At 44.4% G+C, this 71,965-nt stretch overlaps 1 protein-coding gene across 1 annotated transcript; it reads right to left on the reverse strand.

The window, feature by feature from the left end:
* Positions 1–9,331: 9,331 nt before the first annotated feature.
* LOC137545909 (ADP-ribosyl cyclase/cyclic ADP-ribose hydrolase 1-like) lies at positions 9,332–58,525 on the reverse strand. Its single transcript, XM_068267686.1, has 8 exons — positions 58,250–58,525; positions 48,246–48,375; positions 34,383–34,518; positions 26,035–26,117; positions 21,449–21,525; positions 20,290–20,382; positions 17,643–17,729; positions 9,332–11,565 (listed from the first exon to the last, which is right to left on the reverse strand). Exons 1-8 carry the CDS (start codon positions 58,444–58,446, stop codon positions 11,496–11,498), a joined length of 873 nt encoding a protein of 290 aa, XP_068123787.1. The 5' UTR covers positions 58,447–58,525; the 3' UTR covers positions 9,332–11,495.
* Between the last annotated feature and the right edge of the window lie 13,440 nt (positions 58,526–71,965).

Below are 71,965 nucleotides of genomic sequence, written 5' to 3' on the forward strand. Positions count from 1 at the left end.
CTCTCCACTCCCACCACTAACCTCCCCCCTCTTCACTCATAACACTAACCTCCCGCCTCTCCACTCCCAACACTAACCTCCCCCCTCTCCACTCCCAACACTAACCTCCCCCCTCTCCACTTCCAACACTAACCTCCCCATCTCCACTCTTAACACTAATCTCCCCCCTCTCCATTCCTAACACTAATCCCCTCATCTCCACTCTTAACACTAACCTCCCCCCTCTCCACTCCCAACGCTAACATCCCCCCTCTCCACTTCCAACACTAACCTCCCCCCTCTTCACTCCCAACACTAACCTCCCCCCTCTCCACTCCCAACGCTAACATCCCCCCTCTCCACTTCCAACACTAACCTCCCCCCTCTTCACTCCCAACACTAACCTCCCCCCTCTCCACTCCTAACACTAACCTCCCCATCTCCACTCTTAACACTAACCCCCCCCCTCTCCACTCCAATTCCAAATCCAAAAAAGCTTTATTGGCAGGACCAAATACATTTAGCATTGCCAAAGCAAAACAAAGCATTAACATGGGGAGGGAGTTGTGGGAATAAGGGAAGGGTATAGGGGGTTAGGGAATATAGTCCATAGATAGGTGTGTGCCTCCACATGTAGGGGACAGTATGGGGGGCTGAGATATATGGTCCATAGGGGGGTATTGGGGGTATACAGTCCATGTGGTATCATGTTCCTCTCAGTTGGTGACAGGCTGTGACATATCAGGCAACTATTTGCACAGTTGTTTCCTCCTCCCCCAGTAGGTTGTAGAGTTTCCTCTCCTCATCTGTGGAGGTAAAATCCTGAATCTGGTCAGAGAGTCTCTGGAAGTGGACAGTCCTCACAGGTGCCTATTTGCTGCAGTGTAGCAGGAAGTGGGCCTCATCCTCCAAGACCCCCTGGTCACATTGCACAGTCTCTCCTCCCGGGGCTTCCATGTCTGTTTGGGCCGCCCTGTCTCTATCTCCAGGCTGTGGGCACTCAGACGGTACAAACTCAAGACCTGTCTGTCTTTGTGGTGATGTAGCCTCTCCAGATATGGAGCCATTGTGTACTCCCTCTGTAGTGATTGGTAGACAGTGAGTTTCTGGGAGTTCTTTATGTCACTTCTCCATTCCTCTATGTATCGTTCCTTGCAGCTTTCTATAGTTCCTTTTATTTGGGCTTTTGTCAGCCTGTGTTGGTGGTCTTGGCTGGGCTGGCTGCTGATGCTTTGCTTGAGAGTGCGTGGTATGGCCTCACCCGCCTGGCTCAGTGAGGCTTTATGGTGGTAAGTGCTGGGGCTGCTGCTCTGTATATGCACCCAGTATGAGAGTGCCCTCTGCTGAATAGTCAACCATAGTGGGAATCTGCCTAGCTCTGCCCGGCAGGCTGAGTTCAAAGTGATGCAATGGACTTGCAGAAGATACTTGCAGAACTCTAGATGGAAGATTTCTGTTGGGCTGCAGTCCCATTTTGATTGGTCAGGGTAGGTTAACCGAGCCCCCTACCTCACTGCTATAGAGCAGGATTGGGGTGATGATGCTGTCGAATATCTTTACCCACACTCTCACTGGTGGTTTTAGGTGGTAAAGCTGTCTTCTGATGGCAAAAAATGTTCTGCAGGCTTTTTCTTTCAGGGCCTTTATTGCTGGTTTAAAACTGCACCTCACGGTCATGCAGGAGGCCTGGTGCTCCGAACACTAACCTCCCCCCTCTCCACTCCCAACACTAACCTCTCCCCTCTTCACTCCCAACACTAACCTCTCCTCTCTTCACTCCCAACATTAACCTCCCGCCTCTCCACTCCCAATGCTAGCCTTTCCCTCTCCACTCTTAATGCTAACCTCCCCCTCTCCACTCCTAACACTAACCTCCCCCTCTCCACTCCTAAAGCTAACCTCCCCCCTCTCCACTCCCAACACTAACTTCCCCCCTCTCCTCTCCACTCCTAACATTAACCTCCCCCTCTCCACTTCCAACACTAACCTCCCCCCTCTCCACTCCCAACACTAACTTCCCCCCTCTCCACTCCTAACACTAACCTCCCCCCCTCCACTCCCAATACTAACCCTCCCCTCTCCGCTCCTAATGCTAGTCTCCCCCTCTCCACTCCTAACACTAACCTCCCTTACCACTCCTAAAGCTAACCTTCCCCCTCTCCACTCCTAACACTAACCTCCCCCTCTCAACTCCCAACACTAACCTCCCCTTCTCCACTTCTAACACTAACCTCCCGCCTCTCCACTTCTAAAGCTAACCTCCCCCCTCTCCACTCTCAACACTAACCTCCCCATCTCCACTCCTAAGGCTAAACTCCACCCTCTACATTCCTAACACTAACCTCCCTTACCACTCCTAAAGCTAACCTCCCCCCTCTCCACTCCTAACACTAACCTCCCCCTCTCCACTCCCAACACTAACCTCCCCTTCTCCACTTCTAACACTAACCTCCCCCTCTCCACTTCTAACACTAACCTCCCCCCTCTCCACTCCCAACTCTAACCCTCCCCCTCTCCACTCCTAACACTAACAAACAAACAAACAAACAAACAAACAATGTGCTTTGGCCTGATGAGACAAAATTGGCATGGCACATGTATGAAAACACCTTGAGCCCTGGGGCATGTGTATTGTGAGTTGAGAATCAGGTATTAGTATATCCACACATTGGTGCAAGCTGAGTCACAGACACATCCTCTCTCACATAATAATAGTAAGAAGAACACTGATGGAAAAGGAAGTATGAACATAAACACCACTGTGTTTCTATAGCTACACAGTACACAGGCAGATCCATAGGTATGTTTGCAGCCAAATTGTAAATACAGGCGCTGTCATTCTGTTTTCCATAACAACGGTAGCGTGGCATGCAATGATCACACCACTGGCTCTGCCTGGAGGAGGCATTTCAGCACCTCCTTACTGGACAGCGGAGCGTAATAAAAGCATCCAGCACAGGGCTACGCAGAAGATGAGGCTGGACTAATAAGTCGCCATTGTGTAACCTTGGCAGTCAAGACAATTCACAATGATTTTTACTTCATGCAATATTTCTTTCTGTATTTTAAGGAATCAATCAGTATTTCATTTGGCATTTGCTGGATTATTAAAGTGCATGGAAAATGGAAGCCAGATGTGATACAGATAGCAGTTTTTTTTATTACACCAGTAAAGTGTAATATCAGCTCAAAACCATTATCATCAAATTAACCATTTTTAATTATTACACAATAATACTTATATACTGGTCAGACCTAAATTTCTGATTATTAGTCCTGTAAAATGCAGGTTCTGTGACGATTTCCACTACTAAACCCCTTAGCATCCCCCAGTTCCATCTCCCATTAGTGTGTCTTCCTTTCAGCGCTGCTGATGCCTGAAGCTTCAGTGCAGATAGAGCAACCTAGCAGGTACCTCCATGTGCTGCTGTATGGAGCTCAGCTCAAACAGTATTGTTAAAGTACTAGTGATCTGCTCGTACAGTTTTATTAAGTATTCAAAGTGCCACTATTAGAAGTGCCAAAAGTGCAGGGTAAGTGCAGGGGATGCTTTAGTCTAGAGGTGCGATTCTATATGCCAGAGCTGTGCTCAGGGTTTTACGCACCTGGTTATTGTCTGTGTGTCTCTGCATTTACCCTGCACTTTTTGCACTTTTAATAGTTTTTTTTAAGAGGAACTTTAACCAAGGATTGAACTTCATCCCAATCAGTAGCTGATACCCCCTTTCCCACAAAAAATATTTACCTTTTCTCAAATAGATCATTATGGAGGCCTGTATGGCTGATATTGTGGTGAAACCCCTCCCAGTGTGATGTCATGGTCCTGACAGTTTGCTGTCTGTGAACCTTGTGGCATTTTGAGCAATAACGGCTTTTTCCAACTGCCAAGTAAGCAATTTCTCCCTCTGTGAATAGAACCCTCAGTAACGAACATTCCGTACAGCTCAGCTGGCAAAACTGAAGATGTCACCACCAGCGATACATTTCAGAAAGTACATCAGTGAGAAGAAAGATTTCAAAATGGGCAAAAACTGATTAAATAATTTATAAGTGAATATTGTAAAAAATAAGCAATTTTATTCATTATGCCATTTTCACTACAGTTCCTGATTAAGAAGACCTCATATTTTGTTTGACTCACACTTGTGCAACTCCTTACCACTTTATACACATGCAGTATTGTGATGCACTGTTCTGCTGTTACTGGCTGCGTTAATGGCTGCACTTGGGGGGTACATGGTACTATGGCTGCATTTGTGGACTTAACCCTCCTGGCGGTCAATTAAAACTGCCAGGGGGCAGCGCAGCACTATTTTTTTTTTTTTTTTTTTTTAAATCATGACAGCTGCTGTCCGGCGATCAAGCCCGTCCGGAAATCCCGTTCTGAACGAGATTTCCATTAGGGCTTCCCCCGTCGTCATGGCGATGGGCGGGATGACATCACCTATGTCAAAGAGAGTCCCGATCCACCCCCTCAGCGCTGCCTGGCACTGATTGGCCAGGCAGCGCATGGGGTCTGGAAGGGGGGGCGGTGCACCACGGCGGCTAGCGGAAAATCGGCATGGAGTGGTGGCGATCGGTCAGTACACGCAGCTAGCAAAGTGCTAGCTGAGTGTACCAAAAAAAAATTATGCAAATTGGCCCAGCAGGGCCTGAGAAATCCTTCTGCACTGCGTAATTACCGCCAGAAAGCTTAAGACCTTAATGGCACACTTTCCTGAGTCGGCTTATACTTGAGTCATCAAACAATGTCAGCTCAAGAAGGTCAAATACATGGGTCGACTTATTCCTGAAGTCAACTTATGTCCGAGTATTCTGTATACGGAAGTTTAATTAGCTTTCCCCTTTTCTCTACCCTCTGTTTCTCCCCTCTCTCCTTCTTAACAGTTGAATTGAACTTTATGAGGTATTTACCTCACAAGTCGGTAATTTACCTAACAAGTCAGTAATTTCAGTTTTCATAACAGTTTCTGTGACTTGACATTTGACAAAATGTTCAGTAAAACCAGTTGTTTTCTGTTTTACCACATGTTGGGGTGCTTTTTGAACTGAGCCCAATATGTTTTACAGAATACCCAGCATAAGTCATGGCAAACCAGAAACACTAGGATTCTGTAAAGGGCTGAAAGGATTTTAAAAGCCCCTTACTAAATGCTATGCTAATTATAATTTAATAGGTTATATGCATTCTATATAGCAGCAGCTCTTGATATATGCCTACTTATCACAATGTGATGTGATGCATTATGAGAGTGCCTCCTTCTTCACCAGAAGCTGAATAATTGCAAGCCTGAAACTGTACATTGGCAATATAAAGAGACAGAATAACCTGTGACACATAGCACTGATAAAAGGAAAGACATAGCACTCCTAAAAGGAAAGAAATTACATGATGTTGTGTAAATTGTAAGCTTGCTAGGCAAGGCCTACTCTCTCCTATTTATGCTGTAATGGTTTAACTTATTGAGCTGTTAATGTATGTATGCACCATTTTATTTTTTACAGAACTTTAGAAGATGATGGTGTTATTATTATTATTATTATTTAGTATTTATATAGCGCCGACAATATTACGCAGCGCTGTACAGTGTATATATATATATATATCTTGTCACTACCTGTCCCTCAAAGGAGCTAACAATCTAATCCCTACCATTGCCATATGTCTATATTATGTAGTGTAAGTACTGTAGTCTAGGGCCAATTTTAGGGGGAGCCAATTAACTTATCTGTATGTTTTTGGAATGTGGGAGGAAACCGGAGTGCCCGGAGGAAACCCACGCAGACACGGAGAGAACATACAAACTCTTTGCAGATAGTGCCCTGGCTGGGATTCGAACCAGGGACTCAGCGCTGCAAGGCGAGAGAGCTAACCACTACGCCACCATGCTGCCCTACAGACAGTATACTGGTTATCCCGATGTCTGAACGTACAAATATGTACAAATGAATTGCTGTAAGAAATGCAGAGCCGGATCAATCGATTTCTATGGAAACAAATGTTTGTATTTTGGGCAATAAAATGGAAATCATTTCTGGACTGCAACATATATTTTTCTGTGGAGCTTTGGAAATTATATGAACCTTATAAGTGAATTAAGATATTGGGATTTATGGTAGAGATCTGTAGTTGGCTATTCTTATTAATATATTTATTATTTAGTATTTATATAGTGCTGGCATCTTCCGCAGCGCTGTACAGAGGGTATTGTCTTGTCACTACCTGTCCCTCAGAGGAGCTCACAATCTAATCCCTACCATAGACATATGTATGTATCGTTTAGTATATGTATCATAGTCTAGGGCCAATTTAGGGAGAAGCCAATTAATTGTATGTTTTTGGGATGTGGAAGAAAACCTGAGTGCCCAGTGATGCAGATACATACAAACTCCATGCACTATGCCCTGGCTGGTATTCGAACTAGAGACCCAGCGCTGCAAAGTAAGAGTGCTATCCACTATGCCACCTTGCTACCATTCAAGCCTATGAAGCTACAAGCTGATTGAGTTGGTTGTAAGGATGCCTGAGAGGCCGAGACCAGTTTTATAAAATGCAAAACTTTCCTGGTGTTTACAGAGGCCCAGGCAGTGGCAGAGAGTATTAACACCTTGTGTTACGGCAGCACTTTACACTGATCTCCATCTTACTGATACTTTCTCCTTCACAGCTGAACAGGAAGACCAAGGGCGGCGTGCAGAGCATCGACGAGAAGCAACAAATCCACCTTCATTTCTCCATGCATTCAAATTTCATGTAAATATTATGCAGCTTGAACTTGGACCAATAAGAACTGACAGGAAGTTATTCTGATTGATTGATTTTTATAACCCCAACCTTACTCCTGCCTGGTTGTTAGAAGCTACACTGTATAAAGCGTAGTTGAAGATGTTTTGCCGTTACATCTATGTCTGCATGGCATAGCCCTTTGATTACCTGATATCAGCAACAAGAACTTTATTTCTTATTGAAATGTATTTTTAGCAGTACAGAACTTCATTATCTGTGTCCTTTTGGTGGTGAATTTATCAAATTGCATTCTAATGCATGAGTCGACTAAAACAAAAATATTTTTTTCTGCCATCTTGTGGATTTACTGTATATTGCAAGATGTTTTCGGCTAGCTAATATACAGTCTGTTTGTGCCCTCTAGTGGTTCATGGGAAGTTGACTACAGCACATTTATAAACATACATTTGTTTACCTTCTCTGGTCCTTTCAAAACAAAAGACTCTTCTGTTTAAATGTGCCCATGCATCAGACAATGTATGGGCAGATCGACCGAGAGACAGATCTCTCTCTGATTGAATCTGATCAGAAGAGATCTGTTCAGGGGCGTAACTAGACATCACTGGGCCCCCCTGCGAAACTTTGGATTGGGCTCCCCACCTCCCTCGCTTAGTCGCGTTCTGCACAGGAAAACTGAGGACCAATGTGTTTTCCCCATGCAGATAAAAACACCTAGACTTAAAGGAAACATCAGGCAATCTATGCTACCCCCAGATCTACTTACCCTCGTTGCAGCTCTGTTCCCAGTACATACATACACACACAGCCGTATTATTTTACTACATGAGAGCACATGCTATATGGAGGAACAATAATGACATGCTGAACATAAGATATAGTATTTACTGCAACTTTGGCAAAACATTAAGAATGTCACTGATTGATACGGTCATTACAGGCTCTTGGATTCAGTATGAGACAACAAGTTCTCAATGAGGCAGCGACAGTCAGACATCAATCTTACCCACTCCATTCAGGGCTGGTCCGCCCATGAGGCGGGGTGAAACAAATGCCTCAGGCGGAACCCGCCTATCCGTGGGTGTGGGGGGCCGCCGAGCTGGAGGGGGTAGCGGGCAGGAAGGGGGTATTGGGCAAAGTGGCGGGGAGGGGGGACGGACCCCCACTCCCTCGCCTGCGTCCCCCGATTTGCGCTCCCCCTCCAGGTTTAAAAAGGTAAGTAGCAGCTGCTCCTAGTAAGAGGTAACGGGCGGGGATGACTCACCTCTTCAGTGTTCCAGCGTGTGCTCCACTGTCGTCACTTCCTGCAATGCCGGCCACTTACAATACAGTGGGCGGCGTTGCAGGAAGTGACGACAGTGGAACGCTGGAGGGGGAGCGCAGATCGGGGGACCCAGGTGAGGGAGAGGGGGGTCCGATCCCCCTCCCCGCCGCAGCGCCGCTTTGCCCAATACCCCCTTCCTGCCCGCTACCCCCTCCAGCTCGGTGGCCCCCCCACCCACGGCTTGAGGAGGGGGGAGGGGCGGAGATTTTTTTCTAAGTTTGCTTCAGGCAGCAAAAAGTCTAGGGCCTGCCCTGACTCCATTGTGTTGTAAAAGTAATCAGACACCATAAGCCTGTGTGTGATAAGAATCTCAGAATATCTTGCTATGCTATGCCCCTGGATCTATTGCCTGCCCATACACCAGCAGACTGATTCCTGAAAGATTTCAGCATGAAATCTCTCAGGAATCTGCCTTATGATGCCACATCCACTGCCTTGGCCCGCCCGCTGTTCATCCTAGCGTACCTTTACCCCCGTGTACCTGCATTAATACTTTACCCCTCCGCTGCTGAGTCCGGATGCTGGAAACTGCATAGGGCGCCAGCAACCACGTGGGGTGCGAACCAGCGAGAGAGGTAAAGTAATACTGCAGGGGCAAAGGGGAAGTACATGTACACTAGGGATGTCAGCGGCTGGGGGTTTCTGTCACGTTTGTCATTAGAATAACTCACCATGGGGTGTATTCCCTAAACTGCGGCAAGCAGAATTCCATGGGAAAAGTCTTACCCACGATGAGTAGAGCATTTTGAAATATATTACAGGCAATGCATTACACTCTACTAATTGTGTGCAAGACTTAACGTATGCTATTCTGATCTCATTACCCCCCAAGGCAATAATGTACTCACAAACTGGTGTTTAGGCCATGTTATAGACACAGGTTATTGTCCTGAGTCACAGCAGCCACAGGAGATTATATGGCCCACACTTTTGATTTGGAGACCTCGATGATGAGAACAGCTTCTCTTGCACCTCACAGTCCAGAAACCCTGATGTGAAAAGGATGCGGCTGGCATTGAGGGTCACCTATGCAGATTATAGACTATCACCCCAATCAATCCCAAACAAGAATCAACATATCACTAGTGGCAATAGACTGCTGTGTTACAACAAAGAGCATTCTCATCTCATGGGGGATTTGCAGTTCTCACAGAAGTACCCTTTAATCTTACCACTGTCCATTGCAAACCTAGCATATTAGCATTACATTTATTCTGAAAAAAATGTAAATCATTGAGACAGGCATGGAAATAACATCTTTAATAGGAATGAACCATACAAATGTGTTTTTTCAAAACAGTAACTCTTGCAAGGACTAGACCTTTACCATTCCTCTCCCATGCTCCCCATACTTCCTCTCAGCCCCCTGGCCATGTCATCATCTGGCCACTGCACCAGTACTGAGGCCCAATAAATGTTAGGTGGGGTGTGGGTGGAACAAATAAGTTGAGTAACAGTTAGAACCTATTCCTACTACTGTATGATGCTTCATTGGGGCTCAGCATAACCCCATTTGTGACAGTAGCCAAGGCTCCTCACATAGAAATGTTTGCAGGTGGGGGAAGAATGGAAGTTAGACGTCAAGTCCATAGCTGGACGGGGATTCACAGGGTCTCAGCAGAATTCCTTTATAGACAGGCAGAACAGCTTATTGCAGTAGTAGTGCAGCCTAGTGTGCAGCCTTACTACCAGATACACACAGTGGCAGTAGTGTAGCTTTCAGAGCTCTGGACCTCAGTGTGAATTTTACATTCGGGCCCCATCAAGACCTTTATACATAACAATTGATATGGAGCACCAAAACCTGCCAAGGAGAACCACAGTGTTAGAGAAGAGTAAGCTGGGGAGGAGAACAGTCTGTTAATGGTTACAATGGTAGCAGGAAAAAAGGGCGCCGGCTGAAGGTGGACGAAAAGGGTGCTGCCATAGACTCTAATGCAGTGCGCTACCTGTGCATGGAAACTTTCCCATACTTTACTGCGTCAGGCCCATTATTAGATAAAAAATATAGTACAAGTTCTACTAAAAAAAACCTGTAGATTTCTGTGTTTCTGTAGAACAGGTTTTAAAAAAACAGTACTGTTATGAGTTATTAGGCCAGCAAATGAGCCATTCAAACAGACAGAGAAAAGTAGCCTGATGCGGCCCATTTCTTGGGGCGACGTAGGTGAAGAACCAACCAAGGTGCAGTGCCGGAGGGAGGAGCAGAACGGACGCAGAGCACGTGAGGACATCTATCCTCAGGCACAGCATCTGTGGCGCTCCATACTATGCACAGTGGTAGCAGTGTTTCTCTCACCTCCTCCAGTCACCTGCCTCCAGTGAACTGCGTCCTCCTTCCTCCACTACTCACCTCTTGCTCTAATGCCTGCGTCTCCTCCTGCATAGCCCGTAATGTGAATAGATAAAGATGTCGGGCACTAGAGCGAGACGTGAGTGGCGAGGGGAAGGATGCACATTGCTGGAGGCGTCTGGCCAGTGGAGGCAAGAGAAGCACTGCTAGCACTGTGTATATATGCTCTGCTTAGTGGGCTGGGAGAGCACAGGATGGGTGGCCGCTAAACATCACCAGGGAATCTACATTGGGGAGGAGGAGCTACATCCAGATACCTATACTGCGTGGGTCATCTAGCTACCTATACTGGGGGGGAGGGGCCTGAATCTAGCTACCTATACTGCAGGGGTCATCTGGCTGCCTATTGTGGGAGGACATCTGGCTACCTATACTGCAGGGGTCATCTGGCTGCATATTGTGGGAGGACATCTGGCTACCTATACCGCAGGGGTCATCTGGCTGCCTATTGTGGTGATGGTGGGGGGGGGGGGGGGGGGATCTGGCTACCTATACTGCAGAGGTCATCTGGCTACCTATATAGGGGGGAAGGGGGTGGCCATTGGCTACCTATACTGAAATGTGGTTTGCAGGGGCAATAACTACAAATCATGGCGCCCCCCAAATATTACACTCTTTCCATTTACTCCCCCTGGTGACCCTCACAGCCTTGGGGCCCATACAGCAAGCATGGATATCATAATCTTCAAGTGTAGCGACAAAAACACCTGATCTGCAGAAAAAATACCCTTTATGTAGGGAGGGAAGTAATAGTTGGGGCCCCCTTTCAGCTATGGGCCCCCAGAAGTCTCAAGGGCTCCTCCCCTCTAGCGATGCCCCTGGTGGTGGTTTGACATGACAAGTGTGCAGTATATGGAAAGAAAATGTAATTTCACTTATTCAGATTTACCTGATAACATGTGAAGCAAAGAGAAGTCTTTAAAAAAAAACACTTAAAATCTCAACAAAACATTAAATTCACTGGTTAGAACTGTATTTCCTGCCATTAACAGCCCATATCAAGCTGCATATTCACTCTGTCTATACTGTAACCGGTAACTGACACAAGCGTTCTGCAAGTATGACAAGAGAAATGGTTTGTGTGATGACGTCTCTCACTGGTATCTGCACTGATTGCAGGCAGCATGTTCATAATTCCCCACACATTGCAGAGCTTGCACGGGCCTGTAGGTAAAGTACAAAACACAGAATATGTTAAAAAACACAGAAAAGATACGTACCTATAACAGGGATAAATAAAACAATGATTGTCCTGTGTGTTTAAGCTATAGTTTACCGTATATACTCGCATATAAGCCGACCCGCATATAAGCGCCCCCCACTTTTACCTAAAAACACAGGAAAAAATGATTGACCCCCATATAAGCCGGGGTTAGGAAATGTTGGCCGCCTTATTCCCCTAGTGTGTCCCAGTATAGCTAGTAAAGTGCCCAGTATGGGTAGGTAGTGCCCCAGTATAGCTAGTATAGTGCCCAGTATGGGTATGTAGTGCCCCAGTATAGCTCGTATAGTGCCCAGTATAGCTAGTATAGTGCCGAGTATAGGTAGGTAGTGCCCAGTATAGGTAGGTAGTGCCCCAGTATAGCTAGTATAGTGCCCAGTATAGCTAGTATACTGCCGCGGACCACATGACTCGCATACAAGCCGACCCCCCTAACTTTTGAACCACTGTTTGGGGGTCAAAAATTTGGCTTGTATGCGAGTATATACGGTTATCGATTTTAAGGTTTCAAAGGAAAATGGTATAGATTTAAAATTTCAAAGGAAAATGGTATAGATTTAAATGCGGTAAATGTGTTTACCGCATTTACATGTATACTAACTTCCTTTGAAACTTTAATATCGATTTTCTCAAAAACTATAAGGTCTTTTTGAAAATTTTTTCCTCTTGTTCCCATTTTTCTTAACCACTTCCCGACCGCCGTATAGACAAATGGCGGCCTGGAAGTGGACCCCGCAAGGACCGCCGTATAGACAAATGGCGGCGGTCCTTGTAGGGGCATGGGCGGAGCGATCGCGTCATCCGTGACGCGATCCTCCGCCTGGCGCCGCTCACCCGCCGCAACATCCCGCCGGCCATACGGAAGCGCCGGCGGGATGTTAACCCGACGATCGCCGCATACAAAGTGTATAATACACTTTGTAATGTTTACAAAGTGTATTATACAGGCTGCCTCCTGCCCTGGTGGTCCCAGTGTCCGAGGGACCACCAGGGCAGGCTGCAGCCACCCTAGTCTGCACCAAGCACACTGATTCCCCCCCCCCCCCCGCCCCAGATCGCTCACAGCACCCATCAGACCCCCCCCCCCTGCCCACCCCCCAGACCCCTGTTTGCACCCAATCACCCCCCTAATCACCCATCAATCACTCCCTGTCACTATCTGTCAACGCTATTTTTTTTATCCCCCCCCTGCCCCCTGCTCCCTCCTGATCACCCCCCACCCCTCAGATTCTCCCCAGACCCCCCCACCCAGACCCCCCCACCCCATGTACTGTATGCATCTATCCCCCCTGATCACCTGTCAATCACCTGTCAATCACCCATCAATCACCCCCTGTCACTGCCACCCATCAATCAGCCCCTATCACCACCTGTCACTGTTACCCATCAGATCAGACCCTAATCTGCCCCTTGCGGGCACCCAATCACCCGCCTACATGCTCAGATTGCCCTCAGACCCCCCCCTTATCAATTCGCCAGTGCAATATTTACATCTGTTCTCCCCTGTAATAACCCACTGATTACCTGTCAATCACCTATCAATCACCCATCAATCACCCCCTGTCACTGCCACCCATCAATCACCCCCTGTCACTGCCACCCATCAATCACCCCCTGTCACTGCCACCCATCAATCAGCCCCTAACCTGCCCCTTGCGGGCAATCTGATCACCCACCCACACCAATAGATCGCCCGCAGATCCGACGTCGGATCACCTCCCAAGTGCAGTGTTTACATCTGTTCTCTACCCTAAACACCCACTAATTACCCATCAATCACCCCCTGTCACTGCTACCTATCAGATTAGACCCCTATCTGCCCCTAGGGCACTCAATCACCCGCCCACACCCTCAGAATGCTCTCAGACCCCAGCCCTGATCACCTCGCCAGTGCATTGCTTGCATCTATTCCCCCCTCTAATCACACCTTGAGACACCCATCAATCACCTCCTGTCACCCCCTAACACACCTACCCATCAGATCAGGCCCTAATTTGCCCCGTGTGGGCTCCTGATCACTCGGCCAAACCCTCAGATCCCCCTCAGACCCCCTTCCGATCACCTCCCCAGTGCATTGATTGCATCTATTTTCCCCTCTAACCACCCCCTGAGACACCCATCAATCACCTCCTGTCACCCCCCTAGCACTCCTATCCATCAGATCAGGCCCAATACAACCTGTCATCTAAAAGGCCACCCTGCTTATGACCGGTTCCACAAAATTCGCCCCCTCATAGACCACCTGTCATCAAAATTTGCAGATGCTTATACCCCTGAACAGTCATTTTGAGACATTTGGTTTCCAGACTACTCACGGTTTTGGGCCCGTAAAATGCCAGGGCGGTATAGGAACCCCACAAGTGACCCCATTTTAGAAAAAAAGACACCCCAAGGTATTCTGTTAGGTGTATGGCGAGTTCATAGAAGATTTTATTTTTTGTCAAAAGTTAGCGGAAATTGATTTTTACTGGGTTTTTTTCACAAAGTGTCATTTTTCACTAACTGTGACAAAAAATAAAATCTTCTATGAACTCGCCATACACCTAACGGAATACCTTGGGGTGTCTTCTTTCTAAAATGGGGTCACTTGTGGGGTTCCTATACTGCCCTGGCATTTTAGGGGCCCTAAACCGCGAGGAGTAGTCTAGAAAACAAATGCCTCAAAATGACCTGTGAATAGGACGTTGGGCCCCTTAGCGCACCTAGGCTGCAAAAAAGTGTCACACATGTGGTACCGCCGTACTCAGGAAAAGTAGTATAATGTGTTTTGGGGTGTATTTTTACACATACCCATGCTGGGTGGGAGAAATTTCTATGTAAATGGACAATTGTGTGTAAAAAACATCAAACAATTGTCATTTACAGAGATATTTCTCCCACTTAGCATGGGTATGTGTAAAAATACACCCCAAAACGCATTATACTACTTCTCCTGAGTACGGCGGTACCACATGTGTGGCACTTTTTTACACCCTAAGTACGCTAAGGGGCCCAAAGTCCAATGAGTACCTTTAGGATTTCACAGGTCATTTTGCAACATTTGGTTTCAAGACTACTCCTCACGGTTTAGGGCCCCTAAAATGCCAGGGCAGTATAGGAACCCCACAAATGACCCCATTCTAGAAAGAAGACACCTAAAGGTATTCCGTTAGGATTATGGTGAATTCATAGAAGATTTTATTTTTTGTCACAAGTTAGCAGAAAATGACACTTTGTGAAAAAAAACAATTAAAATCAATTTCCGCTAACTTGTGACAAAAAAAATAAAAAGTTCTATGAACTCACCATACTCCTAACGGAATACCTTGGGGTGTCTTCTTTCTAAAATTGGGTAATTTGTGGGGTTCCTATACTGCCCTGGCATTTTAGGGGCCCTAAACCGTGAGGAGTAGTCTTGAAACGAAATTTCTCAAAATGACCTGTGAAATCCTAAAGGTACTCATTGGACTTTGGGCCCCTTAGCGCAGTTAGGGTGCAAAAAAGTGCCACACATGTGGTATCGCCGTACTTAGGAGAAGTAGTATAATGTGTTTTGGGGTGTATTTTTACACATACCCATGCTGAGTGGGAGAAATATCTCTATAAATGGACAATTGTGTGTAAAAAAAAAATTAACAAATTGTCATTTACAGAGATATTTCTCCCACCCAGCATGGGTATGTGTAAAAATACACCCCAAAACACATTATACTACTTCTCCTGAGTACGGCAATACCACATGTGTGGCACTTTTTTGCAGCCTAACTGCGCTAAGGGGTCCAAAGTCCAATGAGCACCTTTAGGCTTTACAGGGGTGCTTACAATTTAGCACCCCCCAAAATGTCAGGACAGTAAACACACCCCACAAATGACCCCATTTTGGAAAGTAGACCCTTCAAGGTATTCAGAGAGGGGAATGGTGAGTCCGTGGCAGATTTCATTTTTTTTTTGTCGCAAGTTAGAAGAAATGGAAACTTTTTTTTTTTTTGTCACAAAGTGTCATTTTCCGCTTACTTGTGACAAAAAATAATATCTTCTATGAACTCACTATGCCTCTCAGTGAATACTTTGGGATGTCTTCTTTCCAAAATGGGGTCATTTGGGGGGTATTTATACTATCCTGGAATTCTAGCCCCTCATGAAACATGACAGGTGGTCAGAAAAGTCATAGATGCTTGAAAATGGGAAAATTCACTTTTTGCACCATAGTTTGTAAACGCTATAACTTTTACCCAAACCAATAAATATACACTGAATGGCTTTTTTTTTTATCAAAAACATGTTTGTCCACATTTTTCGCGCTGCATGTATACAGAAATTTTACTTTATTTGAAAAATGTCAGCACAGAAAGTTAAAAAAATCATTTTTTTGCCAAAATTCATGTCTTTTTTGATGAATATAATAAAAAGTAAAAATCGCAGGAGCAATCAAATAGCACCAAAAGAAAGCTTTATTAGTGACAAGAAAAGGAGCCAAAATTCATTTAGGTGGTAGGTTGTATGAGCGAGCAATAAACCGTGAAAGCTGCAGTGGTCTGAATGGAAAAAAAGTGGCCGGTCCTTAAAGGAGTACTATCGATTGAAACGACTTTTTTTTTTTAATACTCTATATTAGTGTACACATTACCACTAGTGCTAGGGGCACTTTATTTATTCACCCAGGTCTCTCTCTCACTATCCCTGCTTAAAAATTAATTTCTCACACAGCTCATAGTAGTTTGGGTCACCCTGAGCTGCTTGGTTACTCTGTCACACAGCTCACAAATATATTTCACTGTGTCACTCACAGCATGCAGCAGACATGAGGAGAAATAGGCTGATCTGAGGTGGTAACAGGTAACTAAATGAGCTGGAATATTGCTGGAATATAACTAGCTATACCAGGAGTCTGTGTTTACACTCAGACTGGCTGCCTGCTTGAGGCGATTCACTCCAGGCTGCATCCACTTTACAAGCTGCTGAGAGGGGCAGACCACTGTCTACAATTAGCATTATTAGTATCTTTATCAGTAAAGAGAAGCAAAGATAATAAACACACATTGCTAGAATCTTTAACCCCTTACCACCAAATCAACAAGATTCTTTCAGCAAGGTGATAATTAAACTATAAACTGAGGAGTTGACAGCATCTCCCCTGTGAAGAGACATGGTCTAGCCCTCTGGGAGCTCAGTATTAGATACATTTTGTATCCAACACTGACGCCAAAACTGACAGAGGATTTTACAGCTGAGAGGAACAGCTGTGTGAGGAATCAAATTGCTCCTAGTACTTGCCCTAATGTGTGCTACAACATACAGCATTTAAAAATAAATGCATACATCGATAGTATTCCTTTAAGGGGTAGAAAGCCCTAGGTCCTCAAGTGGTTAACATATCTGGCAAATTTGGGCTTTGCTATTAACTGCTTTTGGCGGGTTGTTAATCACAAATACTTTTTTAATTTGAAACTTTAAAATCGATTTTTCTCAAAAACTAAATGTTCTTTTTGAATGTTTTTTTTTTTACGTTGTAGCCACTTCTCTCCTTTATAAGAAATGCAATTTTGTTGATTGTAGCATGTATGGGGGCTTTACTATTAACGTTAAAATCAAATCCGTAATCACGGATTCTACATGCATTCACGGCTGAAGTCGAATTCGGAATTCCATTTCAAACCCAGTTCACGATCACACCGTATCCAGATATCGATACTGCCATGGCCGGATTTACTCGAATTAGTGATTGGGGGTATCCAAGCAGCACTGACCGGCTCTCTACTACATGACCGAAGCAAGTCATGTGATCTGAAGCTCGGCGTAGGGCAGCAGAGAGTGCTGCTGCTGGGATGCACAGAGCTCTGCGGTGTTGGAAAAAAGTAAATATAACACTCCCTGCACTACACTGCATGCGGATGGGAGGAGGAGGGATCCTCAAACCCCCAGGGGCCCCTGTAATCGCAGGGGTTATTGTTACGCCCATGTTAGCTGCAAGCACTGAGCTGTAGATAACACCTTATATTCCCACAGGTGTTTCTCTGTTTGAGGTATTAAGAGTACTTACTTAAAGTTGTCAATGCAGGAAAATTTCAGCTTGTGGAGTTGAATGAAAAGTTTCAGTTCCAGTAAAGAGTCAGTGTTGCAGGAATTTCTGAAACAGAGTTTATTATTTAGCAAAATTATAATTAACATATACAGTACATAAATCCTGCATCCAGTCCTGAGATGAGTTATCCAATGCACATTCTAATCAAAAATAAAGTGTGTATAATGATAGTCCACACAAACATGGCTGATTGACTGGACTAAGCATGTCTTTGCAATGTTTGTGCAGTAACACAGCATAAATTAACATAAATCCCTTCGTAAAATCAAACCCAAACATTCCCCTTAACATTAAGCCATTCCTAAAAACCTAAACTCCCTTCTTAAAGTGGACCTGAACTCTTGCACAGGACACAAGGAAAACAGAGAGAAATGCACCGTATGTGTTTTTATAGAGAAGAGAATGTATAATCCCGCCCCCCCCATCTGTAAGTAATCACAAGTGAAATTTGATCTCTCAGCTGTCAGCACAAAAATTCAGCAGTCCTGCAGACCCAGCTAATATGTAAACACAGAATACGGACACCAAGAGCCAAATATAGTGTAGTGAGAACTGGTAATAGAATGAAGATGGTAGAGTAATATAGCGATACTCACAAAGCAGGGATGCTCAAAAGTAACCACTGTATAAGCACATACCTCCCAACTTTCCCAACTTTTTGAGATGAGAAAGCGGGACACTTAAGCCACACCCCTGACACCCCCCCAACCACACCCCTAGTCAAATATATATATATATATATATATATATATATATATATATATATATATATATATATATATATATGCAATGGTCCTTTCTTAAAAAATAATTGTGGGTGGGGAGAAGGGTGAGGGAGCCCATGGGTGAGGAGGTGAAGAAATGATCGAGGCCCCATCCGGCGGATGCGGTGTGTGGGATGCATTGTGTGAGATAATATTGTCCCTCCCTCCGAATGTGCCCCCCAGTGTCCCCCTGTATGCAGAGTTTAAGAGCGCAACAGAGCGGGCAGTCTTACCATTCATCCTCGCATACGGGCATCTCTGGCTCTTCTGCGACGTCACAGGAAGTAGATGGAAGCCAGAGCCCGGTACGCGAGGAGAAATGGTACGAGTGCCCGCTACGCTGCGCTCTTAAACTCTGCATACAGGGGGACACTGGGGGGCACATTCGGAGGGAGGGACAATATTATCTCACACACCGCATCCCACACCGCACCTGCCGGCTGGGGCCTCGAACATTTTTTCACCTCCTCTGCCTGCCGGGACACAAGGGGGGGGGGGTATCCCGGGACAGCGGGACCCCTCCCCAACCCATGACCGTCCCAACAAATCCGGGATGGTTGGGGCCCCTGTAAGCAGGTGGGGAGATAAGACCTGACCCCACTTAGGATTAAGAAGTCGCTCTGCGTAGATGAAGAAAAAAGGGGAACACCGATCTACCAGGGGTGGACTTGATATAGTGTAGTATGGATACAGGGGCGCCAACAGGATAAAAATATCTAAAAAGTTTAAAACTTGAGGAGGCATTGGTGGACTTACCTCCTCCAAGCAGACACAAGAATTGCCAATATATTCAATCAATAGGACAAGTTCATTTACCTATAGCACTATCCCCTGGAGTATGTAAATACATTTGTTCTATTGATTAATATATTGGCAAATGGCAATTCGTGTATCTGCTTGGAGGAGGTGAGTCCACAATACCTCTTCAAGTTTGAAACTTTTTAGATATTTTTGTCCTGTTGGTGCCTTTGTATCCATACTACGCAATATGTAAACACAAAATGTTAACTCTTTGTGTGCTTCCTTGAAGGCAGGAAGTAGACACACTGCAGATTTATCGCAGGAGTACTGCAAGCTGTAACAAAGATATGTTTTTCTTTAAAGGTTATTATGATGATGTTGCTTATCTTTTAGAGCAGAGAGGGACTACTGAGTTCGGCTTAGAACACACTTAGCAGAAACGCTAGCGTTGCGGAAAACGCAGCGGTTTTGACTGCAATGGAATTCAATGGGCCGCATAAAAAACGCATATAAAAACCCCTATGTATGTGTTTTCAAAAATGCGTTTTTAAAAACGCTGGTTTTGTTGCATGGTTTTCAAAAAGGATCATAATGAAAGTCAATGGTAACACAATGTAATGCGTTTTGTATGTGTTTTTCATGCCTGTTTATATGCATTTTAAATTTCTGATGTATTTCCGCTTCCTGTTGTCTTCCTAGTAATTTGCATAAAACGCAATATAAAAATGCATGTAAAAATGTATGTAAAACGCATACAAAACGCATATGAGTTTTGTATATGCGAGCCGCAAACGCTTACCAACGCATGCAAAATGCTAGAAAAACACAAACACAAACGTACAAAAAAACGCACTAAAAACGCACACACAAAAAACCCCCACACATGACAGAAAACGCGACCTTTCATGCACAGCCATGTGTGCACCCAACCTTCAGGTGAATCCTTTCTGATGCCTATCCCTAACTCCTATTTCCTAATCCTAAATCTTCTAATGTAACCTTAACAGATAATCCAACCAGTAACAACCTTTCATTATCTTCATTGCTGAGCTGTGTAATGGCCAAAAACCTAATGCTTTTTTTTAATTGTCATTACTTACTTGTCCTCTCCTTCAATGTCATCAATCACCCATAGCTTCACTTCAGATACTTTATCTGGATTCATACTGGGGATCTCTACTGTCCTGAAAAAGCTGAAAATGAGAAAAGCTTTGGTCAGGATTTATTACAAATGTCCAGCATGTTCTTTATCTACGTCTGTAACTAACAGTAATGTGGACTTGTTCCTATTCAACTTTTACTTGTATTAAACCTCTGAAAACTGCTGTTCTAAGCTCCACATTTCTCCTGCAATGTAGTTGTAAAATTCTTGTTCTTATCTAAAAACTTTCCTTCCCACTTCCAAAAATTCACTTATCATTCACCTGAAAACAAGAGTGTAACTAGAGGGGCAGCCCCTTCGATTGCATGGAGGCCCACTGGGGGGCTCCAACTACTAGCCCTCCCTCTGATACAAGGAACTATACTTCAGATCAGGTGGTTTTGTGGCTACGCTTGTTATGGGTGTGAAGAACATGATGGCCACACTTGTTTTATGACCTTTGTGAGATGGTCCCCAAGACTTTGAAGGACATCAAGGGGAGGCAAGGGAAAAGGTGGGGAAATTTGGGTGGGCCCAATACAAGTTTCACTGGGGCGGCCCCATGAATCGTAGTTACACCACTGCATGAAAGGATCTTCCCTGTTCCATTAAGCTTTTCACATTCAGCACTTCCTACTATGAGGATATTGTCCTTTGAAGTAGGAAGAGCAGGAGATGAGAGACAGGACAGATATAATTTTGATCCTGGTCTGGATGCACTGATCCTTAGCAGCAGAATGCTTTTCCTCCTGTCAGTGGACAGGTGCATCTGCACTGAACATGACATAAGCATACTATGGCTGCTACCAGTGTTAACTGTGCTGTATACTGGGGGCAGGGGGGTATTGTGCTTTTTAAAAAAAAAAAAAGATGGCATTACATTGGGGGAAAAGGAAGGTAGAATAAGAATATGGGCAATAAGGAGCTATTTATTATGCTTTAAATGATACTTGAGTCATGATGAAAGCATCCCCCTTGGCTATAATAGCTGTTTTATCAGCTTGACAGATGTCATTTATAAAGCCACTATACATATTAACATCACTTGGGTCCTGCTGCTGATTAGAGATGGGGGAATGGGTATATTGCATGCAGTAGCAAAGAAAGTTAGTTCACACCTTTCCCTCCTGGCAATAGCACCATCCACAGAACCGTTCAGCATCACATTTACTGTTCCACAGGAGGCTCGGGCAAACTGGAGAGAAAAGATGATATATAAAAAGAAGTGAAAATGAGATCCACAGAATACCATAGCACTTTGCTTGTGAAAGTTTTAAAATTATTCATCAGTCAGGGTCAGAGTTAACCTATTCCAATCCTATGTTGGACTATGTCTGACATTGGCATTTTCTCCTACAGTATATAGCACTAAAGTTGAACATAGTTCGACATGGGAAAATGTGGCTGCCGGTAGATGGCGCTGTTGCTGATAAAATTCGCCACAGCATCATCCTCTACACAGAGCAAATACAGACTATTTCCGACATTCTGATCACCACCTACCCCAATCCCAATGGTTTACATTGACTTAAAAAAAAGATAGATAGTTAGATAGATAAGCATATACAGCATTCATAAGCAAGTAAACACACACACACCTACCTGGTGGTGGTGGTGGTGGGGGGGGGCACCACCACCATAGTGAATTCTGGGGGGGGGGGGGGCTCCACAAAATACATTAAAAAGCAAACATTTGCCCATGTTTGGGTGTACTGATAATTGGTTATTGTTTCCCACACTATGCACACAACTTTTCTAAGATGTTTAAAAAATATGAATGCCTATGAATCATGCATTCATGCCTATAAATCATTAAAGACAGTGTTCAATGGTGGGACACTGACCATCTAAATGAGCCCTTTCTGTATTGTAATATTTATTATTATTAATATTATTATTAATTATTATTAATAATGAATATTACGGTATATAGCACCATGATCTTCCATGGCACTATTCAGGGCATGGGCTAGTGCACACCAGAATCGCTATTGCAATGGCTAGTGCTTAGCGATTTGCAATAGAGATTATGTGAAGTGATTTTCAGAGCGAATCACATTGCTGCTGTGGGAACACCCTCATAGGGTTTCAGTAGCTAAGTGCTTTTCAAAGCGCTGGCGATCTGAAAAGCGCTCAGAAGCGCTCTTAGTGTGCACCAGTCCTAAGAAACATTTTTACCCAGTGAAGAGCCGGCACACATTGTTGACCTAGGGCAGAACAGGTTGCCATTAGACAGGTGGGCCCATATGCAATACATCTTTACTCCTGAGTTTTCTCCTAGGTGATATTTTCACACCTTGCCATAAAATGCTTTTTAAATCACCAGCAAGCCAGAAAATACTCAAAAGAGTTTTGATAGTACTTTTTTCTTTTTTTACTTTTAGGTACTTTTTCATCTGTAAAATGCTTAAAAGTTATTTTAAAAAGAATATGAAAATTAACTCTTAGGAGAAAATGACATATGGCTCTGGTATCTAAACCTATGTTGCTATACATCATTCCTCTCACCTATCTAGGAGAGAGGTTTGGTTGCACATAATCCTAGTCATAGTCGTAGAGGTGCTACCTGCTGGTCACGTAGTCCCTGACTATGTGCGACCAAACCTCTCTCCTGTCTACGGCTGAAGTGCGCAGCTCCTGCTTGATTTGGTATTGCAGACTAGGTGTGAGTTATTTGCACCTTTTATTGGCTGACTGGCAGTCTGCAGACCTATATAAATGGCAGAGTGCTGTCTGGGAGGGAGCATTTGTTCCTCTTGTGTTTGGTAATCAGCTTGAGGGGGTAGTGTGGGTGAGTCTCTGGTGGTGGCAGCTCTGGGTAGAGGTGTATCTAGAGGGGTGCAAGCATGGCTTATGCTATGGGTGCCACAGCACCATGGGTGCCATGCCTGCCCCTGTGCTGTGCTGCCATGCCTGCCTGCCCCTGTGCCTCCCTGTCACTCAGATCTCAAATTAAAATAATTCTGTAATCTGGGGAACATGGCTACTTAATTTATATATGTAGGGTTCACTTGGCTTAGTGTTAGAACAGAGGACAGGGACGGAATAAGAAGAGATTGTAATGCTGGGGGGGCATATATTCTTAGTCAGCGTGTGTGCTCCAGACTATGTAGCTGGGTAATGGAAGAGGCTACACAGATGGACACAGGAGTAATGAACAAGGGAGCAAGATTGCCCAGAGCAACTGCAGCTCTGGGCCGCCTGTCAGGCTAGATACTATGTGATACAATACACAACAGACGTAGTCGGTAACAGGCTAGGCTAGGGGCTTGATTTACAATGCGGCGCTAACTGTTAGCGCCACTGTGAAAAGCCTTTAGTGCCCCTTAAAGAGACTCCGTAACAAAAATTGCATCCTGTTTTTTATCATCCTACAAGTTCCAAAAGCTATTCTAATGTGTTCTGGCTTACTGCAGTACTTTCTGCTATCACAGTCTCTGTAATAAATCAATGTATCTTTCCCCTGTCAGACTTGTCAGCCTGTGTCTGGAAGGCTGCCAAGTTCTTCAGTGTTGTGGTTCTGCTATGAACTCCCCCTTCCAGGCCCCTCTATGCACACTGCCTGTGTATTATTTAGATTAGGGCAGCTTCTCTCTTCTCTCTTATCTTTTACAAGCTGGATAAATCGTCCTCTGAGCTGGCTGGGCTTTCACATACTGAGGAATTACAGACAAAGGCAAAGCTGTTTGCAGGAAGAAAGAGCAGCCTGAAACTTCAGTGCATGAGAACTGCAGGGGGAAAGAAACACACAAATGATCTCTTGAGATTCAAAAGGAAGGGTGTATACAGCCTGCTTGTGTATGGATGTATTTCCTATGTGTGGACATACTGTAGATCAACCTACTTCCTGTTTTGGTGGCCATTTTGTTTGTTTATAAACAAACTTTTTAAAACTGTTTTTAACCACTTTTAATGCGGCGGGGAGCGGCGAAATTGTGACAGAGGGTAATAGAAGATGTCCCCTAACACACTGGTATGTTTACTTTTGTGCGATTTTAACAATACAGATTCTCTTTAACCCTCCTGGCGGTTTGCAAAAAAATCGCCAGGGGGCAGCAAATCTTTTTTTTAAAATTTTTTTTTTTTTTTTCATGTAGCGAGACAAAGTCTCGCTACATGATAGCCGCTGCTCAGCGGCATCCCCCCAGCCCCTCCGATCGCCGCCGGCGATCGGAGATCCGGAGATCCCGTTGAAAGAACGGGATCTCCTGGAGGGCTTCCCCCGTCGCCATGGCGACGGGCGGGATGACGTCACCGACGTCATCGACGTCGTGACGTCAGAGGGGACTCCGATCTGCCCCATAGCGCTGCCTGGCACTGATTGGCCAGGCAGCGCACGGGGTCTGGGGGGGGGGCGGCCGCGGCGAGAGGAATTGCGGCGGATCGGCGGGTAGCGGCGGCGATCGGGCACTGCACGCAGCTAGCAAAGTGCTAGCTGCGTGCAGCAAAAAAAAAATTATGCAAATCGGCCCAGCGGGGCCTGAGCGGTGCCTTCCGGCGGCATAGCCCGAACTCAGTTCGGGCTTACCGCCAGGAAGGTTAAGTAGCTCTGCGCGCACTAACAGCTGCGCAGAGCTACTTCGCGCACAGCCCCGATCAGTGCGCGCACACCGTTGTGCATCTGTATTAGTGCGCGGTGCGACGATAACGTCGCACCTGCTGCCCCTTAAACGTTGCACCCGGTGCGACGATAACGGCGCATCGGGTGCCCCTGAAACGGTGCATCAATGCAACCGCTGCTTTAGTTACGTCCTCAAGAACAAGGCAAAAAGGAATACTACCAGTCACCAACGTGGTGCTGGCAGAATCCAAGCTATCAGGATCAAAAGGACTTTACTGTATCCCCGCGAATACAGCAAACGTCCAACTAGGAAACAAGATAAAACAATGAAATATACAATTCACATGAATGACCCAGCTGTACGCTATGTCGGGCGGGGTCTGAAATGGGAGGCAGACTTTTATGTGGACCTCATCCAATGGATACAGACATGCAAATTCCCACACAACTGAATGGCAATCACTCAATCCTGACCTAGCTTGATTACCAGTTGCTAGCTGAAGGACTCTCGTAACAAATACATGCAATATTATGTAACAACATGCATGTAGGAAATCCAGGGCTATCTGGCTGCAGTTCAACTGCAGCAAGCAATAGGAGGAATCCTGACAGCATCCCGAACTGCTCTGAACTGCAGAGTGCAGTGTGCAAATGACAATTAAACTTATTGCGAATGTGCAACCGAATGCAAGCAGATAAGTCAGAACTGCCCGATTGCAGTCCCACTGCAACTGACAGAACATGCTACAGGAGAGATCCTGACAGAGATATTTCCAAAAAAGTAACTTCAGCAATACCCTTAGCCAAAAAACACAGACAACCATAACACATGTATGCAAGAATGGATGCTGTTTTTAGAGTGGAAGGGGGCTCTGAATGGGAAGGGGAGGGGGGCGCAATTTCAGGGTTTGCCATAGGCTCTATATTACCCAGGTATGCCCGTGTCTCTGGGGCTCGCCTGCGCTCCCCCCTTTGATGTTGCATGGGGGTTTGGGGGCCTGAGTGGTGGCAGAGCTCTGGGCCCCCACCTGTCATCTGCACCAGTGTTTGTGTATGGACCCTTATTAGTTGGGTTTTAGTTTTTCTTTTGTTTTGATGATGGCAGCTTTCCCATTATTGCGTTAGTATTGCTATTCTACTTACTGCAGCGGAGGCCATCTTCCAGAAGGAGGTGAGGGAGTTGTTGTCACATTCATTCCACGCCGGGCAGGACTTATAGTTCATTCCTAAGATGAATTGTAAACACATAAGTGGAAAGACAGCACCCGCAACGTTCCCACTTATGGACCTAAATATGTCTCTCTCTCTCGCTCTCTCTCTCTCCACTTTCTCTCTCTTGGGTTTGATGTATACATCTGTTCAGTAAATGCACATTTTAAAGTGACCATGCAATGAATACATGCATGGAATTCAAGTTGTGTTGGATAAATAAGATGTGAAAAACAAGTGATTACTTAGGAGAAAGGCCTCTTGCACACTGCAAGCGATTCAGATTCCGCTTTTTAATCTGTTTTTACTTCCGATTCAGATTCAGATTTGCAGTTTTCTCCTTGCACACTGCAAATCGGAATCTGAATCTGATGTAAAAACAGATTAAAAAGCGGAATCTGAATCTGAATCGCTTGCAGTGTGCAAGAGGCCAAATGTTGATTGCCTCAGTCTGATCTTAGGCTGACTATTAGTTATCGTTAAAACTTGTGTATCACCAGGGGGAGGAAAGGGAAAGGATATGAACATTGGGGGAAGGGGGGCAACAAAGTTTTGCTCGGGGGCCCTATGACTTGTAGTTATGCCCCTGTGTATACCTCTTGTTATTATTATTACAAAACTAGATACATTCTAAAATCTGTGCCTGGGTGCAATCTGAGATGATAAGCAGATCATCTAAAGAAAGAGTATAAAAGGATGAGGTTTGCCACAAATGAGTTATTGGCCGAAATATGAAGTTCTTTCCAAAAGGTCATGAATAAATTAGCACAACTCAGGACAAACCTCACCCCATGGCTGTGCCACAAATCTGCTCATCGCGCCAATCTCCAAAATGATGTGTGAGAGAGGGATCCTAACTGCCTCTAAAATAAATTGGGTTTCTGTATTGGAGGATCGATTTAGACAAAATGAAGCCACAAACCAGTAGTCTGCTTCCAGATTTTTAGTCTCAAATTTTATTATATTCAAAAAAACTTTTTTCTTCAAAAAGGTAGAAAAATGTTTTTGTAAACGACAATAAAAATACTTCGTAGCACAGATATAGAAGGTCAACAGATTGAGCAGATTGTAGACACTGTGTGCTTTGTTTGATGAAATAAAGTATTTCAGGAATATTAGTTCAGGCAACGACACTAGTCCGTTTCGGGTAGTTAACCCTTCGTCAGGCCTTTACAAAGCATCTTTTGAATGTTTTAATTTTGAGGTATCTGTTCCGACCAGATACAACCCGGCACCTGACTGATGACTGGCATAGAGAGGATCAGCTGCAAACACAGTGTGCACACTGGCAAATCTGGAAGCAAACTACTGGTTTGGCTTAATTTTGTCTAAAGCGATCCTCCTATACAGAAACCTGGTATTATCCTGAGCGTAGTGGTGTGCTCAAGTGTGGATCGCTACATTAAAGCTCCCTTTTCTCTATCCGGGGCTCATTCCCAATAATATTGAAACATCTAAAATAAATTGATCTTGTGCTGCTTGAAATCCATCATCTTTATTTAACAAAATGAAAAGAAGGTAGGGTATAATGGCACACCTCACTCGGTGTCCTGAATGCATGACCAAGGTGGCAAGCCACACCATCAATCACAGTCCAGAAAGTCCAAGATCGGTTAGCACACCATTATCTTCATAAAGAAGTATATATTGATTCAATATATCAACATTCAACACAAGAAAATCTGAGAATTATTTCGGGGCCACAGCGGGTCCCCTTCAGCAGAGCATAGTGTACACCAGTGTTTTTCCAACCTTTCCTTGTTACTCTCCAACGGTGCATGTTTTGCAGGTAACCTCCCCTATGCACAGGTGGGAAAATGAGTGCCTCAGCTAGGTGGATTCCATGTAGCTGAGACACTAATTACTCCACCTGTGCATAGGTGAGGCTGCCTGCAAAACATGCACCGTTGGGAAGTCACGAGGACAGGTTTGAAAAACACTGGTGTAGACCAATGAGTATTCAATCAGTAAATACTTGTTCATGCAGATAAGGTGTTCTAATCCATCTTGGAGATTGTAGTTAAAAAAATAAGGGATGAGAAATTGCATGTGTATAAAGAAGTGTCGTGAAAAGACTCCCACCAATAAACTTCTTGCCACATGTAGTTTGTTAGAACATCTCAAATTTGGGTGGAATCCATCACATAGGTCCCATGGAATACAGTAGGTTGGTGCTTTATAAATCAATAATAAATCAATAATAAGCTCTCGTATTGTGTGCCTATTGTCACAGACCGCAAGGCCGGTCTGCGGATGGGGTAAATCGATCAGCGTCAGAAATCCTCTCACACGGTCATTTGTTCATCACGAAGGGTAACCCGCGTTCGCAATTTGATGAACTGACTAATGGAGGGAGCGTTCTGCCACTAATGGATTCACCACACACATACAATTCAAAGATCTGCCACCAAGCGAGTTACACAGCCCGCTACTGTAATTATTAGGGGTGGGACGACGAATCCGGCAAATCCACGAATCCCTCGAATATTAGGAAATATTCGAGATTCGTGGACTCGAATCCCGACGCCATTTTCTGTTCGCCGAATCCGCCGAATCCCGACGCTGCATCGCCGCGCATCCGCCGCTTCCCCCGCTCACAATTGTCCTCCTCCCGCTCCCCACAGCCGCCTCCGCTCGCCCGCCGCATAAATAAGAGGAAGCAGCCTCTCACCTCCAGCGTGGAGCCCGGAGCGGCAGAACTCCTGCACACTTCCTTATTCCCCCTAGTGACCGGCTCTTACTACGCGTCATCAGTAAGAGCCGGTCAGGTGGCCACTAGGGGGAACCAGGAAGTGAAGGGAGAGGTCTGCCGCTCCGGGCTCCACGCTGATGCTGGAGGTGAGAGGCTGCTTCTCCTTATGTATGCAGGGGGACAAGTGGAGGGAGGAGGCTGCGGGGGGAGGGAGGAGGATATGTGCCACCCATAAGAAGCCCCCAAAGCCTGCTATCTATACTGAAGCCCCCATACGAAGCCCCCCATAGCCTGCTATCTATACTGAAGCCTCCCATAGCCTGCTATCTATACTAAAGCCCCCCATAGCCTGCTACCTATACTAAAGCCCCCATAGCCTGCTACCTATACTAAAGCCCCCATAGCCTGCTATCTATACTGAAGCCCCCCATAGCCTGCTACCTATACTAACCCCCCCCCCCCCCATAGCCTGCTAACTATGCTGAAGCCCCCCATAGCCTGCTACCTATACTGAAGCCCCCCATAGCCTGCTACCTATACTGAAGCCCCCATAGCCTGTTACCTATAATAAAGCCCCCATAGCCTGCTAACTATACTGAAGCCCCCCATACTGAAGCCCCCCATAGCCTGCTACCTATACTAAAGCCCCCCCATAGCCTGCTAACTATGCTGAAGCCCCCCATACTGAAGCCCCCCATAGCCTGCTACCTATACTGAAGCCCCCCATAGCCTGCTACCTATACTGAAGCCCCCCATAGCCTGCTACCTATACTGAAGCCCCCCCATAGCCTGCTATCTATACTGAAGCCCCCCATAGCCTGCTACCTATACTGAAGCCCCCCCATAGCCTGCTACCTATACTGAAGCACCCCATAGCCTGTTACCTATACTGAAGCACCCCCATAGCCTGCTACCTATACTGAAGCCCCCCATAGCCTGCTACCTATACTGAAGCCCCCATAGCCTGTTACCTATACTAAAGCCCCATAGCCTGCTAACTATACTGAAGCCCCCCATACTGAAGCCCCCCATAGCCTGCTACCTATACTAAAGCCCCCCATAGCCTGCTAACTATGCTGAAGCCCCCCATACTGAAGCCCCCCATAGCCTGCTACCTATACTGAAGCCCCCCATAGCCTGCTACCTATACTGAAGCCCCCCATAGCCTGCTACCTATACTGAAGCCCCCCCATAGCCTGCTACCTATACTAAAGCCCCCCATAGCCTGCTACCTATACTGAAGCCCCCCCATAGCCTGCTATCTATACTGAAGCCCCCCATAGCCTGCTACCTATACTAAACCCCCCCCCATAGCCTGCTAACTATGCTGAAGCCCCCCATACTGAAGCCCCCCATAGCCTGCTACCTATACTGAAGCCCCCCATAGCCTGCTACCTATACTGAAGCCCCCATAGCCTGTTACCTATAATAAAGCCCCCATAGCCTGCTAACTATACTGAAGCCCCCCATACTGAAGCCCCCCATAGCCTGCTACCTATACTAAAGCCCCCCCATAGCCTGCTACCTATACTGAAGCCCCCCATAGCCTGCTACCTATACTGAAGCCCCCCATAGCCTGCTACCTATACTGAAGCCCCCCCATAGCCTGCTACCTATACTGAAGCCCCCCCATAGCCTGCTATCTATACTGAAGCCCCCCCATAGCCTGCTACCTATACTGAAGCCCCCCCATAGCCTGCTACCTATACTGAAGCCCCCCATAGCCTGCTACCTATACTGAAGCCCCCATAGCCTGTTACCTATACTAAAGCCCCCATAGCCTGCTAACTATACTGAAGCCCCCCATACTGAAGCCCCCCATAGCCTGCTACCTATACTAAAGCCCCCCATAGCCTGCTAACTATGCTGAAGCCCCCCATACTGAAGCCCCCCATAGCCTGCTACCTATACTGAAGCCCCCCATAGCCTGCTACCTATACTGAAGCCCCCCATAGCCTGCTACCTATACAGAAGCCCCCCCATAGCCTGCTACCTATACTGAAGCCCCCCCATAGCCTGCTACCTATACTGAAGCCCCCCATAGCCTGCTACCTATACTGAAGCCCCCCATAGCCTGTTACCTATACTGAAGCACCCCCATAGCCTGCTACCTATACTGAAGCCCCCCATAGCCTGTTACCTATACTGAAGCACCCCCATAGCCTGCTACCTATACTGAAGCCCCCCATAGCCTGTTACCTATACTGAAGCACCCCCATAGCCTGCTACCTATACTGAAGCCCCCCATAGCCTGTTACCTATACTGAAGCACCCTCATAGCCTGCTACCTATACTGAAGGCCCCTATACCCTGCTACCTATACTGAAGGCCCCTATACCCTGCTACCTATACTGAAGGCCCCTATACTCTGCTACCTATACTGAAGGCCCCTATACCCTGCTGCCTATACTGAAGGCCCCTATACCCTGCTACCTATACTGAAGCCCCCTATACCCTGCTACCTATACTGAAGGCCCCTATACCCTGCTGCCTATACTGAAGGCCCCTATACCCTGCTGCCTATACTGAAGCCCCCTATACTCTGCTACCTATACTGAAGGCCCCTATACCCTGCTGCCTATACTGAAAACCCCTATACCCTGCTGCCTATACTGAAGGCCACTATACCCGGCTGCCTATAATGAAGGCCACTATACCCTGCTGCCTATACTGAAGGCCACTATACCTTGCAACCTATAGTGAAGGCCCCTATACCTTGCTAGCTATACTGAAGACACCTTTACCTAGCTACCTATAGTGCGGGCAACTATTCCATGGATCGCACAATTCTTATGTGCAGGATTCGTTAGATTCGGGATTCGAAAGGTTCGAGATATTCGAGAACCTTTTTAGATTCGGATCCGGATTCGAAGAAATTGTGGATTCGTCCCATCCCTAGTAATTATACTAGGACTTGGAGAACGCTTTAGTAACCCCTAGCAGTATGCAGGAACCTGGGTCAGCTCGTTATATCTGGGCCGGGTTCTGGCATGCGGGCTATAAAGGTATACTTCTATTAAACCCAGGTTAGCGAGTTCAGGAGAATAGGTACGATTGTGTATGTTCAGCAACAGGTCATAACCGCTAAACGATTTTTAAAACGTTTAATGACAAAAATGCATTACATACAGTTATATACACCAATTAACATATACACACAAAGCTTAAAAATAAAAGGGAATAAAATCAGAAGGTTCTTACTTAGTTATGCTGAGCAGTCCATTTGAAGAATGAAGAAACAGAGTCCAGTTTAAATGTAGGCATTCAGGTTAAGAGTCCTTTGAACACACGGCATGCGGCGGTTCTCCTTGGAACGCATGCCTGGACTTTCCTGGTCGATGAAATTTGGAGAACTGGGCAGGTTTGGTCCCGCCCCACTTTTATAGGACCTGCGTCTTGGGGCTGTCACTACCTGGAAAGTAGGTGTGTTTAAGGCGGGTTTACCTCCTAATCAGCAGGTTGCCGTCCCCCAGACTCAGAGCAAGAAATGTACTGATTATTAATAATCTGTGTGACTCCGCCCCAGATTGGCGCATCGCAAATCCGAGACTATATTCATAAGCAGCTTGCGACCCTGTATCAAACAAGGCTATACATGCCTAGTCCAACAACGAAGGTTCCCAGACAACCCCACTCCCAGGTCTAACAGCCTGGTCCACCGGTGCACAATCTCTCTGTGGGTCACCACTTCCACAACCGATTTCCAGAACAAAGATATGAAGGAGGCACTCCACTGGTGAATTAAACTTGCGTTTAATAAAGTAGCTTAACACGACATGTTTCAGGGTTTCCCCTTTCCTCAGGTGTATAAGCACCCTTCAGAACACAGCACATACATATACATCTCAAAGCACCACACCCATCTTCAAGACCCCACCCACTTGGTCACATGACCATGGAGTCCAGTGATAGTCCAAATTAACCCTTTCGGGTAAATCCATCATTCCTTACTGGGCACTACACTCACGGTGTCTACCCACTAAACACACCTAGTAAACATAGTTTAAGCAAACATTTTGCAATCCAAACATGGATATACATAGAATACATACAGCTTAGCCACTACAGTTTTGAACTCACTGCCCCAGGGATACGTTTGCTATCGGGATCCGGTCGATGTATACGTGTAATAGTTGTTTTGTAGTCTATGCACTGAAGTGTCCCTGCGGATTGATGTATGTCGGAAAAACAACTAGAGAGGTTAAAACTAGAATACAAGAACACAGGGGCTCAATTAGAGGATATGATCCATCTAAACCTGAGAGTCACACCCCGGTAGGCAGACATTTTTTTACCTCAAGACATGGGGTGTCACAGCTCAGGTGGATGGTCCTAGATCATGTACCACCACTGAGTAGAGGAGGGGATAGAGACAGGTTATTGCTACAAAGAGAAGCTAAATGGATGAGAAAACTTGATTGTATAACCCCTCGAGGGTTAAATGATATGTTTAGTTTAAAATGTTTTCTATAATTAACACTGTCATTCTCTCTCCTCTAGGCTTTGATGCCATGTCATCGGTTGGTGGGTGGTGGAGAGAGGGAGCAAACGTATCCCTGTAGCAGTGAGTTCAAAACTGTAGTGGCTAAGCTGTATGTATTCTATGTATATCCATGTTTGGATTGCAAAATGTTTGCTTAAACTATGTTTACTAGGTGTGTTTAGTGGGTAGACACCGTGAGTGTAGTGCCCAGTAAGGAATGATGGACTTACCCGAAAGGGTTAATTTGGACTATCACTGGACCTAATGGTCATGTGACCAAGTGGGTGGGGTCTTGAAGATGGGTGTGGTGCTTTGAGATGTATATGTATGTGCTGTGTTCTGAAGGGTGCTTATACACCTGAGGAAAGGGGAAACCCTGAAACATGTCGTGTTAAGCTACTTTATTAAACGCAAGTTTAATTCACCAGTGGAGTGCCTCCTTCATATCTTTGTTCTATACATGCCTAGTCTGTCACATTCGCTCTACGCAGGCCGGATAAAGGGGTTTCCTTACAGATCCCTGATAGCTAGAAAATTTCAATTTAGGTGACTGATAGAACGGATTGCTAGGTATCAGGAAATGTAATTTTTGTCTTGCTGTGCCAAACCTATTTTGAATTAATAATAAAGTAAATGTTCTCTTTGTTTGAAGCTATGGGCTTGGAGGGAATCTCCTTATCTTACTGGTTCGAGCTGGTTTTTCTTTTGGGGGAAGATGAGCGGTGTAGCCAAATGGCTTCTCGGCAGGGGGTAGCCAGGCATGTTATTCTTTCCTGACACAGGATGTGGGTGAGGGGATTGCTTCCCTTCACAAGAGAAAGGAAAGACATTTTTTGTACATTTACACAGCACTGACAGTAATGGCTGGACCATACGAAAATCGTTGGCGATTGCGCACGACTTTCCGTAATGTCCGTCACACCTATGGTTGTAAAAAAAAAGTCTGTATACTTAATTAGTTTGTATACCCTCAATGCCTGCCACAATGGACCTCACGGAGGGATGAACAGGGTCTTTGTGCATTTTGGGTGTATGATAAAAGCAGGGCATTTTAGGATGATCAGTATATACAAATGCTTTTTCCTCATTTAAAGGTTATACGTTTACCTGGCTGATTGGGCCTGCCACACCATGTGAGCCCATTGAACAAGAAGCCAAGAAACGTGTCCTCAAGGGTCACAAAATTTCCAGTGGCTTTTGTGTAGCGATGAACCAGGTCATCTGTTCTGCTCCACAGTAGAGTCTTCAATAAAACATAAAATAAAATTCAGTGTTTGTGAAAAATGATCTACCTTCCATACACTTTAATAATAAACACTACTTAAACGTTACTAATAAAAACGACTAATATGTAGGAATGTGGGTACAGAAGGTATGAGAACCTCTGGGGTATGAGATCAGGGGGCCTTACCATATGCATTCCCCAATTAGTCACCAGCTGAATGCCCACAGTACACTCATTGCAGAACATAAAACAAGGCAGCATTGCTTCTTTTTTTTTCAAAATAAATTGTCAGTTCTTCCTATCAGTGAACATCTAATAACCAGGGCAAGCCTTAGTTTTCACAGCGCCCTGAGCAAAACCAGATTTTGGTCCCCCCCCCATTCATCCTTTTTCCGCACACACACACATGCACACACAGGCCCATATGCAATTCACCTTTTCTCCTGTGTTATCTCCTAGGAGATCATTTTTATCTTTGCTTTAAAAAAAAAACTTTCCAGCATTTTACAATTGAAAAAGTACCTCAGAGTTGGTGAAAAAGTACTATCAAGATCCCGCTCTTTAGTGTATATAGGCAGATCCCCCTTTTAGTGTATATTGGCTAGGCAGATAGTCTATATAGACATATCCCCCCTCCTTTAGTCTATATAGGCAGATCCCCCCATCCTTTAGTGTATATAGGCAGATCCCCCCTTGCTTTAGTATATATAGTAACCCGAGAGTTCAGGCACAGCTGGAACGAAAGGGGCATGACTGGGCGGGCCCCTGGGATGGACTGAACAGGCACAATTTGGCTCAGGTGTGAATTAAAGGTGGAGTGCCTGAAGGGGTACCTTCCCCCAGGCATTATAAGCAAGAGCAGGAGAGCTGCTCTCTCTTTCTGCCCAAATAGGATACAAGAAACTCTTCTAGGATACAGGAACCTCTTCATTCTCGCAGGATCAAGGGCTGGTAAGTGTTTGTTATTTTCTTACTACAGTAGAATCCCTTTGTGTTAAACTTCAAAGATCCTTCCCAATTAGCTACCATATCTGGAGTTGCTGTACCAAAATCAGCTATGCATTGTATATTCCTCCGGCCGCATGGCCAGGTCCTGCGGACTGATTTCCCCATATGCCGGTGCTTTCATAACGGAGTTTACTACAAGGAGATTCTACTGTATGTGATCTATCATTTAGCTAGCTTTTTACTCTGTACCATGTCAGGCATTGAAGAATAAAAGCAGCAGGGAGGCTGCTAAAGATGGGTGAACTAATGGGGGAGGGGCAGCTAATGTCCTTGCTGATCAGAACAAAGCCACATGGTAGGTGAAGTAATCAGTTGCTTTACACAGAACAATGGTTAGCATTTATTTGGGATACAGAAAAGTTTTTAAGCAGAGTGTTGCTAATTACTGGCTAATGAATTACTTCTATGCCTCACCTACTTTGCCTTACAATCACATTAAAGCAGTCATTAGCCAGAAATAGGGAAAGGAAGAAGCGTTCCAGCACAGAAGAGACACAGGGATGGAGTGGCTTACAGGGGTTTATAATATGCCCAGGTTCATAAATAGAGGCTGAGGAGACAGATAAATCAAAGCCCAGCAAAGGCTAGTAAAGTAATAGCTTTCATATAGAACAGCCATCAATACAAATGGAAACAGTGTCCTAGGTAAGTAACTGGTTAGCTATTCTTTAGAATATGTAAGAAACCAGGACAAGCCCTTTATTACCAAGCAACCTAACTGCAGGATAGGTAAGTTTCATGTTATTCCTTTGCAGCATGAAGGCATACGCATATTTGATATTTACTCTGCGAATCGCGACGCTACGGAATATATGGCGATTAATAAACCAAGAAGAATAGTTACTTACAGGAAGCTGCAGGTTCCAATCTGGCCTGCACATTCCTACTGAGCTAGCTAGTGGAGCAGGCCACGCACTGCACAGTCTGCCTTTCTTTGTACTTGTGATAGTAATTGTGATCCATACTTAAACCCAATTCAATTCACAATTGATCAAAGGTTATGGACTGCTGAAGGGTGTAATTGAAAAATATTGGTACAGTGTATGGCTACCTTATCTGTAGTACAGGAAAGATTACATACAAAGGTTTAGGTCTCATGCATACCGAACGCGGTAAAAAATTGATGCGTTTTAACTAATCAGTTGTCCCCATAGTAGTGCACTGTGCAAAGTTTTCAGTTAAAGGGATGTGAGCTGAACTAGGGAATGGCCTGCATATCGCCATTGCTCCAGTCTTAATAGACAGAAGAGCAGTTTGGTATCAGAAATCCTTTGTTAGCACAGGGTGGGGTCTTAGTGCAGCCGCCCCTCCCCCGCCCCCATCCCTTTTTTGAGACGAGCAGCTTCTGCATCAGAAGTCCCTTGTTAGCACAGGGTGGGGTCTTAGTGTGGTGACCCCCCCCCCCCCTTTCTGGTTAGGGCTTAGTACAAAAGTATGATAAGTAGCATTCCTCCAGTTGTACAGTCTGTAATAGTGAAGGGGGATATCTTGTAAGCAGGTTTTTTCAATACTCTGCAAATTTTCATATTTACCCACCCTGGTAGTATTGCACATTTGGTCAACTCCTACACAACTGTTTCAAGTAATTGGTCTGCAATGGTGATTTCACAATAGAAGAGCAGATCAGAGATCAATGCTGTTTAGGTGGGACTCAGTGAAGAGAATTAGCACATCCCTTTGATCAAAGCCAAACAAACTCATGGCAGACTATATTGTCCTGGAGCAATGATCACTTCTATAGCTGGAAGAGTAATAAAGTCTGTCACCCCAGAGAACAAAGCTGACTAGATTCCAGCCTGACCCAGAAGCAGGCTGCCAAATAAATCTGACTAGGATAATTTAACTCAGTGGGGGAAAATAGCTGACAGATATTATGATACTTAGAGTGAGATTACCTTTGATAAGTAGTAACTTGTATTAAAATTCAGCCAAAGACATAAAACTGCTGCTTTAAGTTTCTCCACAGCAGTGATATAAGCTATCTGCATAGAGCCTGTAGGCAGAGGGGTAGTCCTGCCAAAGGGAGCTGTACAGGAATGAGAGGAGCTCTTAATTAAACTTGCTATTGCTATTGTTTTACCATAAGTGCTAGGATATAGTAGGCTGGAGGACAACTACCAGACCTCAAAAGGAATGATACACGTATGTAATGTATGTGTATGCATGTTCCAGGGTGCATATGCACGTGTAGGTGGGTGCATGCATGTATATATGTACATGTGTGGTGTGGGGTGTGGATGTAGGTATTTATTTATTTATACGGCACTGTGGTATGTATGCTTAACTGTATACACATGGGTGCATTTGTGTAGATGTATGTGTATGGATGTATGTATGTAATGCATGTATATATAATACGTATTTGTATGCGTATATGTATGTATGTAGGTATTTGTATATGTGTATGTACATGTGTGTGCGTGTGTATGGTGTAATATGTGTGTATGTGTATATATGTATGTATGTACGTACGTACGTACGTACGTACGTACGTACGTACGTATGTATGTGTATATATATATGTATGTGTGTAGACATGTATATATATCTATATATATATAGTGTGTATATTACACTGCGCATACCCTACTTACATACTCGATGGTATTGTAGGGTACCTTATATGTTCTGTACAAAGTGTAATTTCTATACCTTCGTGTTACAGCCCTTGTAAGGCGGGGGGTTTCAGTCATTCCTCAGCATGCACTTAAACTTACACTTAGGAGGAGCAGAATTACCCCTAAGGATACTGCATCATATGCTACATCCATTATAACCGCTGAATATTGCGTGGTATAAATTATATAGGATTGTCAACAAATGCAATGAGCATCACATCATAGAATATATGTCTTATATACACTCCTTACTACATAAGATATTGCTACATTACCAATATACCCAGATTATATGTTAAATATAGTATAAACATTAATTGCTGATTAGGGATGTTGGTTATAATAACATATAATAATAATAAATTGCACGCATGTATAGTGGGGTAGGTATATACTCACACACACACACATATGGTGTATGTGTGGGGGTAGGTAGGTAGGTATTTACTTGTTACTTGCTTGTTTGTTGGGTTGGTGAAGCACCAGCGGATTGCGCAGTGCCGAGGTATGCGTAAGGGTATACGTATGTGGGTGTTTGGGTAGACGTATGTGTGTGGATGTACATGTGTTGGGATAGATATATATATATATATATATAGATATAGATATATATATATATATATATATATATATATATATATATATATATATATATATATATATATATATATATATGGAATTTAGTTAAATGTACAGGAGCTTATGTGGGTGTATGTCCTCATATGTAGGTTTATACGTGTATGTATCGTGGGTGTATAAATACGGGTGTAAAGTTTACCTAATATACCTTCATGGTATGGTCCTAGTAAGGCACCCTCCAGCATGCAGTTAAACCTACACTTAAAATGAGCAAATTTACCCATAAGAGGACTGCATCATATGACACATCTAGAATAACTGCTGGTCATTGCAGGGTATACATTATATTGGATTGCCAAAAAATACATAAATAAATATAAATAAATAAATAATAATAATAATAAAAAAAAAAAAAAAAAAAAAAAAAAAATGCAATGAGGATTGCATCATAGAATATATGTCTTATATACACTCATTACTAAATTATAATTTTGGTAAATTATATACCCAGGGTATACAGTGAATACAGTATAAACATTAATCACTGATTTGGGATCTTCATAAGCCCCCCCCCTCCCCCTGTATTTTGCCCCCCCCCCTTTTTTTCCCCCTCCTATATTGATCAGTGACCTTCCCTCAGAAAATATTTCAGAAACTAATGCAACGATGAAACAATGCCATGATGGCCCATCTTATGTAGAATTCTCAATATTCAAAACAAAACCGGGCATTGTGCTCACGGTAATGTCTTAGTGCAGTATAAATGCGTTAGATGCTACAAAATGACCATCGCATCAACGGGCACAATTACAACAGCCCCTCTATGTAAAGGGGATATTACATTACGCATATGAAGTATTTACCGACTCAGGGTCATTTAAACGTTACACGAAGGACCGGTATAGTTGGTTATATGCATTGAACCATATAGCGGTAAGAAAAACCAAACTTACGTTCATCCACACCTGGCAGAGTGGTAGCTGCTGGAAAATGTGGGATTGGGGCCGCGTCGCGTCACAAATTTGGTTGCCGCACTATGTTCGCCCACACCTGGCAGAGCACTAGCTGCAGGTGGAGGGCTAGGGCCGAGGCACATTGCAAGTTTGTCGACGTTCTGTACGCAGCCTAACCTGGCTGACCACTAGCCGCAGGAAAGGGCGTTTGGGGGGGGAGACTCCGATGCCCATTGGACAGTCCTACTCCCATGCTTGGCGGAACAGTAGCCGCAAGTAAAGGTGTACGAAGGAATGAGGCCATTTAGCCAAAAGCGCAGGGCGACAACAGCCCCAAACACTTGGCAGAGCACTAGCTGCAGGTATGTGTGCATATGTATATACAGATATATATTTAAAAAAAAAAAAAAAAAAATCTAGTGGTAGCGTTAATACATGCTCGTTTGGTGTAGATATAGTCTCTTTACATTCTAGGTAAGTAACACATGCCGTTGTTTTGTCCCCGTCTCGGATCATGGGAAGGGGACAGTGGCCGGGGCAGGTAAGAGGGGACTTGGAGGTACACTGGTTTAGGTTCCCAGGGGCAAAGGTGGAAGGACTAGGCCAAAAAAAAAAAAAAAAAAAAAAACCTGACATATCTAGCCAGGGTTAGGGAGTAGCCAGATATAGTCATAAGACACATAGGGGGAAACAAAGTAGGGACAAAGCCAATGCATCTCCTGATGCTGGATATAAAATAACTTTTAGACAAGCTAGTCAGGAGCTCCCACGGGCAACCATTATATGGTCCGAAATGATCCCGAGATCTAACTGGCGCCCACCTCCCCGGAAAGAATCTTAAATTTTGAAATTTATAGCACAAAAGGGGGGCATAGCCATCCGTCACAGATTGCTAGAGAGTCAGGAGGGGCATTTTCAAAATGATGGGGTTCACCTGAGCGTTCTGGGTAATGAGATTTTCTGTCTGGGTTAGGAGAAGCCCTAGAAGCCGCGCTCTGTTTGAGGGCGGGCATTCGTCCTTGAAGCGGCAAGCCCGAATGCCGTGGCGGGTCCGTGACAATGCCGGCCTGGACGACATCGAAACCAGAAGTACACACCGCGCTTGGCGAACGGAGTAAGGCATTTTATGCTAAGAGTGCATAGTGCTGGTTATGATATATGGGTGCCATGGAGGCACAATGGTTTCTGGGTCATTAAACTAGGTGGCTCTAGGGTGGGTCATCGACTGGTTAATGGCACCATGGGCGTCACTGGCAAGGTTCAGTGGCGCAAAGTTTAATGGGTGTCACTGGCGCGGGTCAGTGGCACAAGGTTTTAGCGCAAGCCGGTGGTTGGTACTGTGACATTCACGAAGATGAAAGGCATTGTCACGGGACCTGTCAGAGCACGGTTTACACAAGTTATTCTTATTATTATTGCTTAATGCATGATTGATTTAATTGTTTTTCTAGATTGTATTATCTTAAATCTGTATTAAAGCTGTGGCCTTTAAACTCCAATTGGGTGTCATGGCTTTATTTCAGGTAAATGGTAGGTCCGTCCTGTATGGGCCCTGCCCGGTCAAGTAACACGAGAGTTCAGGCACAGCTGGAACGAAAGGGGCATGACTGGGCGGGCCCCTGGGATGGACTGAACAGGCACAATTTGGCTCAGGTGTGAATTAAAGGTGGAGTGCCTGAAGGGGTACCTTCCCCCAGGCATTATAAGCAAGAGCAGGAGAGCTGCTCTCTCTTTCTGCCCAAATAGGATACAAGAAACTCCCACCCACCCTCCCTGTGCACCGCTTGTCAGAATCCCGCAAGTGGCCACATGGGTGTTGGGAACATACCCTAACTATGCTACCCTTGTTGTATCCTAACAGATTCGTCACAGCAAGAGGCGGGTCCGTGACAATGCCGGCCTGGACGACATCGAAACCAGAAGTACACACCGCGCTTGGCGAACGGAGTAAGGCATTTTATGCTAAGAGTGCATAGTGCTGGTTATGATATATGGGTGCCATGGAGGCACAATGGTTTCTGGGTCATTAAACTAGGTGGCTCTAGGGTGGGTCATCGACTGGTTAATGGCACCATGGGCGTCACTGGCAAGGTTCAGTGGCGCAAAGTTTAATGGGTGTCACTGGCGCGGGTCAGTGGCACAAGGTTTTAGCGCAAGCCGGTGGTTGGTACTGTGACATTCACGAAGATGAAAGGCATTGTCACGGGACCTGTCAGAGCACGGTTTACACAAGTTATTCTTATTATTATTGCTTAATGCATGATTGATTTAATTGTTTTTCTAGATTGTATTATCTTAAATCTGTATTAAAGCTGTGGCCTTTAAACTCCAATTGGGTGTCATGGCTTTATTTCAGGTAAATGGTAGGTCCGTCCTGTATGGGCCCTGCCCGGTCAAGGCAGATCCCCCCCCCCCCCCCCTTGCTTTAGTGTATATAGGCAGATCCCCTTTTAGTGTATATAGGCTAGGCAGATAAATAGTGTATATAGGCACCAGCAGATCCCCCTTTAGTGTATATATAGGCACCCCTAACTGCCCCCCCCCCCTTTCACGGGAGGCAGTTGGGAAACCTTACTTCTCTGCTTGACTTGTCCGCAGTGTAGCTGGGGACAAAAGACGGTCAGGACTCAGAAGTGACAAGTCTCTGATTTGAGGCAGAGCAGCCCCACTGAAGCAGGCCATCCAATCATACATTGCCTGCGAGCGAGGGGCAGCACTACTGACACTCAGGGCTCACACACGCTCCGAAAGAGGCAGCAGCAGGTTCCTGGAGTCTTCGCCCCCATCACCCTTAGTGGGACAGGGAGGGCGCAGAGGTGGAGCTACTTGCAACAGTCACAGACGGACTCAGAGCTCGCAGCCAGGTAGAAATGCGGCCAGGGCCAGTCCAGAGTAGATGAATGCACATGCACCCCCAAGGAAGCCGGCGTCCTGAGCAACCGCTTCCGTCGCTCAGGTCAAAGGCCGGTCATGCTAATAACCCGCCTGTCTTAAAAATGTGTAAATTAAAATTTCATGTCATTAAAATGTTTTTTTTCTCAGATTTTTTTTCTTTAGAAATATTTCTCCCTCTACTCTTGCAATAAAATATTACTAATAACACAAACTGCGCCAACCAATTAGCCACTGTCCGGCTGCATCACAAGGACTATTAATACCATGTTTTTTTCAACTATCTGAGTGTTCGCTATCTGAGGGTTTCAGTCTTGTGTTGATGGAATATGCACTTTTGACAGCGCTCCTCGAAATTCAATAACGCTTGGGTCACAAATATCCCTTTGATACTTTTGGATGGAAAACTGGCCTGATATTTGTGACCCAAGCGCTAAACACACCTGATCTCCGAGGTGGATGCTGTATGATGAACTGTTATTGAATTTCGAGGAGCGCTGTCAAAACTGCATATTGCATCTTGCAACAAAATACAGCAAGACCCCAAACTCAGGCTTCCGGAAGTCTCAATTAACCGGCATGCCACAGGTGGATAACGGGGGCTGAACTTTTGCAATGTACAGGGTTTAGGCACAGCAAAAGTGACTTAGCCTACCTCCAGGTGCCGCCTTTTACACTTGTGCAGCTTCCAGCGGCTTCCCTGCATCCATGTATGGGTCCTGGCATGTCATGTGACCCGCATCAGGTCAACTGACATGCCGAGACCCGTACACAGAGGACGCCAGAAAGCCGCAGGGAGCTACAGGAAGTATAGAAGGCAGCTCTTGGAGGATTGGCAATTTGCTTCTGCTGCACGAGGGGAGGTTAGTGTTATTTTCAAAACAAAAAAAGAGAAGAAAGATAATTTATATTGCACGTCGAGTTGCAGGTGCTAGCACTGGAAAATAGTTCAATTCGATAAACACACCACCGAGCACAAAACCAGCATAAGCTGCGCACTGCAACTTCACAATTGGATTCACTAGAAAATGTTATACATTTATTGAAAATTTCTCAAAAGGACATAATTTTACATTATAAAAATATGTACTCAAGCAAAACAGTTCACTGTGCTGCACTGCTAACAGACACCCCACCTACCACCCTGATAAAACTGATTAGATGATACAATGATCACTTTAAAACGATCCCATAAAAGCTTAAGTATGAGAGAGCTGGCTTAGACAAAAGTTCAGAAGCTGAAAAATTCCAACTCATACCAGGATCGTAGAAAAATTGTATAAATGATCATCATACAGTATAAACATCAATACCATATAACAAGATCATTTTGGCCAATAATAGGATTACACAAATAGTATTATGTGAGGTAATTCAGCCTCAGGGCATAAATTGCCCACCACTAATCAAAAGGCTGACTGTTGGAAAAAAATATACACTCAGGCCTGGAACCCACTGAAAACCGCAAACGCAAACGCTAGCGTTTTGTCTGAGCGGTTTGCAAGCGGATTCATGCGCGTTTTTGGTCGTGTTTTGCAACATTGTATTTTTTTCCCCAGCGGGTGCCTAGCGTTTTGCGTTTTGCGTTTTTATCCTGATTGGTCCTGTGAATTATTTTTCATTTTGTTACAGTGTGCTTAACCGCAAAACGCTAGCAAAACCGCTCAGTTTAGGTTTTGCTGAGCGTTTCTGCTAGTGTTTCAATACTTTACATTGAAGCGCTAACGCTCCCAAAATGCTGCAGGTCCTGCGTTTGCGTTTCTGAGAAACGCAAACGCTCCTGTGGAAGTTGCCCCATCCATTAACATTAGCCCAGCGTTTTGGCAAACTGCTAGCGTATCGCAGTGCTGCCAAAACGCTGCCAAAAGCGCTCCTGTGGGTTCCAGCCCTCACAGAGGTTAGTAAAAAAAAGTTTTTAAAGACCAATATGATCACTGATGATCATACATGCTGACTATATAACAGTCTTAATACTAAATGGCCCAGGATCAATATAGCACATAGGATATGAGGGCTAGCCACTGCATTCATATAGATTGATATAACATAATACTGACTATTAATCCCTTAACCTATAATATTGTAAAGAACTAATTACGGACTATAGATTGATTAAACGCTGCTTAATTCTGAACACTCATGCACCAAAGCATGTATTGGGATTTTCCTCAGTCTGCAGACCCATATAGCAGCACCGTTCATATAGTGCATTGTGATTTTTAAGCTCTGTGCATAGAGTTGTATATCAAAAAAAGAGAGTTCCAAAAAAAGGGGAAGATGTATTAAATCCGATCAGAATACAACACTACAGGCCTCAATAGGTGTCGCAATCCAGTAGATTCTTAGGGCTTAAAGCGGACCCAAACCAGACATTTTTTTAATTCAAAATATTTAGTTGCACCACTCTGACACATACAAATATAAATAAACACTCCTTCAAGCCTATGAGCATTTCAGTGCATGCTTTTCACCCTTCTCTTTTCATAACTGGGGTTATACAGGTGGCAGCCATTAGCAATTCCACCTTTGCTGGACACCATCTACTCCACCAGTTTGCCGGATTATTTGCCGGCAATATGAAAGGAAGGGAGGGGTTTCTCCAATAAATGTAAAATATTTTATATTTGTCATCATGCAGCTGAAAAAAGGCTGCTATTTATTATTATAATTTAGAAAATCGATTTTATTTCTGAAATCTTGTATTTTTAGTTTGAGTCTACTTTAAGGTCTTTTTGAAAGGCCCAGATATATATATAGTCCTTCAAACAAGACATGAACTTTCGCTTTTCACAAGCTCAAAATGTAGTAGCAGCCATTAAGCAAAGCATCCTGTGCATATAACTTCCAACTTCCTAGCTTTTTGGAAAAATACTGCTGATAGAATTTTCCAATCCAACAAAGTACATGGCCTATGGGCCTTATACTACAACAGTTAATGTGTATCATCAACTTCAAAAATAGCATATTAAGCCAGCGTATTCAGAATGTTATATCATATGCGCATATGTTCAGAAAAAACAGTCCATAAGTAGCTCACATGAACTGTAGATCTGCCCTATTTAATGGGAAGGGGAGCTGCAAGATAAAAGGAAAGGACAATAGTCAACCATAAGCTAAATGCAAGTACTCCATGGGTGTACCGTGTAGCCGGGTCATACACGATAAAAAAAAACCTAGAAAATCTATGGATTTTATTGTATTTATTATTATAAAAAATGATCTACTGTATAAGAAATTGAAAAAAAAAAAAACTATAAATTTTTCATTTTTTTCTGATTGAATGTGTTGGAAACATCAAATAGAAAAATAAAAAACAAAATTTTTTATTGGACAATTTGTTTGATATTTTTGGAAAAATTGATTATATGTATGTATGGTATATTTGTTTGATTTCTCAAATTATTCAATCAAGCAGAAAAATCAGATTTCGCTGGCTGAATTTTTTTTGTTTTGTTTGTAAAGAATTGTGTATAGGCACCCTTACACGCAGGCTTTGCTTTTAGTTTGCATTTAATACATCTACAAAAAATACATTTAAGTAGTTTTTGATTGTTGACTTTGTCTTTAAAATGCATTGTGAGTGGAAAAGAATCTGCAACCCTACAATTAGGGTTACTTGCATCTGCTTATTTAGTACATAGGACTCTATAAGGAGCTTTGAATTACTGTGCTGGAAACAAAACGTAATTTATTTGGAAGTTGCAGTTTATGAAACAGGCACAAGATGGCGCCATCTAGGTAATGCCATGTAGTTTCATGCTGCTAATTCCCTAGTAGAGATGAGTGTTGATTCAATATTTTGCTCTGAAGTCACCTGGGCTGATCTGATACTTTGCATGGGGATGATCAGGGGTAAATCAATAGGGGATGCAGATGTTGCAAATGTGCCGGGGTCCTTGGAACCCCCACTAGGGGGCCCTCCCTCAACTGCAGCATTAGTCCTTCAATGGTGTTATGCTGCTAATGATCACTTCTCTAATCTCTATATGCTTTGGATAGTGGTAATCATTAACAAACTGTTCCCTATCCCCTTCTTACACCTCTCCACCACACCTACCACAGTACATATCAACTTCTATGTGTAGAATACTGAGGGGGTCCAATATAAAACTTTTCCGCAACAAAACTACGGTACGTTTTACATGAAGCTGCAATCTTATCACTGACACACATTATGTAAGCCATATACTCCATACTATGTGATGCCACAGTAGTGTGGACTGACTATAGTCTCCTATGTTAAGGAACCCAAAGTTATTTGCCATAGACAAAAGTCCTTCAGTAGGATGTTAATGACATGTACTGTGAATATAGAGGGCCATATGCAATTCGAGGAGATAAGAAGCTGAAAACATGTGAGCTTCTTATCTCCTCACATCGCTCAGGATTTACCAGCAAATTCAATTGCCAGTTTCACCTGAGCGATGTCCTTGCGTAAAGGAGCATAACTCAGGCGAATACTACGTATTTGCTGAGCGATGCTCCTGTGTGGCCAGCGATGTGGAGCGAGGCATTAGTGCTGGGGAGCTGTCTTTCAGCACAACACCACTGCAGCCTCGCTCCCCAGGAGATGCGCGCACATCGTCGCAAGAGCCAGCGCATCGTCGCAAGAGCCAGCGCATCGTCGCAAGGCTCTTGCCCGTCGTCTCCAGGGAAATTCTGAAAAAACATACCTCAATCGTTCCGTCTCGCTGCATGTCCCACGCCGCTCCTCCGCTCATTCTTCCTCAATCTCTGTGAGTATTCTTGGAGCCCGGCAAAGCATCTTTGAGTCTCCCACCGGGGATCCCCATTCATCCACTAGGTGGCCCAATAAGAATCATCCTGATTCTAATTGGACCAATGAGAATCAGGATGATTCTCATTGGGCCACCTAGTGGACGAATGGGGAGCCCCGGCGGGAGACTCAAAGATGCTTTGCCGGGCTCCAAGAATACTCACAGAGACAGAGATGAGTGGAGGAGCGGCGTGGGACATGCGGCGAGCCGGAACGATGGAGGTATGTTTTTTTGTTACATTTTAAATAGGTAAGGAGTCAAAACTGACTCCTTTACCTATTTAAATCAGTGGCATCTGGGGTTTCCTTAGTAAAGGAGGCTCCCAGATGCCAAAAACAGCCCGCAGACACAGGCGATAGGTCTTTTCGCCTGCTCAGAGCAGATGAAAGGTTAACATCAATGTTTGGCGGGAAGCATCGCTTCCCGGGGGGTGCAAAATGCAATTGCATGGGGGGAAAGGAACTTGCTGGGTGATTATATTGCCCAAGTGAGTTATTTTCCGCCCTGGGGGGTGTTAAATGCAATTGCATTAGGCGACCTTGCTGACGCCTAGTTGAAGAACTCGCCAGCACTTAGCGCTGGCGAGTTTGGTAATTGCATAGGGCCCAGAGTGTGATAAAGTAGTTGTTAGAGCAGGGATGAAGGAAGAGGAGAGCTGGGAGATAGGATAAGAGGGAAAAGGGCCCAGCGCACATGAGGCTAGGCTTTAGAGATTAGTGAAGAAAGTTGCTGTTCAGGTAGAGCAGTGAAAGCCTTGTGTGTTTGGGGCTCTTTCTATATTTTGTTCATACCAAATTAAAGATAAGTATAGTATTAATAAATATTCAATTTATTAATTGTTAGCTATGGTTGTTTTATTTCATATGCACTAAAATCTAAATTCCCTGATAATACAATGAGTTAAAAAAGAAGGTTACCTTATCACATGGTATGGTCTGTCCGGCCACCTCTGCTAATTTCTGGTAATCTGCTTCGGTGATGTTGCACGGGTCTTTCTTAAATACAGCATCTGACAGTTCTTGCCATATTCCATTGCAGTCCTTCTCACTTCAGAAAGAAAAATAAGCTGGTTGGCCAGGTTGCCCAGTCAGACTAGCATGATATCAGATTAAAGTGGGATTATACTCAAAATATTTTTTTCCTCTAAAACATAAACCACTTGACCACTACAGATTGTTTTCCCCTTATGGACCAGAGAAATGTTCACAATTCAGCGCTCATTCATTTGTCAATAACTTTATCACTACTTATCACACCCAAATGATCTATACATTATTGCCTGACGTCACTAGATCAGCTGAGGGTAGGAACCATGGACACCCTGCTTTGCCAAGACAGTAGGTGAAGATTACCTCACACGGTGGGGAGAGGTAAGATCTATATGCAGTACAATTGCAACAGAGGCAACATCTACATAGAACGTTAAACATCACAACATGAAACGTGTTACTTTTAAGATTGACAAGCTGTCTTAGCATTTGAGTAGGGGACAGTACCGTGGAGCATATACAGCTGTAAATACGCAGTAACTTTGCATCAAGTATGGTACATTTTATTTTAAGCTTTACTTTTTAACCTTTTATTACCTTTTTCATTAGGAAGTTTCCATTCCTTTTTGGCAAGATAAGTCTGAGAGGGATCCCTCCAGCCTGGATCTCCATTACTCACTGCAGTGAGAGTCTGAATGGTGTGTGTGAGTGGAGGGGACAGATACTATCAAGTTGTATTATTACTGTTTACAGCTGTTTCAAACTGCCAAAAAAACAAGCAGCAGCTACTTCCAGTGACATCACCTGTCAGCAGTAAAAATGTCACCACCATGTGATCAATGTCAGAATGTAAATCAGGGAGATGAAAGCTTTTACAATGGGCAAACACTGACTAAATCATTTATACATAACTATTGTAAAAATAAAGCTCTTTTTTATTACATTATTTCACTGGAGTTCCTCTTTTAGGCCTCTTTTCCACGGACTGTTGGACTGTGTGCTCAGCAAGCATTTACCAGGCTGCAGTGAGCAGTTACCAGGCAGCAGCAAGCAGTTGTGAGAGTTTGAGAGGCATTTCACTGCCTATCAACAGTCCGTGGAAAAGAGGCCTAAGTCACAACTGCTTGCTGCTGCCTGATAACTGATTGTTGCTGCCTGATAACTGCTCAATGCTGCCTGGTAACGAGTACGAGATGAATCGGCGTTGGGAGACTTGGGCGCAAGATTCAGCTGCCGCACAAGTCCCAGGAGTGGTAATTACTATTCCCCCTCCAGCCTGCCATGGATAGTGGGGAATGATGTAATTCGGCTTCCAGCTATAGCTGGAAGCCGAATTAAAGTGTTTTAAATGTAACTTCAGCTCAGTCTTCTGACTGCGGCGGCGAAGTTACACTCTGTGCGCTACTATAGCCGTAATTCCTATTCCAAGTCTCCTGCGCTGAGTTCTTAGTGTTCGCTGGTAACTGCTTGCTGAGCACACAACTCAACAGTCTGTGGAAAAGAGGCCTAAGGCCTCTTTACCACGGGCAGTTGATAGGCAGTGAAACGCCTCTCAAACTCTCACAACTGCTCACTGCTGCCTGGCAACTGCTCACTGCTGACTGGCAACTGCTCATTGCTACCTGGCAACTGCTTACTGAGCAAACAGTTCCACTGCCTGTGGAAAAGAGGCCTTAGACTTTGAAAAATAGTCAGATGGTTTTAGCTGTTACTTTTATGCTGCGATTAAAATGTACCTGGGATGGAAGAAGAAAAAAAATGTAGACATACCTGGGGCTTCCTCCAACCCCCTTTATGCTGATCACTCCCTCGCCGCCTTGATCCTCTGCTATGCGGGCCAGTAAATCCTCCAGTCCCCTCTAGTTGGAGCAGCCTGGCCGTGAATGCTCCCCCATTGCTCTCCCAGGGACATGAGCTTTCGGAGCACGACTAGTGCGCGTGCAGCCGGCCATGCATGTGCGGCTAAGGGTGACTTCATTGATGTAGTTGCGGGGGATGGAAGTGGCCCTGGGAGACAGCGAGGAACGGATCAGCCTGAAGGGGGGGTGGAGGAAGCCCAAGATATGTATATATTTTTTTCTTTTCAATCCATCTCAGGTTTCCTTTCTTGCTTTAGACTATAAATGACATTTGAGTATAATGTTACTTCAACCATTTAAGGACCGAGCTAATAGAAATCTACTCCCTGTTTTGGTGGGCTCCTGGTTAGCAGGGCGTAGATTTCAATTATCCGCCGCTGCACGCATCCGCTGTTTCCGTCGCTCCCGCTGCTTAATCCCTGCATCTCACTGGCTCTGCCTGTCTCTATGACAGCAGAGCCATGTGAGCCGGTCAGGAGCCGATTTCATTGGCTCCTGGCCCTGTCTTTTAATGTAAGCCGCTCCCATTGGCTTACATTGAAAGACAAGGTTAGGAGCCAATGAAAGCGGCTTCTGACCTGCTCACATGACTCTGCCATCATAGAGACAGCAGAGTAGATGGCCCATGATCCTGATGTACGGCGGTTGGGACGGGTACGTGCGGCATTTCATCGGGATTCTGCCGTTCCTGTACCAGCGGTCTCTGGTCTGGGAAATGTCTCAATAGACTGTTTCTTCGGCAAGCACTTCCATGAGCTTTTTCAGATAAGACATTTAGTTAGTGTGACCTGGCATCTTCAGGAATGATCACTGTAGAGACATGCTGTTGAGCTACAGATGAGTGGGTAAGGTCAGGGAGATATAAGTAATTATGCAGGATAAAAAAACACCTGATTGAATCCACTCTAGAGCGATTCGATTGGTCCATTTTAAAGCTGAATAAATTTGCATCAACTTGTCTGAAGAAGGCTTATTAGCCGAAAGCTTACTCTTTTTCTTTTAAGGCCTCTTTTCCACAGGCTGTTGAGCTGTGTGCTCAGCAAGCAGTTACCAGGCAGCAACAAGCAGTTACCAGGCAGCAGTTAGCAGTTGTGAGCGCTTGAGAGGCATTTCACTGCATATCAACAGTCCGTGGAAAAGAGGCGCAAGTTAGCCTATGAATGCCATCAACCTGATTCAAATCTTCCTGCTTCGACTGATGGCCAACACGTTGCAATACTCTACTGCTGCTACTTAATCTGCATACATAATTTGCATAATCCAGCATCAACTCGGAGTTATTTACATCTTGTTGACCAACCCTACTGATGAGCAGCCAATTTTGTTCAAAGCAGGGAGGGGAATAAGCAGGAGGCTTCTTGCTGCAGGAACAAAATGTGCCTCACAAAAGTGGTTGTTCAGTAGAGATTTCACCTGACAGACCATTAGGGCTTATTACCACAAGCAGTTCAACTGTGTGCCCAGCAAGCAGTTACGAGGAAGAAGCAAGCAGTTGTGAGAGTTTGAGAGGCATTTCACTGCCTATCAAATGCCTCTCAAACTCTCACAACTGCTCACCGCTACCTGGTAACTGCTTGTTGCTGCCTGGTAACTGCTTGCTGAGCACACCGCTCAGAAGGCCGTGGAAAAGAGGCCTTAGTGATGTCATCATCAGCTATGTTGTGGGACACCTGTATTAGGCCTCCTTTCCACGAACTGTTGAGCTGTGTGCTCGGCAATCAGTTTCCAGGCAGCAGCGAGCAGTTGTCAGAGTTTGAGAGGCATTTCACTGCCTATCAACAGTTCGTGGAAAGGAGGCCTAAATGCTTAGTTTTGACAATAACCTTAAAGGTCATCTCAGATGGTGAGAATGTAGCTTCTGTACTCAGTCACCTTCAGAATGACTAGATGATTGGTAATCAATGTCAAAGTCATGTCCCATTTGCCTTTGGCAAAATGACTGTAACTTGACTTTAAAATTCCTTAGGCATCCTGTTTAGCAAGAAACAAGTGTAGAGTAGAGTTTAAGTATATTAACTTGCCTTTTACTTGCTTAATTTGGATTATCCATTTACAACAAGGGCCATTATGTATATAATTTGATTGGTAAGTTGTCATGGTGTATATGTTTGCATACAAAATGTGCATAATTCTGCATCAATTTTGGAATGACTTTCAGCTCATTGATCATCCCTAGTTTAACTTCTGGTGTTAATTATTAATGGCTATTGAATCGGTTGATAATTGTTTTCATTAAGGTCTCTTTTCCACTAACTGTTGATAGGCAGTGAAATGCCTCTCAAACTCTCACAACTGCCTGGTAACTGCTTGCTGAGCACACACTGCTCAACAGTCCATGGAAAAGAGGCCTCAGGCTGGGTGCACACTAAGCAGAATTACATGCATTTTTTAGTAATGCACTATTGAAAAACGCATGCAATTCTGATTAGTGTGCACCGAGCCTGAAACCTCAATAAAACACCCCTTTGAGGCTAGGTGCACACATAGCAGAAACGCTAGCGTTGCGGAAAACGGTGCGGTTTTGCCGCTAATGGAAGTCTATGGGCCGCAGGATAAAAACGCACATTAAAAAACGCATATGTGTTTCTGATGCGTGCATTTTCAAAAACGCTGGTTTTGTTGCATAATCTTCAAAAATGCAGCTAAAACGCACATAATGAAAGTCAATGGAAACGCAATGGTATGCATTTTCCATGCGTTTTTCTATACGTTTTTGTAATAAAAATTTTTTGATGTATTTACGCCTCCTTTTGTCTGCCTAGTGATTTGTATAAAACTCAAAAGAAACACGCATAAAAAATGCATGCAAAACGCATATGCGTTTTGTATATGCGAACCGCAAAAGCATTAAAACGCACGTAAAACGCATCTGCGGTAAAAAATGCAAACAGCAAAAACGTAAACACAACATAAAATGAAACCAAACATAAAACGCAGCATTTTACGTTTTGTGTGCACCCAGCCTTATTCAGTATATTGCTGTTGTATTCCTCTGCAGCAGATGACCAGTGATGCTCAAATCCGAATCCGGGTGAATCCAGATAGTTGCTATCTGGATTTCACCCAGATACCTGTGCGGGGGGTGTCAAGCTTACCTGTCTGACGTCTTCTTCGGTCCGTCCCTCGGTGCCTCCCACAATGCGTTTGAAGCGGCGGTCACGTGACTACAAACACTACCCCCTTCCGGGTTGAAGGAGGAAGTGTTTGTAGTCACATGATGCGCGTGGACCGCATCGTGGGAGGCGCCGAGGGAAGGAAGAAGACGACGTCAGACAGGTAAGCTTGACCCCCCCCTGCCCACCTCGCACAGGTTTACTTGGAGAAATCCAGATAGCAACTATCCGGGTTTCTCCCTGATTCGTATTTGAGCATCCCTACAGATGACCTCCTTCCTCCATAGCACAATACATGTAGCTGGGCAGAGGCAGGCATGCATATCTGTAGGGGGATCAGGGCCTTTGCAGGGCCTGGGCACACTTTCCAAAAAAATGCAACAAAGCTGTGACATTTAGCAGTGGCTACATAACTCTTGCATTGCATGCAGTAGCCAAGGCAGCTTTGTAAAGAGCACTGCATCTATTGCTCTGCATGGACAGACCATCATTCACCACACTGACACAACATGGGGAAACCACAGCTCTTCTTGACAAGCAACAGAGAGAGAAGGATCAGGAAGATGAAGCTCTGATCTACCTTCACCAGTGTGTGAACCTCCCTGTTGGTGATAGAGACAGGTAGCATAAGGGCCATGGCAAATAGGCATACCACTGGCTGGGATCAATCTGATTGGCTGAGGAGAGGCAGTCTACAGGAAACAACTTTTGATGTTTTATCTATGGACCACTGTTTTGAACACTAACGATGCACCCTGCTCTGCCAACTCTCCCCAGCCTGTGCATACACAAAATTTTATTTGGCGTAGGTAAACTTCCAGCAGTGAGGGGCCCTTAACCATGGCCAGGCTGCTGATGTGAAAAGTCTGAATTCACACTTGTCTATCTGCATGAGCTTTCTAAGGCCTCCTTTCCACGGACCGCTGATGGGCAGTGAAATGCCTCTCAAACTCTCTCAACTGCTCACTGTTGCCTGGTAACTGCTTGTTCCTGCATGATAACTGCTTACTTCTGCCTGGTAACTGCTTGCTGAGCACACAGCTCAACAGTCCGTGGAAAGGAGGCCTGACAGTGTTGCATTCAGAGTTGCTCAAATCCGATCCGGGAGATAGCCGGATAGTCGGAGCAGTGCTTTTCAGTGCTGCTACCTTTGGGCGCAGCCAGCGCCGCCATAGACTGTAATGGGAATCAGTCTATAGCGGCGCTCAGTGAGGAAGATCGGCTCCGTCCGAAGACGGAGCCGAAGTTGCTTAAAAAACACAATAATTCGGCCTCCAGCAATCGCTGGAAGCTGAATTATTTCATTCCCCCACTATCCATGGCGGCCTGGAGGGGGAATAGTAATTAAAACGCCCCGGACTTGTGCAGAAGCAGGACCAGCCATATAACAGCTGGATCCTGCGCCCAAGTGTACCAGCGCCAAATTCACATGTACGCCGGATAGTTGCTATCCAGATATCTACCAGTAAAGCTGTGCAGGGGGGGGGGGGGGGGGGGGGGGATGTCAAGCTTACCTGTCTGACATCTTCTTAGGTATGTCCCTCGGCGCCTCCCAGGCTCCCACGATGCGCTCCACGCGCGTCACGTGATTACAAACACTTCCTCCTTCAACCCGGAAGTAGGAAGTGTTTGTACTCACGTGACCGTATCGTGGGAGGCGCTGAGGAACATACCTAAGAAGACGTCAGACAGGTAAGCTTGCCCCCCCCCCCCCAGCACAGCTTTCCTGGGAGATACCCGGATAGCAACTATCCGGATATCTCCCGGATCGGATTTGAGCAGCCCTGGTTGCATTGCTGTCAGGTGTGTTTTTTTTTTCTGCATATGAAAAAAGCAATCAAGAGTGAACTAGCCCATTGATTAACATTGGTTTCAGTTGTCCTATTCCAAAAACGTACAGCAAAACAAGTGTGGAAACGACTGTCATATTCTGCCTGCTACAACCAAAGCTGAAATATTAGTTTTAGGTGGGCAGGGCAGAGCGGGATCATTCACAAGGCAAACCTAGGCAGTTGCCTAGGGCCTGGAGAGAGTTTAGGGGCCCGGTAGATGCTAGCCCCATCAAATCTTTCTAAAAAAAAAAAGCCAGGTGACCATCAGCGGTGGGCTCATTCGCACTAGAAGCGCTTTTCTGAGCATTTTGCGATTGATTTTAAAATCTGATTTGATTAAAATCGCGGGAAAAATAGTGGAAAAACTATTTTTACTACGATTTTAATGAACGTGAATGGGAGCAATTTTAAAAAAGCTAATCAATCGCAAAACGCTCAGAAAAGCGCTTCTAGTGTGAATGTACCCTTACAGTCATGTTGATCCTTTTGCATCTGATTGCTCAGCTTCTACAAGAAGCTACCAAAGGGCTTAGGAATAGCCAGAGAAGCTGCCAAAGGGCCCTGGAGAAGAGAGGGCACAAGTGGTCCTTCATATGTTCACTATGTCTTTTATTTCCCTTCACACTGTGACTTTACTTCTGTGTCCATGTGCTGTAAACCTTTAGCGTAGCAAGTTTGAGTGTGAGACTCAAGACCAAGAATTTTGTGGTTAAAAAAATACATTTATATTGTTTATGTACAGCCTGGTTATTTAACCACTTCCCAACCATTGGTTTTTCCACTTAAAAACCAGAGCAACTTTCACATCTTGCTCCTCCCATTTGTTTTTTTTTTCCACCACAAATGAGGCTTTCTTTGGGTGGTACGTTTTGCTAAGAATTTATTTTATATGCATTTTAAAGGGAATAATAAGAAAAAAAAATGAAATAATTCATTATTTCTTCGTTTTTGGCCATTTGGGCCCGTTTCCACTAGCGCGAATTCGCATGCAGACAACTCATGCGGATTCGCATAGGCAATACAAGTGGATGGGACTGTTTTCACTTGTCAGTTTTCATTTGCGTTTTTATGTGCAGGATTTTTCTGCACGGTAGACCCTGCAGAAATGTGGAATGCAGGCGAATCGCAGGCAATGTATTTAATAGGGAAATCGCATGCGTTTTTTGCCGTGATTTCGCGTGCGATTTCGCATTGAAAGTAATGTAAATTGACACAGGCAGTGACATGGTTAAAATCGCATATACCCTGCCTATGCGAAATCGCATGCGAAATCGCGGCAAAAAAACGCATGCGGAATCGCATCCGCATGCAATTTTGTCAGCGGTGATATGCGGCGATACCGCACTAGTGGAAACGGGCCAGTTTTAAAATGAAATTTGCTGCTGTGGATAAAACTCACACATTTTATTTGCCCATTTGTTCCGGTTATTACACCAATTCAATTGTGTCCCTAGTACAATGTATGGTAATAATATTTTATCTGAAAATAAAGGTGTATTTTTTTCCATTCAGGCCTCTTTCACAGTAGGATGTTGCGTTTTGATGCAACGTTAAAGTCGCAACGCAAATTACAATGCAACGCCACCAAAAAGTCGCAACGCAACTTAATGCCCTGTTGTCGCATACAGTAGAGCATACCGGCAATGAAAAGTATGCTTCCAAGTCATTACTGAGCATGTGCAAACAGTCCAACGCAGCTAATAATGTGTATAACGCACTGCATGCAGTACTTTCACTTACCGTGCAGTGTTCGTCACCAACACAATGTGTGCACTGTGAATGGGGCATTGATTTTTTATTGCAGTGAGTTATTCTACGTTAAATGTTGTTTTAACGTGCAACTTTAATGTCACACTGTGAAAGAGGCCTTAGTGATTTTTTTATATTATATCACTAAATACAAGCCTTTATTTGCAAAATTAAAAGTAATATACCCTGATGACCTGCATGTTAAAAAGTCCATAAGGTAACTATTTGTTTTTTATTTTTTTCAATGGTGTTTGTTTTTTTGTTTTTTTTTACAAGTGTTTTATTTTGGTAACTATAGAGTAGGGGTGTAAGGGGTTAAAATGTAATAAAGATGTATGTATTTCTATATATAAAGTGTATATGTGGGTGCATTTTTACTTTTTGGCCACAAGATGGTGCTACACTTAACTGTCAAGACTGTAAACTGTAATCGGAACTATTAAAGAGACTCTGAAGTGAGTCTTAATTCCCGTTTTTAAATAGTATTTATGTAAAGCAGTATAGGGCATGCTAAACCGCCGCTATCCCGTGGCAAAACGAGGGGTTTATATTCTCCAAATACCCTCCTCTAGGTCCGGGGAGCGCTTCCTCATAGAGGCAGAGCATATGGCTGTAGCTCTGCCTCTTGACGCGTCAATCCCCGCTGATCGCCGCCTCTCCCCGCCCCTCTCAATCTGCCTTCACAGAGAGGGCCGGGGGAGAGGCGGAGATCGGCGCAGCAATTGACGCGCATGGAGGCAGAGCTGCAGCTCGTAGCTCTGCTTCCATGAGCAGCATATTACATATGTGCTATCGTACCCCCCCCCCCCCCCCCCCCCCCCATAACAGCAGTACCAAGCATCAGCACACAGCTGTCAGCAACACAAATTTGTAGTTTGCGGACCAGCAATGTCACCCAAGAGGATCAGGTCCCAATCGCCAACGGGCAACTTAGATCACAGGTGTGTAAAGAGTCTATAAAACTATGCACTCATAATAGCTCTTTAAAGGACAACTGTAGTGAGAGGTATAAGGAGGCTGCCATCTTTATTTCATTTTAAGCAATATCAGTTACCTGGCAGCCCCGCTGAGCCTCTGCCTATAATACTTCTAGCCATAGAACCTTGAACAAGCATGCAACAAATCAGGTGTTTCTGACATTATTGTCAGATCTGACAAGATTAGCTGCATGCTTGTTTCTGGTGTTATTCAGACACTTCAGCAGCCAAATAGATCAGCAGGGCTGCCAGGCAATGTGTATTGTTTAAAAGGAAATAAATATGGCAGCCTCCATATTTTTCTCACTTCAGTTCCCCTTTAAAGAGTAAACAAAGTCAATAAAATGCACTAGCGACAGCAGTGTGATTGCTGCGGTGTGCAGAGACATCAGCTGGCCTTACCCAATGGCTGGATAGAGAGACAGATAGTGGTAACATCTTCCCACAATGATGTTTTTCAGATTCTGGGTGGTTCCTGCTCCCTTCCATCTTTTGTTCTGCAGTTTTGTTGGACCGGCTGCCCAAGTTTCTCCAAGACAGGATGCCAATATTATAAGTGCCAGAGCAATTATGCTCCTTGTCCCAAGAAGATCACTCATTCTGTCTTCAGTATTTTCAGCACCAGTGTCAGCTAATTACTGCTCTGGTTTATGGATGTACTACCCACTGCCTCCTGTGTGCACAGCCTGACAAGTCCTGAGAGAGCTGGCTGCTGGATTTATATTCTGCTCATCCCACCCATTCTTCTTTTCAGATTGTTTACAGAAATGCAGCTCTTTTGTGAAATTGCCAAAGGCCAGAGCTCTCCCACCGTGTCAGCAAGTTTCTAGAAAGGGGGGAAATATGTCAAATATCCTAAGTGGCACCCTTACATTTTTCAACCTGTGATGACTGTTTAATTATCCACTTGTTCCCACGCTAGACTGTTACTTCTACAGTGTTTCTGTGTCATGTTGATAGCAGAGGTCTGAAGCATGAAGAGTAGAGGTCGCACAGAATGAGGGTGAACTGGTGATTCATGTTTGTTCACCTACTAAATGTCATATATACAGGATCTTCTAAAAAAATTAGCATACTGTGATAAAGTTCATTATTTTCTGTAATGTACTGATAAGCATTAGACCTTCATATATTTTAGATTCAAATACACACAACTGAAGTAGTTCAAGCCTTTTATTGTTTTAATATTGATGATTTTGGCATACAGCTCATGAAAACCCCAAATTCCTATCTCAAAAAATTAGCATATTTCATCCGACCAATAAAAGAAAAGTGTTTTTAAAACAAAAGGTCGTGCTGAAAAATGAAATCTTCATCTCCATAAAGCTTTTCAGCAGATGGAAGCATGAAGTGCTCTAAAATCTCCTGATAGCTAGCTGCATTGACCCTGCCCTTGATAAAACACAGCGGACCAACACCAGCAGCTGACATGGCACCCCAGACCATCACTGACTGTGGGTACTTGACACTAGACTTCAGGCATTTTGGCATTTCCCTCTCCCCAGTCTTCCTCCAGACTCTGGCACCTTGATTTCCGAATGACATGTAAAAGTTGCTTTCATCCAAAAAAAGTACTTTGGACCACTGAGCAACAGTCCAGTGCTGCTTCTCTGTAGCCCAGGTCAGGCACTTCTGCTGCTGTTTCTGGTTCAAATGTGGGTTCATGCTTCCATCTGCTGAAAAACTTTATGGAGATAAAGATTTCATTTTTTAGCATGACCTGGCACCTGCTCACAGTGCCAAAACCACTGGTAAATGGTTTACTGGCCATGGTATTACTGTGCTCAATTGCCCTGCCAACTCTCCTGACCTGAACCCAATAGAGAATCTGTGGGATATTGTGAAGAGAAAGTTGAGAGACGCAACATAATTATTTGAAGGTTGACTTTTTTGTTTTAAAAACACTTTTCTTTTATTGGTCGGATGAAATATGCTAATTTTTTGAGATAGGAATTTGGAGTTTTCATGAGCTGTATGCCAAAATCATCAATATTAACCTCCTTGGCGGTAATCCCGAGCTGAGCTCGGGGTATGCCGCCGGAGGTCGCCGCTCAGGCCCTGCTGGGCCGATTCTAATTCTGTAAAAAGCAGCACACGCAGCCGGCACTTTGCCAGCCGCGTGTGCTGCCCGATCGCCGCCGCTCCGCGGCGATCCGCCGCGTGCAGCGGCGAAAGAGGGTCCCCCCAGCCGCCCGAGCCCAGCGCAGCCGGAACAAACAGTTCCGGCCGGCGCTAGGGGCTGGATCGGGCGGCTCTGACGTCAGGACGTCGACTGACGTCCATGACGTCACTCCGCTCGTCGCCATGGCGACGAGGAAAGCGAAACAAGATAGGCCGCTCATTGCGGCCTATCTTGTTACTTTCGATTGCCGGAGGCGATCGAAAGTACGCTTCCGGAGCGCCCTCTAGTGGGCTTTCATGCAGCCAACTTTCAGTTGGCTGCATGAAATATTTTTTTTTTATTTTAAAAAAAACCCTCCCGCAGCCTCCCTGGCAAAATAAATAAACCGCCAGGGAGGTTAAAATAATAAAAGGCTTGAACTACTTCAGTTGTGTGTATTTGAATCTAAAATATATGAAAGTCTAATGTTTATCAGTACATTACAGAAAATAATGAACTTTATCACAGTATGCTAATTTTGTGAGAAGATCCTGTACATAATTGTAAAATGAACTTAGGAGACTTCTGTGCAGATAGCTTACTCTTCAGCCAGACACTAAGGAATTACAAGTATGCTGGTGTTTATTTTTTTTTTTGAAAGGCCTTAAAGGCCATGGTCAAGGGCTGCTGTCAGTTAAGACACCAAAGAGGAACGGGGCTGCAGCGAGGGACTGAGACTGCTGCTCGGGGCTGGAAGAAGCCCCAGGTGAGTAAAAAATAGATTTTGATTTTCGCCTCGAAAGTCCTGTTCGGCCTATCTGGACGAGCTTCCTCGTCCAGATAGGCACTGCTGCTGCCGCTGGCTGGTGCGCGCGATCGGGCGCGCCCCCGCCGCTAGCCCCCCCCGATCAGTGAACGGGAATATAATTCCCATTCACCGATCTAACTTCCCCGCAGAAATACCGACGCTTTCTCTCCAGAGAGCGCGGTATTTCTGCCCCCTCAGGATACTTCTCCCCAGCATTTTAGTTCCTGGATGCGAGATCGTTCGCATCCAGGACTTTTTTCACTGTGGCCATCTTGTGGCCAAATAGTAAACTGCACCCACATACATTTTTAATTAAAAAAAATATTATTTTACATTTAAAATTAGCAGTTTCCCTCCCACACCAAAAATTACCCACTTACATTTTTTTTTATAAAAAAAAAAAAAAATACATTAAAAAGAAACAAAAACAACATAAATAGTTAACCAAGGGTCTGAACTTTTTAAATACGCATGTCAAGAGAATATGTTATTATATTATTTAAAATTATAAGCTTATAAATAGTGATGGACGCAAATTGAAAAAATGCACCTTTATTTCTAAATAAAATATCGGCACCATAAATTGTGATAGGGACATCGTTTAAACGGTGTAATAACCGGGACAGATGGGCAAATAAAATACATGAGTTTTAATTACGGTAGCTTATATTAATTTCAAACTATAATGGCCAAAAACTGAGAAATAATGAATTTTTTTCATTTTTTTCTTAATCTTCCTGTTAAAATGGATTTAGAAAAAAATAATTCTTAGCAAAATGTACTACCCAAAGAAAGCCTAATTAGTGGCGGAAAAAACAAGATATAGATCAATTCATTGTGATAAGTAGCAATAAAGTTATAGGCGAATGAATGGGAGGTGAACGTTGCTCGGATGTATGAGATTTTCGGCACTGTGGTGCTGAACTGGTTAATGTTTATTTGCTTGCATGATGAAGTAACTCTTGTTGACTGAGGGCTCTTTCACATCTGAGCCCGTTTTACGCGTTTTAAGGCAAAGTCGAAACTTTGTGTTAACTAAGGTAAAATGAAGGTCCATAGACTTTCATTTTACCTTTCACTTCTGATGCTGCGTTTTGGTGCGTTGCGGTTCAACGCACCCCGGGAGCTTTTCATCGTTCAGAGCCAGTGTTTTCCCGTCAGCTGAAAGAATAGCTACTGCCACTGATTGCGTCGTACCGCAACATCCCAACCACACGCCGCAGGCCATATAACGCATGCAGGAGAATGGCTCCTGCACGCGTTCTAGGGGCTTGATTCACTAAACCGTGATAACTTAAATATCACACCTTTATGAAAAGATATCACACCTTATCAAAGATATCACACCTTAACAAAGTTAACATGCCTTATCACAGTAGCATAGCGAGCGCTACGAACCCGCAGGGGCTCAGGGCAGGACGAGTGCCATTGCCAATTAGCAGACATAAGTTCATAGCGCTTGCTAAGCTACTCTAATAAGACATATTAACTTTGATAAGGTGTGATATCTTTTCATGAGGTGTGATGAACTTGATTCACAAAGTCATGATAAATGCTATCACGGCCGTGATAAGCTAATCTCGACGGTTAGCGCATGTACAGGTTAATAATAAAGGTTTGCGCGCATCAACTTTCCCCGTTCATGCGCTAACCCATATGTTGGCGCGTGAACGGGAAAGTTAATGCGCGCAAACCTTTAGTATTATGTGCATGAATCTGTATGTGTGCTAACCCGTGTGATGAGCTTATCACAGCCGTGAAAGCATTTATCATGACTTTGTGAATCGAGCCCTTTATCTTTTCATAAGGTGTGATCTTTGATAAGGTGTGATCTTTGATAAGCTGTGATCTTTGAGTTATCACGGTTTAGTGAATCAAGCCCTAGATGTGAAAGAAGCCTCAATCTGATCAAAGATTGAAGTTCACTCATAATGACTTCAAGAGTCAGGTTCCTATGGGACTGAGACATATGAATCATTAATCTGACACACCTTTTTATTGATTGGAATATCAGCTATGGTCTTATTAATATGTACTCAACAAATGATTGTAATGGAGTACAATAGGAGCACGGTCGGTGGCATAGTGGTCAGCACTCCCACCTTGCATCGCTGGGTCCCTGGTTTAAATCCCAGCCAGGGCACTATCTGCACAGAGTTTGTATGTTCTACCTGTGTCTGCGTGGGGTTTCCTCCCACATCCTCAAAACATACAGATAAGTTAATTGTCTTCCCCCTAAATTAGCCCCAGACTGTGATACGTCCATAGGACTATAGTAGGGATTAGACTGCAGGGGGCCTCTGAGGGAAAGTTAAGTGGCATGACAATATACTCTGTTCAGTGCTATGGAAGAAGTCAGAGCTATATAAATACAAAATAGTAATAATAGAATATTGTTACGGAGCTCATTATTTGTTATTTTTCTAATACTGAAAGAATTCAAAAAGAAAAATAATACCCACTTTACCAGTTCAGAGACTCTCATGGACTGATAGTTGCTTGCTCACTCCCAGCCAGTCTGAACCACTCCCCCTTTAGTCACATGTGTATGAGCTATTGTCCTACCAGCTCGTGCTATTCCTACCTGTTGACTATTAGGAATTAAGAGCAAATGAGAAGCTTCAAATTCAGGCAGCAGGTCGTGTCCTATTTTATTTTGTGAAAAATGCATTTTTTTCCAAATCCTTTTTATGTATTTTCCATATACACAATATTATATTAAATACATATTAAAAAAATGGTGGAAGTAGCAGTGGAAGTGGAAGTAGCAGTTCTGGTGGCATTCTAGGAAAACGGTGTAAAAAACGTGACACTTCCAATGCAGGAAGGAAGGGACTGTACGTGATCAGAAATCTGTGCGCACTTCTGGGGGAGGTCCCTTTTTCGTCACTACTTATAGCTCTGAATACACTAGGGTTGTTCAGGCTATAAAGAAATATCTCCCGGTCTTAGAGGGAGATGACGCTTTGCGGCCTCTCCTCCAGAATGGCGTCAAGTTTGCCAGTCGTCGGGCCCCGACTCTAGGCAGTCTTCTGTCACCCAGTCTTTTTACCTCTGCTCCACAGACTTCCACCTGGCTATCTGTGAAAGATTCATACAGATGTGCTATTACAACTTGCCACTATTGCTCTGTGCATGGCCAGACCCGCACCGTTCGATCATGCACCACTGGGATTTCCTTTGCTATGAAACACTTTATTAACTGTGGAACAAAAAATGTGATCTATTTGGTGACGTGTCTGGCATGCTCACTACAGTATGTGGGCTGCACCACTAGACCCCTTAGAGCCAGGATTTCAGAACATTTATTGGGGGCTGGGTGGTCCACTACTCACATATCTAATGTAGCTAAACATTTTAGAAGTGTACATGGAGGTGACATGTCCTATTTCTCCTTTCAGGGTATTGAGAGGGTATTTCTGCCCAAGAGAGGGGGGGACTTGCAGGCCCTAATTAAGAAGAGAGAGGCACTCTGGATCTTTCGCATGGAGACAAGAGCCCCACGGGGCCTAAATGCGAGATGGGACTTGGCACTTATTACAACTTTGTCCCCTTTTTGGTTGATTTCCCCCCCCCAATTTTGGGCACATCACCATTTTCATTGTGTACCTCTACTATATCCCCCCTGGTTTGCATTTAAATCAACTTTTGTATATCATTACTGATGTATATCATGTCTGTTTTGATTGCAGTATTGGGGTACTTCTAGCAAACCAATCTTTTATGCAGTGTTCTCCTCTGAGGTAAACAGTAATCTCTTCTTCTTTTCTCTTTTATATTTCGTTGTTTCTTATATTGCATTTTATCTCTACATTTGTAACATGAGGAGGGAAAGGAGGTTGTATTTTGCTCAACTCCACCCCTTAGCAGGTGGATCCGGGCCAACCACTCCCCTTGCCATGCCTTTTAAAACTTGTGATGAGTTTGCCATAATTATGCTATGATTAAGGACCACCATAGGTCCGAAACATGTTAGCTGAGTGTTTCTGTGGCTGTCCTGGGATAAGTCCCAAATAAACTGTTGGTATAGCTTTGAAGCGGACCAAATCTTTCTTCGTTCTACTTTGACCTGTGGGGTGGTTGCCCAGGTCCAGCTCGGTTACCAACACAAGTGTAGCGGTATGTCCACCTTTTTCACTGGACTGTAATCAGTGGTGTAGCAATAGGGGATGTAGAAGTAGCACCAGGGCCCCTGGACCAGAGGGGCCCAATAAAGGTCCTGCTTCAAAAGATTTTTTGGCTCTTTATTAATGCTTAGCTTGTAATGATCACCTCTATATGCGGGCCAGGAAAAAAGGGTGCATGCCTCAAATGGACTAAATGGGCGCCGCCTTAGGCGCCAATACAATACAAAATAGCGGCCTTTGAGTGCCAGACCAGTAATCTGGGCGCCCGATATATAGCGGGCGCTGACACAGTGCCTGCTATATATCAGGCATCGTGGGAACCAAATGGGAGGGGGGGGGGGGGTTGCAGCGTTAGTATTAAATTGTGTCTACCAGTGTCCTACTAAAACGGCACTACAAGCAGCTCTTGAAAGTATCCGCACACTGGGGTCAAAATGTTTTTCGAACTGACCTGCCAATAAGGCGGGCGGCGCTGTCCCAGAGCAGCCAACCACCGCTACGCTCTTCTCTTCTCCCTCTTCTAACTGGACTCAATAGTCTCAGAGGGGGGACCATCCGGTCCAATTGGAGGAGGGAGCAGGGAAGAGAGTAGCTGTGATTGGCTGTTCTGGGGCAGCTTCCCACGCCTAATTGGCAAATCTTTTGCAAAGCATTTTGACTCCAGTGTGCGGATACTTTCAAGTGCTGCTTGTAGTGCCTGTGTAGTAAGTAGGACACCGAACACCGGGAACACAACCTGGGAAGTCACTGAGGACGAGCATGGAGGAAAAATATAGTACACCAGCGATACAGCTGGACATGTCGGCGAGGGGCAGTAAACACTGGAGATACAATTGTACAAATGAACCTGCGAAAGGGGGGGGGGGGCAGGAGGACGGACATAAGGAAAACAAAGATACGTCACTGGAGAAACAGCTAGACATGGGGACGATATCGGGGACACAGTTGGACATAAGAGGGGTGAGCAGGCCAGAGAACAATCACAGGGACACAGTTGGATATGGGGGGAAGGGGGGGGGGGGGGGCGATGACAACCACGTGGAAACTTGCCCCATGTACAATTTTTTTCCTGGCCCGAGTAGTGTAAACTATTGTTTCAAAACTAAAAATGAAAAATAGTGTTATTGCAAAGCCGATATCTTACAATGGGTTTAGTTGGTGATCAAATTTCCAGGTGCCTTTATTTGATGTACTCCTCTATATGTGCTTTGTATTAGTTGTTGCAACCATTAATAAACTGTTATGTTCAGTAAGTCAGCACCTATTCAGTAGGATACCTTGGGCAAATCTCACTAACACTGATACTGCCTATAGAGCGCGTCCTAGTGGCTGCAGCTCTGGCGCTTTGAGTCTGCCAGGAGAAAAGCGCGATATAAATGTTCTGTATTTGTTATATCCTCCTCTGCATACACCTCTCTGACACTGCAGCTCAGTCCTTGGTAGATATTGGTGCTCCATATCAATTTTTATGTATAGTGCACTTGAGGGGCCCAATATAAAACCCGCACTAGGGCCCATAGCTCCTAAGCTACGCTACTGACTGTAAAGCTTGGCTCGAGGCAAGAGTAGACGCTGGACTGTCTTTACATAGAATAGCTGGTTTAACGGCATAAACTGTAAGCCTTATCCAAGTGAATGATTTGAAGTTTCTCCCAAGTGTATATTGGGAGTTTTTTTTCAAGTGAGATGTAATTGGATTGCACACAATGTACCCTAATAGCCCTGAGCCTGAGAAATCCTCTTTCTTACAGTGTGCTGGGCTGTTTAGTATGCTGTGAGCACACATTACAGCCATTACCTTCCAGAGAACATGACAAGAATAGAAAAACACGAGCTATTTGCTCACCAGCGCTCAGCAGGCCTCTCATACTCTGTGATGAATTTCAGATCTTTTACTGCAGCTGATATTTTGGGAAAATACTAAATTGTAATAAGCCTATAGTTATCACATTGTAAACTTGCTGTAGAATGGATGAAATGGAGAAAGGAGTGATTGGTGGCTGTGGTGTGCAGAAGCACTGATTACTCACTGCAATGTCTGATAAAGTAGAGTTCCAACTGATAGAACTTTTTTGTAGTTTTTTGATGACAGCAAATAAAAGCTTATGACAATTTTGTCACAGTTTTTGAAAGTTTATATTGTCCCGAAGCAGACAGCTAGAATCATTTGAAACAAAAAGAAAAAGAAAAACCGAGAGCCCAATATAGTGCAGTAAGTCTAACAATTGTTGGCGAAATAATTAACAGATGTGGATATACTCACAAACACGGGTTACCACATAGGCAACCACTTGAACTGCAGGTGGGGAGTATTAGAACCTGACCCCACTCAGGTTTAAGAAGTCGCTCTCTGTAGATAGAAAGAAGGGGACAGTCCCCTCCACCCAAGGTGGACTATATACTGTGCAAATTTGGACAGAGGCATCAGGCAGGTTAAAATGATCTAAAAACAACTAAAAAGGAGGAGTACAGGTGGACTTACCTCCTGAAATGATGGACAATCAAGATTGTTCAAATCGCAAATAACAATTTATTTTGGCACTCCGCAACGCGTTTCGCAGGTATAACCCGCTTCATCAGGCAAGGAGTGCAAGCTCAAAAAGGTCCAATAGTGGCAATGCGCAAATAACAATTTATTTTGGCACTCCGCAACGCGTTTCGCAGGTATAACCCGCTTCATCAGGCAAGGAGTGCAAGCTCAAAAAGGTCCAATAGTGGACCTTTTTGAGCTTGCACTCCTTGCCTGATGAAGCGGGTTATACCTGCGAAACGCGTTGCGGAGTGCCAAAATAAATTGTTATTTGCGATTTGAACAATCTTGATTGTCCATCATTTCAGGAGGTAAGTCCACCTGTACTCCTCCTTTTTAGTTGTTTTTAGATCATTTTAACCTGCCTGGCGCCTCTGTCCAAATTTGCACTAGAATCATTTGTTTTCTATGTTCACTCAGAGTTTAACCTCCCTGGTGGTGCATTTCTGTCTGGAATTATGAGTCAAAAGCGGTACATTGTTGTTCAAGAATTGTAGGCCTCCAATTCTTCATAACTCACCAGAATAAAAGCCTGGTAGACATTCTGCATATAAATAAAAGACTAGAACACAAATTTGTTGAATTAATTAAATTTATGAATAAACTTAAAAAATTGTGAAACTGTACAAATAAGGCAGGCAGAGCGTAGTCAATATCCAGGCAGACGTCGGTGCAGGCGGCAGGCAGAGAGTAGTCAAAATGCAGGCAGACGTCGGTGCAGGCGGCAGGCAGAGAGTAGTCAAAATCGAGGCAAAAGTCAGGGTAGGCGGCAGGCAGAGAGTAGTCAAAATACAGGCAGACATTGGTGCAGGCGGCAGGCAGAGAGTAGTCAAAATCCAGGCAGACGTCGGTGCAGGAGGCAACATGTATACACACTTTTCCTGTGCATAAAAAAACCTGTCCGCTTTAAATTTAGCCCCGCCTCTTGCCGACGTCACGCCGCCACCGGCGCTCCGCCACACTGATTGGCTGCCGGGTTCCCTTAACAAGAGCGGGGATATGGGAATCCCGGCGGCCAGAGAGAAGCCGCAGACAGCAGCAGACAGGCAGGGACAGAGGCCGGAGTCTCACTACGCAGCGCCGACCGCGTGCGGGACTCCTAAACAAACAAAAAAAAAAAAACAAGGAATTCCCTACTCCGACCTGAGCTCGGGCTTACCGCTTGCAGATCATTTTTCCTACCCCGAGCTCAGGTCGGGGTTACCGCTAGGGAGGTTAAAGAGGAACTGTAACCAAGGATTGAACTTCATCCCAACCAGTAGCTGACACCCCCTTTCCCATGAGAAATCTTTACTTTTTTGGGATTCCCTGGGATTCAGGGAAAGTCCAGATTAGACAGCCATATTGCCTCCAACCCCTATAAAAGTAGGAGCTGAAAGCTCATAGTTTGCAAAAGCCCAACAATCTCCTGAGAAGACACATGAGGCAGAAGCTACCTTCCCACAAGTGGTTCTAGATGCTGAAGAGATGACAGAGAAGGGGTAATATGCTTAATATTCTGGTGATTTACTTTATTAATTTTTCAGCTGTCATATGTGTATGTATATATAAATATTAATAATCAATATAGTCCTTCTAAAGAAAGAAATAATTATTGTTAAAACCTATAATATATTGTAATTTAATACTTTGAATTACATTTAATGCTGGATTCTGTCAGTGATAGTTAGAGAAAGTAAAACTTTTATAAGATTGTTTTAACTTGTAAGCTAGAAGATGGTTGACGTACTTGTTGAAGGCCCTTACAGCCAGCAAGGAAAAATTTCCCAGCTGGAGAAAGTCAAAATATGAAAGTGATAAAACAAAACAAGGTGCTTTCCCAATTAGTTAAAGATGATTCAATGATGCCACCTGGCGGTTTAATAGTCTTATAAAATTAATATTATTTGTTATGAAATGCTGACATCTTGCGGTGGAAATATTTATTTCTTCATCAGAAAGACAAATATATAGAACATGATTTTATATTATTATTAAGATTTAATATGCAATATTTCTTATATGATTAATTGTTTTAAGAAGAATTATATAATATGCTTTATATTTAAATGAGTATATTAGAAGCTCTGTATGCTTCAATAAGCCTTAAATTGCTGAAGGCTCTTACACGTCTGTGTACAGTGTTATAGTGTCAACCTGACCAAATTTATGTCTGGGGAAAGTACCTAGACATTCCAACCTAATTAGCAGAGAACACTTTATCAGAAATGCGTCATGAATGACATTGTTTAGTCTCAATGTCTGGGGCAGCCAGCAGACAAGATGGCTGGTGACGTCCATTTTTAATTAACTGCGTCAGAAATGACCTGATCAAAATTTGTAAGCACTCCAAATGACATTATTTCCCACAAGATAAGGTAATTAAGGAATTTCTAAAAACAATAATATTATGATTAAGGTATTCAAAATAAAAAAGTGTTATGGGTATTTTAAATGTCAAAGATAGCGAGCTATGCATGGAAGCTTTAGCCAATCAGAACCTGGGATTCAGGGAAAGTCCAGATTAGGCAGCCATATTGCCTCCAACCCCTATAAAAGTAGGAGCTGAAAGCTCATAGTTTGCAGAAGCCCAACAATCTCCTGAGAAGACACATGAGGCAGAAGCTACCTTCCCACAAGTGGTTCTAGATGCTGAAGAGAAGACAGAGAAGGGGTAATATGCTTAATATTCTGGTGATTTACTTTATTAATTTTTCAGCTTTATGTTCTGTTAAGATGTTAGCAAGAAGTTTTTTTAGAAGCTATTTTATATGCTATTTCTTTAAGAAGATTACTACAAGTTTTACACAGCTACTAGATACACAGGTATTGATACAGATGAGACTACTTTTGATCTTATTCTACATAACACAACTGTTATATTCTTTTTTGAATGTACTTAGAAGATTGATGATCACTTGGCTAAAAGCCTCGATGAGATGGAATACTGTTAGAAGGAAACACTACTTGGAAATGTTCATATTTTGTATACCGTATATACTCGCATATAAGCCGACCCATGTATAAGCCAAGGTACCCACTTTCCCCCCATAAACCAGGAAAAAGTGATTGACTCGCATGTAAGCCCCCTCCCCAGTATAGCCCCCCCCAGGATAAATAACCAGATGGTCCCCAAATAAGAGGCATCCCAATATCCAGTAAAAAAAAGTCAGATGCTCCCTGTATAAGACAGACCCCTCCCTATAGCCAAATAGACCCCAGTACGATGCAGCCCCCCCCCCCCTCCACATAGCCAGATGTGCATCCATGTCTCTGCTGATTGCCTCTCACATCTGCTTAGCTCCCAGCCTATTCTAGACACAAATCCTTCTGAAAACCAGGGACATTGCCCAAGACAAATCTTCCACACCCTGGAGTCTTAAATGTTGCTAACAGGAGTTGGAGATTTTCCCCATGGAAGATTATAATTCACATCAGACAAAGGGCAAATCAGTGTGAAGCTGGACTCACCAGGGCACTAAGTGCTAACTACAGGATCTGCAAAGCTGCAAGCAGAGCAACTGCTCCTTGAGACCCACAGCCCACACGTGGCATGAATATTTGCTTCCATCTCCTCTGCAAGTGTCATCTCTGTGTTGTGCATTACATGAGCTTACTGACTGCATGTCTTCCGCACATGCCCAGTAGATGGCAGCAAAGCATGCAGGGAGATGTAGTCTCTTGAAGACTTACCGTATATCTGCTTGTAACTTTCACTATTTACTTCTCTCCCTCCCGACATACTGAAGCCGGGAAATGTAGCTTCTTGTATTTTCAATGCTGCATCCTCCGTGGCAAGGCTGTGCTGTTATGTACCGATACTTGTGTTTATGTAGAGTGACCAGATTTTTGTGGGTCCAACCTGGGACAGGAAGGGGGGGCGGCGTGCATAGCGCGCCGCGGCGAAAAGTGGGGAGGACTGAGAAGCGTGCAGCGATGAAGACTGGGGGGGGGCTGCGGCGAAGATGGGCGTGGTCATGACATTGTATGGGCGGAGCTAACGTAATGATGTAACAGCAAGGCATAAGAAAGCAGTGTTTACGCCATGATGTGGACAAACGAGACTTTGCATCATGGGTGTGCAGAAACTGTGTGATGCTAATAGTATACCGTAACCACAAAGCAGCAAACATAGCCATTTATGACCATTAAATAATAAATGCAGTAACAGTTACCCCGGACACCAGAAAATAAACGCAATGGGCAACATGTCAGCACAAAATAAACGCAATGCGGGCAACATGTCAATATAAAATAAATGCAATGCGGGCAACATGTCAGTACAAAATAAACGCAATGCGGGCAAACATGTCAGTACAAAATAAACGCAATGCGGGCAAACATGTCAGTACAAAATAAATGCAATGTGGGCAAACATGTCAGTACAAAATAAATGCAATGCGGGCAAACATGTCAGTACAAAATAAATGCAATGCGGGCAAACATGTCAGTACAAAATAAATGCAATGCGGGCAACATGTCAGTACAAAATAAACGCAATGCGGGCAAACATGTCAGTACAAAATAAACGCAATGCGGGCAAACATTTCACCGGAAAATTAATGCAACACGG

This window comes from Hyperolius riggenbachi, chromosome 1, assembly GCF_040937935.1.
Source record: "Hyperolius riggenbachi isolate aHypRig1 chromosome 1, aHypRig1.pri, whole genome shotgun sequence".
In the NCBI taxonomy this organism is placed as follows: domain Eukaryota; kingdom Metazoa; phylum Chordata; class Amphibia; order Anura; family Hyperoliidae; genus Hyperolius; species Hyperolius riggenbachi.

Bases quoted from the DNA above. Each gene is read 5' to 3' on its own strand.
- LOC137545909 (XM_068267686.1), bottom strand. From the start codon at position 58,446: ATGAGTGATCTTCTTGGGACAAGGAGCATAATTGCTCTGGCACTTATA. The intron at 48,376-58,249 runs GTAAGGCCAGCT...TTCTTTCTGAAG, and splicing joins TCTCTCTATCCAGCCATTGG to TGAGAAGGACTGCAATGGAA. The intron at 21,526-26,034 runs GTAAGTAGAATA...TTTTCTCTCCAG, and splicing joins GGAAGATGGCCTCCGCTGCA to TTTGCCCGAGCCTCCTGTGG.